Source organism: Coptis chinensis, chromosome 8, assembly GCF_015680905.1.
Source record: "Coptis chinensis isolate HL-2020 chromosome 8, ASM1568090v1, whole genome shotgun sequence".
Classification (NCBI taxonomy): Eukaryota; Viridiplantae; Streptophyta; class Magnoliopsida; order Ranunculales; family Ranunculaceae; genus Coptis; species Coptis chinensis.
In genome coordinates, this window is record NC_141463.1 from 60,289,124 (window position 1) to 60,361,212 (window position 72,089).

The 72,089-nt window shown below is 38.1% G+C and overlaps 2 protein-coding genes across 2 annotated transcripts; both read right to left on the reverse strand.

Annotated features, from left to right (window-relative positions):
• Window positions 1–19,452: 19,452 nt before the first annotated feature.
• LOC147482243 (uncharacterized) lies at window positions 19,453–20,442 on the reverse strand. The gene has a single exon (XM_086579247.1). It carries the CDS (start codon window positions 20,440–20,442, stop codon window positions 19,453–19,455), a length of 990 nt encoding a protein of 329 aa, XP_086435373.1.
• A 14,841-nt stretch (window positions 20,443–35,283) lies between these two features.
• LOC147482244 (Translin family protein) lies at window positions 35,284–52,156 on the reverse strand. Its single transcript, XM_086577293.1, has 7 exons — window positions 51,811–52,156; window positions 51,629–51,725; window positions 51,426–51,541; window positions 46,689–46,733; window positions 43,227–43,252; window positions 35,886–36,021; window positions 35,284–35,706 (listed from the first exon to the last, which is right to left on the reverse strand). The coding sequence occupies exons 1-7, from the start codon at window positions 52,112–52,114 to the stop codon at window positions 35,594–35,596; spliced, it is 837 nt and encodes a 278-aa protein (XP_086433419.1). The 5' UTR covers window positions 52,115–52,156; the 3' UTR covers window positions 35,284–35,593.
• Window positions 52,157–72,089: the final 19,933 nt, after the last annotated feature.

Consider the following 72,089-nt stretch of genomic DNA (forward strand, 5'->3'; position numbering starts at 1 on the left):
AGCTATAGGTTGTGTGACTGGAACTATGTCACGTTGATTATTAATGGGTTGATTTTGATAGTTATTATTTATCGGAACGATACCTCTATTAGCATTATAATTATTATTGTTATAATTATTATAATTCCCTTGTCCTTGTCCTTGCCTCGGTGGAGCTTGATTGTAATTGCTTGTTGGCCTAACAGTTTGGTTATTAAACCTTGAAGGTTGTTGATTATTTCGCCAACCAAAGTTGAGGTTTTGTCGCCAAGGTGCGTTAGGTTTGTTATTAATGGAACAAACATTATCTTGTTGTGATTGTTGTTGTTCATAGGTGAGAGGACAATAGGAGTCGGGATGCTCTGGACTGGACTCAAACATAAATTACATGGATTGGAGTTGACATTCATGACGGGGATAGGCTTTTGTTGAACAGAAATAGCCTCTACCTTTTTAGTGAGAGATTCGATTAAATTTTTAAGCTCAGGATCGGATTTCATCTCAAACATACCGGCGGCCTTAACTGTTGTAGAAGAACTAGCAGAACGGGAGATATCGTCACTACCCCCCAAGTTATTATTACGCTTTGTTTGATCTTCTAAAAATTTATAAGCCTCTAAAGCTCCCTTACTGAGGAAACTACCCCCATTCATTATGTCAAGGACTTATTTATGGTGGTGTAAAAGTCCTTTGAAAAAGGCACGAACTAACGTGTCTTTCACGAGGTTATGGTGTGGACACTCTATAAGAAGATCGGCAAAACGATTCCAAACCTCTGAAAATGATTCATGAGGATTCTGTCGAAAGAAATAAATCTTGGAAAGCATTTCATCTGTCTTCAATAGTGGGTAAAAATGTTCTATAAATAGTTGAACAAGTTTGGCCCATGAGTCCACAGAATTAGGCGCTTTGGCAGTTAACCAAGACGCCGCCTTATCGGCTAAGGTGAAAGGAAACACCCTCAATTTAATTTGTTCAGCACCAACCGGAGGATGGTGGAATGTAGTAAGGACTTGGTCAATCCTATGCATGTGCTGATAAGGTTTTTCATGGTCTAACCCATGAAAAACGGGTAACAAATTAAATATATTTGGGGGGATTTGGAAATCCCCCACTGGGTCTGATAGAACGATGCAAGATTTTGGGCTATCGTTCAAGGCTTTGTAAAAGTCAGAGAGAGGAGACTCTCTTTCTTCAGCCATTATTTCAGGTGTAGTGTGTGGTATATTAGCTAGAGGTGTAGTGAGTGGTATATTAGAATGGCGTCTTTGTTGATGTTGTCGGTTGATTACGTTAGCGTTTTTCTTCGGCCTGACCTTAATCTCATACAAGGCTAAGACCAATCTTAACTAAACACGACAACACTCAAAACAATCCTGATATGCTAGTATAAACCTCTAACAGGAGATGCGAGGAGTGGAAGAAAGAAGTATATGAATGCATCATTGCTTCGCTTATGAATAGTGTCTTGTATACGCAAGCTCAGTGTGTGTAACAAGTTAGAAATAGTGAATAACTTGAAGTAATGGAAGTTTGTACTAACCGGTGAAAATTGGGCGGTTCAAGAAGAGGGCGCGGGGCGCGCTCAAAATGTGCCTAGGTAGGGCGCGGATCACGCTCAGGTCTAACTCGAGTTCCAGGCGCTTCAGCATGGGGGGCGCTCGAACTTTGCCTTGGTAGGGCGCGCTCAGGCTTGTTCTTTGAAATTTTTTAGTTTCTGACAATCACTGTTAGAAACAAACAAGGGTGGGTGGGTTTAATGGGACTTTGGGAAGACAAACAATACTAAAAAAAACAATACTAAATGGAACTAAGATGGCACCGGCGCCATTTGATAAAATATAAAACGATAGTTTTACCTACGAATAAGCGATTAAACTCAACACAAGTAAAACTAGAACTATTTTAGATTGTATTATCAAAGTTTTCTACTCTCGATGCTATCGCAATAGAATTGGAGTAGAAGATTCGTTCCACTCCTAGTTCTTTAGAATTAACGTTTTCTAAGATTATCAGTCTATCCAAAGTTAATGGGAGTAATGATGGGAATTATACTATGATGTGACTTATAGTAACAAGATATAATAATTTAAACTATGGGATTTCTAATTTGATTATATAATAAGGAATTAGGGGGGATTGATTCCACCTTAACTCGACTTAATTAACTAGTGAAGATTCGTCGTAATCCGAATTGCAATGCTTTTGCATAACAATTGGGTGTTTCTAATCCCTAATTGTTCATGATAATCTCTACCAACTAACAACTAGCATGTGAAGCAATCAAACCTATTCTCATGGTGAACTAATTACTTTTTAGATTGGAATGGAAATTACGACTACTCTACGCTAACAACAATTAAGCTTTCGTCAAGGCTTCCTCAAACCCCTCTAATGGAGTTTTTAGCCTAAAGTCATCAAACTATCATTTCTAATTGAATTTAAACAAGGCACAATACTAAAGATTGTAAATATACTTATTTGATATAATCAATAATAATCTAATGATTCCAATCGAATTAAACAAGAATTGAAACTAAATTAGCACTAAGAAATAATTTATAACTAAATGATTGAAACTAGATCTAAGTAATTTAATAAATAAAACTAGATTATGATTAACTAATTTTCAAATGAAAACAACCTAATTTATGAATTTAACAATACTAAAACTAATAAGAATTTAATCACTAAACTAATTGGAATTAAAAAATAATACTTTATTGTAAAACTAATAATGATTCTAAAATAATAATCTACTTTTGTTCTAACACTAATTAATTGAAAGGTATCACTAGATCTAAAACAAGATATGAAAAACTAATTAATAGAGACTAAAAACTAGATCTAAAAATTATTCGCTAATGGCTACCTACAAACTAGATTGCTTAAGAGTTAAATCTTCTATCCTCAAATGGAGGAGACCAGATCCACATTTTCGTGCATGGGCTGAGGAGCCATGTTTTGGGCCGGAAAATCGAGCCCAAAACCCAATCTCTTCAGTCCATAGGGCCCTTTTCAGCTGGATTTGACTTCAACAGACTTTTCGTCCACTTTTGCTCCTCTTATTGGATCAAGGCTTAGACCATTGGAAAGCTCTTTCCGAGTCGGTCGTTTTGACATAAGGTAAGCCCAATTTGGAGGTCTAAGTCCAAAGATATGGTCTTCGGAAGTTCTGGTGACTTTTGTGCACTATTTTTGCCCGCGTTGACTTTGACTTTTCAGCTTTGACCGGGCTTTTTAAAGGCTTTTTCTCCTTGAATCTTGGCATTTAATCAAAGAACTTCTTAGCAACCAACCTTTGCTCCTTTTTCTCGCCAAAGTGACACATTTCTACACATAATTGACTCCAATGCCTGAAATACATAAAAACACGTAATCAGCATTAACTCTTATTTATTACTCACATGATTGGTCTAAAAGTATTATTGTTAAGGGATTAAAACTACAGTTTTGGGCTCTTATCAGCTATATTTCTCCTCTTTTCCACCGTTTTGGTGAAAAGCAAGGTGAGGCTGCCTAATACAAAGGTGAAAAATAATCTCGGACGGGATATTGGATTCCGTCTGAATGTAAAAATTGAAAAAACGTGTCGGACGGAATGAAACATCCCGTCTGAAGTTTTCAAAAAAAAAACGAAAAAAAGTCGAAAACACGCGAAACGGAATCTAACATCCCGTCCGAAAAAAAACCAAATTTTTATAAAAAAAAAACACATGAGACGGAATCCAACATCCCGTCCGAAGTTCACAACTCAGCCACTATCTCAGTTAAAGGTTTCACTATTGTTTTGACTTGGGAAAATAGTCACTTTCATATTCACCTTTGCATTGGGCAAAGGTTTTGAACCATTTAGAGGTGAATATTTTCACATTCCCACCATATCCACCTGCATTGGGAATGCTCTAACAGCGTGGAAAGAGAATAAAATGGTTATTAATGACCATTTCTTAGTTTTTTTTTTTTTTTTTCTCTTCTTCTGCAAATGAATTTGGGGTCAAGCTAAAAAGGCAAAAGTGGTTGTAGAGATCGGGTTTGGGCCTTAAGAAGTAACAATTGGGCTTGGTCTGTTGGACTTGCATATCCAACTTTTAACTTCTCTTTTGCGGCTGTCTACCCTCTATCGCATGGAAACAACCGCCTAATCAAAACTGTTGGTGAACTTAATTAAGGTAGCCTTGGATTGGTCTTTAAGCTAAATTGGAAACTATTCAACTCTGTTAATTTCAACATAGATAGATTTACAAGAAATATGGCCCTAATTCCAGTTTTTACCAGTTGGATTTACAAATCATTGGTTAGGACAAGTTAGACATCTTAATCACTAATAAAACTGGTTTTTTGTTTTTAATCATTCAAAAGGACAAACCCATGTTAACTTGACTTATTATTTTCTTTTTGTTCCAATTATACCCTTCTATGCTTCGTATATAAGTCATTCATTTGAACTAGAAACAAAAAAATTGGAGAAACCATCGAGTGAAGCCAAGCGAAGCAAAAAGGAAACACAAGATCGATCGTTTTCGATTGAAGATTAAAACTAAATCTAGAGATTCTACATTTCATTCGATTTGATTTGAAGGTTTGTCTCAACTTTATTATTCAAATCGAAATTGATTCGATTCGATTTTTGTTTTGATTCATTTTATTTGTTTGTTGAATTGGAAGGTTTTTTTTTTTTTTTTTTTTGTTAACTATCTTATTATTAATATACGTGGCTCATTTGCGCCAAGTTTACTTCTTGTATTTAAATCTCTTCATGGATCTAACTTTTTGAGTATGCACTGATAACTGTGCATACCACATTTTTTTTAATGATGCATGTGTGGTTGTTTGATTTTACAGTGCTATGGACTTTAGTGTGGTGGGTGTTTTTTGTTATAAAGGCGATTCATTGCACATTCGTATCGGGTTGGAAACTTGTTTGGATGATCTTAAATGTGAATTGAGTGACAAGTGGTATGATTTGGGTTCGGATTCCTTTAATTTGTCTTTTTTTCGCAATGGCAAGGACAACATGATTGAGACCGATGCAAAGATACATTCTTTGGCATGTTATTGTTTTGCAAAGAAAGAGTTAACTATGGAGGTTTAAGTTGTTTGTAACGTGCCTACTCTTGGTTGTAGTGTTCTTGCTCTTGCTTGTAGTAGCTATGTTTCGGGTGAATCTAGTAGCTCAAACTCATTGGTGGTTGGTGCTTGTGGGAATGGCAAGTATAAGACAATTGCTTGGGTGTATAATTTCAGTGGGGGTGTTAGGCAGAGGTTTGAATTAGGTGCGGCTGAATTTCATTTGAAAGTTCTCGAGTTTTATATTGCCATTGGATATAAGTATAAGTTCACTAAGAATGACGAGTGTAGAGTTACAACTATTTGTGGGAAGCAATTGGAGACAAATTGTTTATGGTTAATCCATGCCTCGGATAATTTTGGTGCATTTGCAATTAGGAAAATAAACCTTATTCATACTTGCGGGTTTGCGTGTAAAGACTATAATAATCCTCCAATGACTAGTAATCTTGTGGAGTTTGATTATGGATTATGTAAGTGATACACCTTCAATGCAGATGAGGACGATAATTCATTACTTTAAAAAGGAGTATGGGTTGATAATGAAGAATCATGTTGCCTATATGGGGAAACAATTGGCTTTAAAGGAGTTGTATAGTGAGGAAGGTATTTCTTACCACCAGTTGGTCTGGTATACAAAGGAGTTGACAAGAAGACACCTTGGGAATTGTGTTGACCTACAAATAAATAAGGAGACACGTAAGTTTGATAGGGTATTCATAGCCTTTAAGGCTTGCATTCATGGATTTAAGTATTGCCATCCTATGGTGTATTTAGACGAAACATTCTTAAGTAGAAAGTACAAACTACAAAGGTTGCTTGATGGTGGCAACTGCGAAGAATGGTGATCAATATATGCATTTGCTATTTTAGTTCAATTATTTTCCTTCTTGTTTACTCTCTCGGGTAAGGTATGCACAAATGTCTGTACACACCTTAGCATTTTATTGTAAAATATGATACTCTGTTCTTTTATTTATTTAGGTTTATATCCTCTGGCCATGGGTGTAGTTGATGGTGAAAATGAGGCTAACTGGTATTGGTTTCTTGATAAGTTTAAAGGGGTTTTTGGATACGAGAGGAGGTATACATTTTTGTCCATGGGTGTAGTTGATGGTGAAAATGAGGCTAACTGGTATTGGTTTCTTGATAAGTTCAAACTCAAATCGAATTTCAAATTCGAGACCTAAACTATCGAATCAAATCTTACATTTGATTACCATATCTGCTTTTTAGATTTAGAAAGAACTAAAATGGAAGAAGATGGTATTGTTTTGACTTTTGAGGAGAATGAGAAGGGAAGTAGTTGAAATTCCAAATATTTCAAATTAGCTGAAATTTTTGAAATTTTGAATTGTCATGGTACCGATATTACGAAATGGAATGTATCTTAGATTGCACATTTTGCCACGTCATGTCCTAGTGTTATGCCAGGTGGAAAATACGGGAAAAAAAATTGAAAATAAATTGACACATCATCACTTAACTGACAAATTCTAACGGATTGCTAGTTTTGTGAAATCGAAAATAGTATATTGATACAAGTGTTTAAAAAAAATAGTATGTTGATACAATTGTTGTGTATTTCTATAATTAAGCCTAAGTTTAATATTATTTACTTGTTTTATTTGTTTTCTTGTGGAATTTGGTATATGAGTAGAAGGTAAGATATATCATGCCAAAATTTTCCATTTTTCTACATTTTTTTTATATGTTTTCAAAAATACAAAAACCCAAAAAAATTCATGGTAGAAAAATTATCCTTAGTAAAATAAACCATGTTCTCATTCTATATCAAACAACCCACTCCCCAAACTTATTTGGGGGTGGCGTATTTTCATCATGAAGAACATAATACAGGTGTATAGCAGTTTTGCTTATGTTTTTATGGTAATCTTTTTCTTTATCTCTTCATACTTTGAGGACAAAACAAATTTCTATTTGGGGTGGTATAGTAACATTTTGCAAAAACTATGCATTTTCTATAGTAAATATAATAGTATATCTCTTCGTTTCTAAAAAAAAATCGAAAAAAGACCAAAAATATTTTTCTGTTTAGTATTAAAAAGTCTTGTTTTCTTTTTCTATGATGAATAAAAAGTTTAGAAGTCTCATTATAGCAATAGAGTAAGGATTCGTTCTTCGAACTTAGACTAATATACGTACAATAGTTTCTGCATCTTTTCATGAATGACATGCATCAGCATTTGTTTGTATATAGCAGTAAGTTTTCCGAGACCAAGGCTAGAACAATTAAGTTCCATATCCTGTGAGAATCTAGCCAAAAGCCTCATCTGAATGATTATTGAGTGATGACACAAAGGATGTTCGGATAGAAAGATCCACTTGCTTAATTACCACCTCATATCCTAGGAGAGAATTTAGGCTCTTTTTGGATCGATATAGCCAAATAAACGTTAAAACCCTAAAAAGATAGTTTTTCCTCTAGTTACCCCTCTTGATCCTTCACCATTTTCTAAAAGCCTTTTTATTCTTCACCATAAATCCCTAACCTGTTACAACACACAATAAGAAGCTTACCCAGCTGACGAGTTGAAAATTGGATAGATATCAGAAAAAGAAAAGAGAAGACCTTGTACAAAAATAGATAAGTTAGTTGCTTCGAAAAGAAAAGAAAAGAAAGAACCATCAAAAACCAAAAACTCTAAAAAAAATCAAAAGAGCCAAAAATCAAATCTCCCAAAACTTCAAAATCAAAAGGAGACGATATCAAAAGCAAAAAGAAACAAAAACAAAGTTAGAACTCCCAAAAGTTTCAAAATCATATGGCGTCACAAAGTCAAAGGGCTGCTAAAGAATCACAATTCAGAAGCAAATAACAAAACGGATTTCTTCTCTGGTTACAAGTATCTTGAAAACCAAATTTCTCAACTTAACGGATTTTGTTTTTCCCTTCCTTTTCTTTCTAAACCATCACCCTAGCCCCGTAACTCCTAATAAGAGACCTCTAGCTCGATTAGGAATATGATGGTGTGATAGTAAGTGGCAAACGTGATCAATCGACCCCGGTTTCTTTGGACGTCATTTGAGTATGTGAGGAATATAAGTGTCTGATTCACTTGAGAGAATGAAACTTGAGTGAATCTATCAGAGAGTTTATGTTTTAACACATCCCTGTGAGAACCCACCTTAAGGACGCTCTCCAAAAGTCTTTGAAACGACTCTGGTTTTGTATTTCATTGCTCATGTTTTACACATTTATCTTTAGATTATTAAATTACTGTACATATATTATTCTAAGTTCAAAGGAGCTTGTCAGTATTCCCCGCTAATGAGATGTATAGACTTCTGAGAATAAATAAGGAAACAAGGGTTGTACTAAATAGAAGAAGTTTGTGAGTACCTTCACTGGAAAACTCTCATGAGACTTAAAGCTCATCCACTAGGGAATTCCTAGTGGTTTAAACATATGGTCAATGCAATCGCACTCTGCGAAATGATATTAGTATAATTTATAATAAATCACTCATTTGTGATCTTAGTTTTTTCTCTCATCCTTGCATGAGGACAAGCAAGATGCTATTTGGGGGTGGTGATCAAATCCTAAATGTGTGTTTTATTACCCTTATATTACTGCATTACAACTTTTTTTACGCTTAATGAAAAGACAACTCATAACGTTTATTGCATTTTTTAGGTTACAGAGAAATTCAGACTACTTATCATAAAAGGTGCGTCTTAGTACCAAAATGAGTCTTAATTACGCTTATTATGAATACCCGGAGCTGCTATGAAAAATTCAAAGTCAAAGGTCAATGACTCATATCCAATGCGCTGGAAGTCAAAGTCTTCAACTCAAAAGACCAGAGATAGATGTCCTCAACTCAAAAGATGGCTTTATCTAAAACCTATCTTGATCAAGAAGAAAAGGAAAAAAGCAAAAGCATAAAGTAAAGGATGAGGTGTTTCAATTGTAATGGAGAAGGGCAAATCAGTTAATTGCATAAAGTAGGGGTATATAAATTAAAAATTAAGGAGAGATAATGCACCTAAACTTATTAGAGCATTTGCAATGCAGGTGATAGTTTTCCCCCCCTCTATCACCGCCACCTCCTCACTTTTCACCCCCCTTTTCACCAACCCGATGATAAACAAGGTGAAGCTATGCAATGCAAAGGTGATAAAAAACATCTCGGACGGGATGTTAGATTCCGTCTGGAGTTTTTTGATACGAGACGGAATGTAACATCCCGTCTGATATTTTATAACGAGACGGAATGTAACATCCCGTCTCATGGCTCAATACCAACAGACGCGAACAGACTCCATTTTCACTTCCTTTCCAGCCAAAATTCCGATTTTGAAGCCTCCATTAACAACCTTTTCATACAAAATTCCATTGATAATGATTTCTCAACCCCCCAATCCATCCCCACCAACCTCACCACATGAAGAGCATTCCCGATGGTTTGGAAAGGTTAAAATTTCCAAAAAAAGGGGCAAAAAGGATCGTCGTCGAGAACGCGTAATGTGGGCGAGGAGGACGAAATTGAACTTGGGTTCAATTTTCCACCGCGTTGTGAAATCGAGGAACACCCACCATTAGCAAGTACATCGGTCCCACACGTAGCAAATCGAGTGGCGGAGTCTCAAGTAAGTTTTGATTTTTTTTTTTATGTTAATTATTATTATTTATGTTAGTTTATATCAAGTTTGTTGTTGTGTAATTAGTTTGAATTTGTCGCATTGTTTTAAAAAAAATACTTGTAATTATATCGTATTGCGTGCGTGTTTGTTGAATGTAGGAAGTACACTTATGAAAAGTGCGTTGTGCACTTTCAAATGTTGTGTCGTGGTGGCGTTGTATGAAATCAAAAACGGATCCTAATTTTGTCACGGTTACCGACATTATATCCGCCACACCATTTGGGAGCTTTTTGAATTCTAATTTGGGACAAAATGATCGGCGCGTGTTGTTTGGGATAGTTGAGCGGTGGTGGCAAACTACCCACACATTCCATTTCCCATGGGGTGAGCTTGGGATTACCCTCTTGATTTCCTTAATGCTCACGGGTATCCCAATTGGTTATGGAGATGCCGTTCCTTTGATGAAACTTTAGAGGTTTTTACTACGGGCGATGAGTTTCTTTGAAGGTTTTGATTTGGTTGAAGATGATGAGCAAGACGAGTTTTGAGATTATCGGTGAAAGCGGTTTAAGGGAGGAGCTATAAATATGAGTTGGTTTACTTCGAGATATTTGAATAGACTCAAGGAGAAGCCGAAAGACTATCATATTGGTGACGAGTCGATCCACGAGTATGTACGTGCCTTCCTCTTCTACTTTGTTGGTGCGGTATTATTTGGATATGCTGATAGTTATTTACATATCGGGTGGATGGCCACTGTCTCAGACGTAGAGAGGATGTGGGATTATGACTGGGGTCAATCCATCTTGGCATACCTTTACCGCTGGCTAGACCTCGCAGTTGAGACGAAAGCCGCTAAAGGCAATTTGTGCGGCTTTGTTTGGATTATACCGGTAAGTTTTATTTATTAAGTTATTGTTTCATTTCATTTATTTATCTAATTATTAATGTTGACATGTTTATATATATATATTGATATTGTATTTTATCTATTGATGGCAGTATTGGTGGTATGAACATTTTCGTGTGATGCATCCTGTGTTGAAGAGGTTGGAAGAGGATGAGACTCATGACCTGATTCCACGTATTCAAGCATGGGGGCTTCATCGTAGGCAGAGGGGGTATGGGGACTTATCGCATAATATTCATAACACTCGTCAGCAGATTGAGCTTTTAGGAGCTACCCGAATTGAGTGGCAACCACAGGCCCATCCTTTCATCTTTCGGACCCATTATCGCGGATATTCCGGATGTTCCGAGAACACCGAAAACCGTAGACTATTATATATGTGTCATAGAGCAAGGTTTCTTTCTCACGCTTAATGATACTTATAGGGTCGATCACGCGATGGTACCTTGGGGACGGATGTTGGCGGCAAGTATCCGGAGAGATTGTTATACCTTACCCACCACCTATAGATATGATGCCCCTCGATATTCTTCCTACTTGTTCTTTCACACTATAGAGCAAACCCAAATGAGTGGCCGGGCATCGACTTTCGGTTTTACGGGCTTAATTATGACTTATATTGGAAGAGGGTTGGTCGAGGTCTCTTGCTAGGTGCATTATACCGGGCACCAATTTTGAAGGGGTTACTACGGAGCATTGAGGCCCGACATTCATTTCCCCTGGGAGGAGTGGAGTTGCCACGATCCGCGGCCGTGTGTTTCATGATATTCGGATGCATGCAAAGAACTCCACGATATTTGATGATGATGACCTTTGGCACTTTGGAGCATGATTACTTCTCGGGGGCAAGATATGAGAATACCTATTCCACCAATAGATGCCGCAGATGGTAGCAGATTTGTCGATCTGATTCGAAAGCGATTAGCGAGGTTAGTATGATTTGAATTTATTCATGATTTCTTATTATTAGTATTCACTATAACCCCTAACATGCATTTGTTTTGTTAAATAGGATGAAGTAAGGTCGAGCTCCTTAACTACAGCTCTCTCGGTTATGCCATCGTGGAGTCCTTCATGGAGTCCTCTCGTCGCAGTTTTGAGTACTTACAAGAAGAGCGTGTCGAACTTTGCGCCTTGAGAGTGTGTGCAAGAGTTGGAGAATGCTTGGAAGTGGAGTACCTCAAGCTCAACCTCAACCGTGAGGGCGACAAACGGCGTAGGGGGAGAGCTCTTCGACCGAGCCTTCTCGTAGGGGGAGAGGTCTCGATGGAGATATTTTTTGTAGTTTGTAATAACCGTATGCGCCATTACTTGTCTTATGGCGTTTGGGATTGTTGTTTGTAATGAATTTTTTGATTAGCGGTTTTTCTTTGATGAGTTTTCGATATGAATATGTCATTAAACAAAGGAGGTTATGTCCAATTTTTTTTTTTTAGAATTATAAGTTAGTTTTTGACCGAAGTTTACGTGTTAGACTTGGGTGTTGTTCATTATTGTTGTTTGTCTTATTTATTATTTTCAAAGTATATTAGCAGGTTTTGGATATGAATATGTCAATAAAACAAATGAGGTTATGGCCAAAAAAAATTAAAATTTTATAAGTTCGTATGTTCCCAAAAATGGAACATTCGTTTCACTCGTTTCACTCATTTCACATTCGTTTCACTCATTTCATGTATTTGTTGAAACAGAAAATTTTGAGTTTGGAATATCACTCATTTTTGCAGGTGGTTTGGTTCTGACAGGTTCTGACAGGAATAGTGTATGGGGATACCGAGACGGAATGTAACATCCCGTCTGGGTATTTTAGACCGAGACGGAATGTAACATCCCGTCTGGGTATTTTAGACCGAGACGGAATGTAACATCCCGTCTGGTTTTTAAGTCCTTCTCACTGCATCTTTTACTATTCCAAACAATGGAATTATTGATGGGGATGGTGGCCCATTGGAATTATTGAGGGTACATTTGGATAGACATTTGGATACAATGTGTTGTCACTTGGAGAGTGAACAAAAATCTAATAAAATGTGTTGTCAATTGGTAAGTGGACCAAAATCGAAGTATCACATGTGACCTTATCATATGTGACCTTACCTTTCATATTTCGTTTTTACTCTTCTTTCTTTTAGATCAAACAAACAACACAACCATCTTCTTCCCCACAACCAAGCTAAAAATAGGAAAAATGTCTAGAGAAGAAAGAATTGCATATAACCAAAGGTTATGGGGAGGATCTAGTAGTAATAGTTAGCCTTACGGTTTCACCGGTCGATCTTACGGTACTTCAGCGAAGATGACTACATGGAAAAGTAAGAGATGAGCATAATGATATGATGAGGCGAAGGAGGAGGAGGAGGTTGCAGTTATTATCCACTTTGGGGCATTAATGACTCAAGCAGCCATTGAAATTGAAGATGTGGATCTGAGCACAAACGCGTGGATCCGTGAAGGGCGCAGAGTACACGCGTTTAGAGATGGTGGTGATTTCGATAAAACAAAAAGATAATGAGGGATTACTTCACAACACCTTGTAGGTGGCCTCCTCATAAGTTTAGGCGAAGGTGCGGGATGACAAGAGAGCTTTTATGTATATGTTGCATCTTTGTTGCATCATTCGACGATTACTTTAAAGACAAGGTGGATGGATTGGATTTCGGCAAGCAATTTACGGGTTACAAAAGGGACTAGTTGCGGTTGCACAATTAGCAACCGGTTGTTCTTCCGATTCAACGGATGAGTATTTACAAATTGGAGATTCCACGACAAATGTATCTATGAAGCGTTGGTGCAAGGCAATTATCACGGGCGTTTGAGGAAGAGTACTTGAGAGCGACCAAGAAAGGGCGCATTAATTGCTAGGATATTAGCTGAAAATGCGGCAAGGGTTTTCGGGAATGCTTGGATCAATCGATTATGCACCGGGTGTAGAAGAATTGCCCAAGTGGATGGGCTGGAACACATGTAGGGTACAAGAAGGAACCAACTTTGATACTTGAAGCCGTTCTTGGACAAACATTGTTGGATCCGGCATTGCTTCTTCGCCTACCAGTTAGCATAATGACATTAACGTGCTTCACCGTTCTCATGTTTTTGAATCATTAGAGCAAGGTGAGGCTCCTAGCTGTTGCATTTAATGTGAATGGTAATGACTATGATATGGGATATTATCTTGCTGATGGTATTTACCCAAAATGGGGCACATTTGTTCAAGCCATTCGTTATCCAAGAAATAAGCATGAAAAGATCTTTACTCAACGCGTCAAGAAGCTGCAAGAAAGGATGTTGAAAGGGCGTTTGGAGTTTTGCGGGCACGCGATGGCATATTGTTAAGGCTTCTTGGCGTTGTCATAGTGTTGTTGTTCTTGGAGATATAATAAAGGCATGCATTATAATGCATAATATGATTGTTGAGAATGAACGTGAAAGTGGAGTTTGGAATTGGAAAGGTCAGAGGAAAGAAACAATACCTGCGCTCTTTCAGGAAGATGATGGTTTTCATTTTGTCTATCAGATGATTGAAGCAAGAAATAAGATCAGAAATGAAGTTACACATACTAATCTTCAAAAGGACTTAGTTGAACATGTTTTTAATTGGACTGGCATTGAAGAAACAGCAGATCTGGTACCAATTTATGATCCAAATTGGTCGGATCCAGATGAGGGAGAAGGAGGCGAAAATTAAAATGGAAATGAAAATGTATTTCCTATGTATTTCCTATGTATTTCCTAACGTGAACTATTAAGTTCCAACGTATTTCCTATGTATTTCCTAATGTATTTTCTATGTAGTTCTAACGTATTTAATGAGTTGTGTTTTAATGAACTATATTACAATGTATTTTAATTTTATTGGTAATTGTATTTCTATGAAAATAATTATATTGGACAGAACATACATAGTGCATTAATTAAAAAAAACAGTTAGATAAAAATACATAGTTCATTAATTAAAAATACAATGAAATTAAAATACATAGTGCATTAATTAAAAAGACAGTGAAATTAAAATACATAGTGCATTAATTAAAATACATAGTGCTTTAATTAAAATAAAATACTAGATAATTAAAATACATAAGCTTAGTTAGAGCTAGAACCACCTCTAGCCCTTCCCCATTCAAAGACGTATTTCAGCTTGTTGTTGCTTTCGATTATAAAAGCGGTATGGGATGGAGGACACTTGTATCGGGTCGCTAAAATCTTAGCTTCATATTGCATCTTTTGAAGCCGATTTTTTTCCAATTGAACCTGATTTTTTTCTGCTTGAATCCGATTTTTTTCTTCTCTTGCCATCACAGTTCTTTGACCATATGCAAGTTCCCTTTCCCTAAGTTCTAAGCATTTTTGTGTTTCATTTGCATCCTGTGAAAATGTATCCTCTAAACGTGTAAAGTAACCCTCCAACATACCAATTGATTTTTCTTGGTTCCTTTTGGACTTGGCTTTCTTCGATCCAAGAGGGCGCTCCATTTCTTTTGGACGCTCTATTTCTTGAGAACCCTCCAATTCAACTCCACCAACACTTGGTGAATTAGAAGTTGAATCTTCACCATCATTTTTCGCGACCTTTTCCTTTGTGGGGCGGCTTGACCTTGCCTCAAAAAACGTTACTCCACTTTGGATTATCCTTGAGTATAACGTAACAATGATCAAGTGAAAAAGCGATTTTTCTTGTAGTTGATACGTCATCCTTGCCTCGGACAACTAAAAAAATGGTGGTAATTAGACTAAAATAATCACTAGGACTAAGATAATTAAACTGCAATAATAATTAGACTAAGATAATAATTAGACTAAGACTAAAATGGAAATAATAAATACACTAAGATAATTAGACGAAGACGGAAATAATTAGACTAAGACTAAGATAATCAATAAATTCCAAATTGACAACGTTGTAATTACCCGGCTTTGTATTGTTGTACCACTTGCATGTCGAGCCTCCACCGCATTCACAATTGCAACAAATTTGTTCATCATTTTTGAAATATATTTCCACCTACCGCTAATTGAATCGGGAGACCTATCCGACCCACGTGCTTGATTGAACTCGTTTGTTACACGATTCCAAAATCCTTTTGCATTTTGGAAAGCACCAACAATGGAGTCTTCACTAATTTTTATCCAAGCAAGACATAGAGCTTGATCATCGGACATGCTAAAGTGAGCTCTCGCTTTTGCTTGAGTGCTACCACTTGCTTGAGATGCTTGAGTTGATGCCATTTGATATTTGGTTTTTTTAAGAACTGATTTTAAAGAAGAAGAAATATGATATATGATTGTTGGAAGTGTGAGTTGAAATGAAACAAATGTTGTATATATACAAAAGTTTTTTATTTTGACCGTTTTTTGACCGTTCTGACTTTTTGACCGTTGGTACACTACCCGTTAGGACTCCGGACGGGATGTTGGATTCCGTCTGGTGAGTTTTGTAATCCAGACGGAATCTAACATCCCGTCCGAAGTTAACAAGTCAGTGATAAACTCGGTGGAAGGTTTCACCTTGTTTTGAACTCGGGAAAACTATCACCGAAGTTTATCACCCAAAGATTGCCGCGACTTTTGGAGGAAAGTAGGTGATAGTTATCACTTCCCCCCCTCTATCACCTGCATTGCAAATGCTCTTATAGTGTCATGTAGGATTTAATTTCTTGTTTTTCAATTCAAATCATTTACTTTATTGTTCTTCATTTCAATCTTGTTATTTATTTTTATCGTTCAATCAATCAATCTTCTTTTTGTTGTTCTTCATTTCAATATTTTATTTCAATGTTTTTGTTATTTCAATTTTTTACAACTTAAGCTTTCAATATTCTTCATACTAGCAAACGAATACAATTTCTATCTAAGAGTCTACCTTCATTTATTCAACTCCCAACATTCAAATTCTAAACAATCTATGGTGAACCACATCAAAAATAAACTTTGAGATACTCATTACTACACTATTTCAGTGACCTGAATATGACATGACACGAACTCGACCTAACACGACCCATTGCCACCTCTATGCCCATGCCTTGCCTTTCGGCACAGATAAACTCCTATAAACACATTTTGATAACCTCATGTTCTCCCCAAATTATTGTAGGCTTCTTCCTAAACGGTAGAACCATATCTAATTAATTTCATCAAACACTACCCACTATCACTTGCGTTTGAATCATACCATAATTGCAATTAACTAACGATTAAGGAAACATAAACATAACATATCAAAAAGGGAGCACATTAAAGCTCTATTTTAGGCAAAATTGATGTTTCAGAAAGGGAAATTATAAGGTAACACAATGTGTTACGGAAATAGTATAACACTAGCCAATAATATTAAGCCACATGTGAAACAACCTAAGAAACTTAGAAAGGTGGTAAACCACTAAAAAGAATAGTCATCGTTTTTCTTCAAATGCCTCTCTACTACGACCACAGCAGCCGCACTCCACCTTTAGACCTCCGCCCTTGCAGGAAAAAGTCAACGTCCGCTGTCATTACAAGGGCATGTGACTAAGGGTGTGCACGGGTCGGTTCGGATAATGTTGGAGAATAAATCGAAAACCAAACCAACCCTATCAGTTTATATATTTTTAGAATCGAACCGACTGTGTTATGCTAACCAAACCAAATTTATTTCCAACCGAAATAAATCGACTGGGTTATGATTTACCCAATTTTAATTGACTCGAACCGGCCAGTTTTTATATATTTTTAAATTAAATCAATTAAATATGTATATTTTAATATATATTATATATAACGGGTCGGTTCAGGTCAAATTTGAAACTAAAGCAATGACGGAACCAACTCTATCAATTTTCACATATATTTAACCGAACCAAACCAATTAATAAATATAACCGACCCAAAACCAACCGATTCGGTTCGGCTGGTTTTATGTACACCCGTACATTTGACCGCCATTATTCTTGTTCAATCGGTATAGGTTTTTGAAAATCAAGGGCCGAACTGACCAGGTCGGGTTTTAGCTTTTCCAACCGAACCGAACTGCCAATATCTTAAAACCGACCGGTTCTGGGACGGTTCTAGTCGAGTTGGTCGGTTTTGTAGTTCTTCCGGTTTTGTGCACACCCCTACTTGTCACCATCGTCCTTGGAGAACACCCTTGTAATCTTCCGCAACGTGGCAATGAGTATACCCACTTAAATTCAGGGTCCTTGATCCTGTTTTCAATTAATAAAATAAATAAATAAAAATGATAACTACGGACACATATATCTAGAGGCCTCATTGCCCAAAACTCCACAGCGGCATATTTCGATTAATATACAACAAAAACAAAGTGATCCTAGAGAATGAAATATATATATACAAGTCAAAATATATACCAATTAGGCTGCTTATTAGGGGGCCATGATGATTTTGGAACATTTATCTTGAACCAAACAATTATCATTGGGTAAGAATAAGAGTTAATTTGTCTAAACCCCCCACATTTGTCACCAGTTTATAATAAACTCTCCACATTTGTAAACATTACAATTTCCCCCGCACCGTTGACTTCCATCCCAGTTCCGTTGGTATTTCACCTCATAAGATGATACATGGTCATACCACCACCTAACCATAGCTACTAAAATGTTTTTCTGGAGTGAGTTAACAAGCTTTTTTAGGGTGAGTTTAAAAGTTTTTCTCACCTCACCCACCCCACACAAAAAAGGCCTGAACTATTTTTGGGCTGAATTTTTATGGGTTGTTGGGCTCTGGAAACATGAGTATGGGCATTTTTAAAAAATAATAAAAATAAATGGGGGCATCGGGGGCACCAAATGTGCTCGTATCGGGGAGCCTATCTGTGCGGCACGGCACGGGCAAATACTAGTTCCAAACAAATGAAATCGAATAGTTAATTAAACTTTAAGCTTTTACACTTTAGATAAAAATATAATAAAAAAGCCTTTATTTTGGAGTTTATGTCTCCTTTCCACCCCTTAAACTCCCCTTTCCCCTGCAGGCCTCCGAACAATCTCATTGAGCCATGCCAGTGGACCTTCAAACTCTGTAGAAGCTTCATCCGTTAGAAACTTTGAGATACCATATCCTCCGGGAAGTAACCATTCAATATGATTGTCTAAAGATTCGATTTGAAAGAGAAATTTCATGGCAAGTCGTACTCTTTCTTCGAACTCCTCAATTGGGCTCTCACTCAAGCTTTTGAATATAGCAATCGGTAGTTGTCTAAAAACCCAATGCAACATCTTGACAAACAATTTCGCTATAGATCAAGCGTTGAGGGGGTTTGAGCAAGGATGCGATCAATAATGGCACCAAGAAGAATCCCATCAAGCCTATAATAATCGAGATCCGGTGATTCCTTCAATTTTAAAAGGATCTGACGAGCATGATTCAAATCCAGATGCAAACCGGATTGACGTTGACGATACTCCTCAGGGAGCAGACCACTAAAGTCGCCATCTCTGCACAAATCTTTTGCATATGAAAACAAAAATTTTGCCTCTGGATCTGTTGATGGCATTAGTGTTTGCTCTATGAAGAGAATGATTTCTTGGCCTTGTCTGAATGCGTGTACTAGATATCCAAGAAGGAAACTTGTGCAATTTTCACAAGGCCTACCATTGGAAGAGTCATAGGAGGATGTTCCATTCCAGATTCCATTCGAAGAGATTACATTCGACTAAGATCAAAATCAGAGCGGTAGTCTGGGTATTTTCGAAAGAGTTGTAGTAGATTAGTAAGTGGCTCACTATAGCAAACCTCCCTAAATCTAATTATATCATCCACACTTTTTTGCACAATATACTCACTAGCCAAAATGCCAACTTCAGGCCCATGGAGATAATATATGTCTATATCGTCTATGTACGAACCAATAAATAAGTAACGCACTAGCGCTATTGGGAACACTATCAACCCGACACTATCAAGACTATTCTATTGAATAAACATGCACAGAACTTGTATAATCTATAGACAGTCACCCCCTTTTTCAAGGTTCGATAATGAGGTGAATCATTCCAATAAATTTGGATATTAGGACTAAACAATGCTAGCCATCTAAAGACAACTGGGAAAGTTCTAACTATGACAGTCAGAATCTGGGTGACAACTATTATTGGCATCGACCAGTCATAATCAAACATCCCATAACAAAACTTCACCTGCTTCAAAATGAGAGATCTTATTAAAGCTTGTATTAAGATGACTAAACACAACATGCATATTGTGCCAACACTGGCAGACGCCAGCTTTGTGCGTATTGTAAATTGTGGATCAAACCAATAAGCGCACAAGTAACATCCCTTCAATCGACCAAACATGTTAATGCACCCTTTTCTAAGAACCTTATTATAGCTACTAGTGGTGAAGCTATTATCCTCTTCAATAAACGGATAAATCTGCCAGAACATTGACAATAATAGCACCATAAAGCACAAGACTATGATATGTTCTATGATGAACAGAACAATAACTCCAGTATGTATTTGTATAAAAATGTTTACGACTATAGATATGACGAAAATGCTCAAGGACATCAAATTTGAAAAAATATCAGCATCCATGTTATTTCCAATAGAAGGCATGAGAAAACTCATACACACACATATAAAGGTAGTCCCACAGAGTTTAGAAAACTGATCCTGGGCACTCGGCATTGAGGTTGTCAGATCAACGGGGAGTTTAGTTGCTATGGAAAGAAGAGTTAGAGAAACAGAATTGAGTGTGAATAGTTTGCAAGGTAGCCATCGCTTTTTAGCAAGAATTCCAGCTACGGTATCACAAAGCATCAATAGCATGCACACCAAAGAAGCTGCAACTATGTATAAACCAATAACAGGCACAGGTGAAGGGAACTTAGAACCTTCTACAGTTCCATTGATGCAACCATGGTTTGCCATTGTTTCTCTGTTGGCTCATAGTCTGAAGGAGCTGAGTGAAGGATGGACCTAGCTCTCCTTTAATAATAGCAATCGGAACAAGTTTTTTTTCTTTTTCTTTTTCTTAGATAAGCATTACTTTTATTGATGTATGAAGCAAGATGTAACATAGTGCACACTGCACATATGATATGAGGGAGATTCTAATACGAAGGATACATAAGCATAACTTTTATTTATGTATGAAGCAAGGTATAACATATCCTCATACTGTCCCTAGTATCCTAATTAAATCCCATTACTACTTAAGAGAGTATTCCAATAAAAAATCATCATTTCAAACAAATAATTATTTCTTGCAGAGAATCTTGAGAACCAATACCACAACAAAGCTTTAACGTCAAGCAAGATTCTATCTATTACTTTGCCATTCTTTGATGTGACGCTCTATTACTTCTATCCCTACCTCAAAAACTTTCACGTACCCAGTTGGATATGGAATTCTGAACCTTGAAAGAAGAGATCACTTCATGGCCATTGACCAATGTATACACCTATTTAAAGGCAAAGAAACAATTGCAGAAGTCAATGAGTAAATAATGTGTACTGCTCAAGTGTTAATGTTAATACTAAAAAAGATAAGGAAATGCTAGTGTAAAATAGTTGACGCATTCTGGTTACATGTTCAACGAATGAACTTGTGTGGGTTTAATCCATGTCGAGAGTTCCAATTTCCAAACTTGGGCTAGTGAAAAAAAATCAAGGCAACAACAAGCAAGCATCTAACACAAGAAAATAACCATTTGCAGACAACAAACACTACCAGAATTTTGGCAAATTGGAACGGATGGGGACCGTTCTTGTTTGGTGTGCGCCAAAAATCAGTTAAAAATAAACTGCCGAATTAGTAAATTTGCTCATATCTTAGCGACGGACCTAACAGGAACGACTCCAGTCCGTTCCAAATAGGGAAAAATGGTGTAGTAAAACGTCTTGAACATACCGATCCAAAGAAAGATAATATAATCATATAACAATTGCACTGGGCAGTTCTTCCTAGTCAAGATGACAAACACAGCAGTTCATCAAGAAGGTCTGTCAGCACGACTAACCTAAACCTATAAGTGTGTAAATAACAATGGCAGCCTACAACTCTCGGTTCGTTAGATAACAACACAGCCCTTCACCAAAAAGGCCCGTGAGCAAAAAGCTATAATTGTACATTTATTATTACAGCACTCCAGTGTATTCAGTATCTTGAAATACCATTCTAACCAACTAATAACTTAGTCATGTATCCTACAATTTAGTACATCTGTTTATTCTAATATCAAGCACTTGTAGCCGTCTAGAGCAGATGAGCACCACCACGCACATGCAAAAACCACAAATCTAATGAAGATGCAGAACAAATAATTTAAACTAGAAATTGATGTCCCAAATTTGTAATACAGTATATCTGTATATCTGCTTATTCGAATGGATAACACACACAAAATATGTTTAAACTTTCAATGCATTAACATGGCTAGAAATGTAAACTGCATTTCTGCTGCGCTTAAAGCTCAAAACCTTGAAACCAAACAAGAAAAATATCACTCTTCCATTTCAAGTGAAGCAGATGATGCATTACTTCAGTACCGGTGTTCCAACTTCTCTTTCTCTTGGTAGCTCTGGACGTACCTGCATCCGATAGGAGTATCTGTTAGCATAGACTGCAAAAGGCTGATGAAAGATGACACTTTTATTTTATGTCCCTCCTTACAACAACTTGAGAAGAAAACAAAAGGTAAACCGTCAGATTCTCTTGAAGTGAGATAATGAGGATGTTGTCCTCAGAACTAATGTGTCGGAGTAAATCACGGTTACACAAAATTAGGAGCTCCTCCAAAGCAAATACATAAATGCAACGCACAACCCCAGGTTATAAGTAAACTATTGCCTATGCATGGTCAAGTGTAAAACACAACACAGGTCACAGGACTGTATTAACAAGGACAAGAAGTACATGATAGGAAGAAATCTTCCTATCTATAAGTTTACTTATCGATCTATAACAAGATAGCGGGTTATCGGTATAAGTTTATCTATCAATAGCGTCAGTTTTAACGAAATAGCGTCAAGTCTACACGTCAATATGAGTGGGGGTAAAAAAAATCTAAGCCACACGCCACACAATGTGGCGGCTAGAAAAAAAAAATTAATTTTTTTCCCACACGCCCTTTGACAATGGCGGCTGGAGAGTGGAGAGTCCAAAAAAATAATAAAATCCTTCCTATACGCCATTGGTACTGGCGGCTGTGAAAAAACCCATTGGTTTTGGAAAGGCTAAGAGCATCTCTAGATGGTATTATAACCTATCAAATTCTTCAAATTTGAAGGAATACTTCGGAATTTTCCGGAATTCCAACTCTAAGTAGTAGTAAATTCAGTCGTATAACCTGTTCGTTCGCATTCTTGTTCACAAATTTGGCAATTTGGATGCGGATGCGGATGCGGAGCGACATTGGTAATGTCGCGTGCCATTGCAAATGTCCCCCCAATTTTTTTTTTGACTTTGACCAGCACCACGCGCTAGTAGTACTGTCGCCCTCCACTACTAATGTCGCACGAGTTGCACGAGTTATTTTTTTTACTTTTTCAATTTGGTGCGACAATGGGAATGTCACGTGAGTTTTTTTTCCAACTTGGGAGTGACAGTATCAATGTCGCGCAAGTAGCCCTATTCCAAATTTGCGAATGATATTTGCGACCACCTAGAGTTGGTCGAAATTTGCGACCAGCTTTTTTTAAAAAATTCTTCAAATATAAAGAGTATGCTACCACTACATAGAGATGCTCTAACCCTCTAACTCTATCCACGGTACTATTGTGGTTTGGTGGGATGGTGCACCAAACCATTGGACTTAGCCTTAGTGTTGGGGATTATATCAATACCAATCGATTCCCCCACTACACAGATAACTTGTATTTGAACACAATTCAACTCCGGACAAAATCTAAATATCAACTACAACCTATACTAACATGCCCAACTCGCTAAACAACTATTAACAACAGATAATAATATAAAGCAGTAAAAGCAAACCACAACACAAAGATTTACCGTGGTTCGGCCAATGATGCCTACTTCCACAAGAGTCAGTTCTTAATAACGTGGGAAGGAAGATTACAATCTCTCCTTTCAGTCTCTCACCTTACTAGATCACTCTTATCTCTTTACAGGGTTGTATCTCTGTAAAGGTTCTCTCTCTTTGTTTTTGGTCTGGATTCCAATCCTTCTGACTTGTTAGGTTAGGTTTTTCAAAACCTTGATTTTGGTTTTTATCTCCAAAAACCAAATTTCGCGGGTACTATAGCAAAGCCCACGAAAATTAGACTGAAGCCTTGGCCTTGCCCAATGTACCGAGATCGAAGCGCTGGTCCCCTCTATGAGCGCCTTGGTTAAGCCTCTATTCTATTGGAACCCCGAAGCGAAGTCGCCCCCATCCGAAAGCTGGCGCTCGACATTTCCAACGCCGAATTCGCCCGTTTCTCCCCAGCTCTGTTTTCTCTCCTCATGTGAGGGATAACTCCAACAATCTCCCCCTCCCGAACAGTGAGGGGCTTCCTCCATGCAATTTCCAAATCAACAGGAGGAGTGTGCTGCCATTCCGGCAATAGCACAACAAACATCAAACTTACCTTTCGGTAAGACTTTGGTCATCATATCCGACCCGTTCTTGTCGGTATGGATCTTCTCGATACACAAATGCTTGTCCTCGAGTACTTCTCTAATCCAATGATAACGCACGTGTATGTGCTTGGATCTAGAATGAAAACTCGGATTCTTGCTCAAGTGGATGGCGCCTCGATCACACATAGAACTACAAACTGTTTCTGCTTTAGCCCTAGTTCGTCGAAGAACCTCTTCATCCATAGCAACTCTTTGCAACACTCAGTGGCTGCAATATACTCGGCTTCTGTAGTGGAGAGGGCAACACACTTTTGCAACTTAGATTGCCAAGAAACTGCTCCCCAAAAGTAACCAGGATAACCGGAGGTGGACTTCATCGAGTCAACATCACCTGCCATGTCTGCATCAGTGTAGCCTTCAAGTAAGGGCTTACTTCCACCAAAGCACAAACATGATTTGGAAGTGCCTTTGAGATATCTCAATATCCACTTAACACCTTCCCAATGTTCTTTACCGGTTTGATGAAATCTGCTTACAACCCCAACGGCGAAAAGCAATATCCGGTCTAGTACACACCATGGCATACATCAAACGCCCATCATCGGATGCATAAGGAATCTTTTCCATCCGACTCGCTCATGCTCACCCTTTGGACACATCTCTATGGTCATGCGGGCGCCACCAAGCGGATAACCGACCGGCTTTCGCTTTGATCCATGTTGAATCTCTTCAACACCTTTCTCAATGTAGCTTTCTTGAGAAAGCCACAACTTCCCACTCTTTCTCATCACGGTGATCCGCGATCCCAAGTATCTGCTTTTGCTTGACCCAAATCCTTCATCTCAAAGGACTTACTCAAGTCTTTCTTCAGCTTGATATCTTGTTGATGTTTGGGCCAACTATCAACATATCATCCACATACAAAGATAGCACAATGAAATCCCCATCCGAAATCTCTCGAACAAACACACAATGATCGGAAGCGGACTTCTTGTATCCTTGCTTCGCCATAAAGGAGTCAAACTTTATGTACCAATCGTCTCGGTGCTTGCTTCAACCCATACAAGCTCTTTATCGCTTGCATACTAGGTGCTCCTTGCCTTTGACCTCAAACCCTCTCGGGTTGGTCCATGTAGACATCTTCTTCAAGGTCTCCATGAAGAAAAGCTGTCTTAACATCTAGCTGCTCAACCTCTAGGTTCATACTTGCGGCCATACCCAATACCACCCGGATAGAAGTCATCTTCACTCACAGAGAAAAATCTCATCAAAGTCAATCCCTTTCCTTTGACCCGAATCCCTTCACAACAAGGCGAGCTTTGTGCCTTGGGTGAGGATTGTTCTCCCATGTGCTTGACTTTGTATATCCACTTATTCTTGAGAACTTTTCTCCCCGTGGGTTTCTCAACTAACTCATAAGTGTGATTCTTATGCAAAGAATCCATCTCGCCATGCATGGCCTTCAACCACTTTTCCTTGCTTGTCTGCACCTTCAAGTGCCTCTTTGATAGTACATAGGTTCTCCACCATCCGATGAAGTAGCGTGCGTTATGTGGTGGATACCCGTTGAAGCTAGTCTCCTCTCACGGACCTCCTTGCCCCATCTACCGGTGCCTCGGGAGGTTGCACTTCTACTTGCTCGGTGGGTGGTTCATGCATCTCATTTGCATCTTCTATACCAATAGGTTCTATCCCATCATGAAAGCAATAGGATTCTCATCATGAGCTTCAAACTCATGGTTCTCTGCATTCTCAATGCCTTACGCGACGTTCCACGGTAGGAACTTCGGTTCGAATCAACAAGATCATTGGTGAAAGCCCTCAGTAGCTTCTCACCCTCCTCAAAGTCTGCTATGGTTTGGTCTTCTAAGAACACAACATCTCGACTTCGGATTACCTTCTTGTTAATCGGATCATAGAGTTTGTAACCAAACTTTTCATCTCCATAACCCGGAAAAATGCAATCGCTTGGCTTTGTCATCAAGCTTGGATCTCTCATCCTTCGCCGAATATGCACAAATGCCCCGCACCCAAATACCCCTCAAGTATCCATAATCCACATCTCTCCTGACCATACTCTCTGATAATAATCACTATTCGGAGGCTTTGCCGGCGACAGGGTTGATCACATGCACGGTACGTATGCGCATTGCTTCTACCCAAGAGCTTCTAGGTAGCTTAGAGTGAGATAGCATGCATCTCATCCTCTCTACAATGGTATGGTTCATTCTCTCGCTATTCCATTCTCATTGCGGTGTCTTGGGAACGGTGCGCTCATGACCAATCCCATGACTCTGGCAATACTCTTCAAATGGCCCAATGTACTCACCCCCATTATCTGAGCGAATACATTTCAACAACTTCCCAGTCTCTCTTTCCACCATCTTTGTGGAATTTCTCAAACACGCCAAGTACTTCATCCTTGGTCTTCGGACTATAGGCCCATATCTTTCTTGGACGCATCATCAATGAATGTCAAGAAGTACGAAAACTCCCCGGTGGGACTTCACTCTCATAGGACCACATAAATGCCGTGCACTAGTTCAAGGACGATTGTCCTTTCGTGACGGGAATCTTTGGAAAGACACCTGTGTTTGCTTTCCTACCAAACAATGAGTACATGTATTTAAATGTGTACCTTTAATGTCCGCACGGCGTTTTGCTTAGCAAGAACTTCCATCCCTTTTATGCCCATGTGACACGCGTCTCTTGTGCCACGGTTCGGATGAAGCTTCTTCTTTCACAGATTCGCTTTAAACGCTTTACACAAACTAGCCTGTGTTTTGTAAAGAGAGCAAGTTTTCTTTCCTCTGGCTGCTACAATGGAACCTCTGCTCAGTTTCCATACCCCGTTACCAAACGAGTTTACAAAGCCATCGTCATCTAATTTCCCCGCCAAAATTAGGCTTAACCGTATGTCAGGGACATGTCTTACATCCTTGAGTGTCAAGGTGTAGCCGACATTGGTTTCTATATGAACATCTCCAATGCCTATAATCTTCGAGGCGCCACTGTTACCCATCCTCACTTCACCATATTCACCACAGTTGTAGGTAGTGAAGAATCCCGTCGCGGTGTGGCGTGATAGGATGCTCCCCAGATCTATCACCCACTCGTATCGACATGAGGTACTAAGACAAAGCACACACCACAATCCGACCTGAATTCCCCACTAGGTCGCCGACTAGTGCGGTAGTATCTCACTGCGTGTTTCGTTCCTCGCACCATGTCTTCATGTACCGCGGTTATTCTTCTCATCCCTCTTCGTTGTTCGCACTCATATCCGAAGTGGCCTTTTGTGGCACAATAGTAACATTGCCTCTGCCTTTAGGAGTTCTAGCTTCACCCCTAGATTTATACGTCATCACCTCTAGAACGAGATGGTTTTCTGTTTTGACCTCTCCCCCGTTTCTCGGGAAAAGGATCTCTTGAGTGAGAAGAGTTGCTTCTTGCACTCCTTCTAGTCTCCTCATTCAACAAAGACGTGGTAGCCATCTCCATGGTAACAATTCCATCCTTGGTTGCTCCATGTAGAGAAACTGCTAATGTCTCCCAACTTTCGGGTAGAGCCTAATAGAAACAAAGCCTCAACTTCGTCTCCCAAATTGATCTTCATCAAATGCATCTGATTGATGATATTCTGTACTTCATTAAGATGCTCAGACATTGAAGAACCTTCTTGGTACTTCGTGTCTGCAAACTTCTTAACGACTAGCACTTTGTTTCCACCCGACTTCCTCTCATAAAGGTCTTCGAGTTTCTTCCATAGATCAAGGTCGTAGTCTCTTAGGGCCACATGGTGAAAGACAATCGTCGTCAATCCACCGCCGAATGTATCCAATCGCTTTTTCGTCAAGCTTTTTCCACTCGGCCTTTCATCGATTTTTCGGTTTTACTCCCTCATTCTCAATGGGAAGTGCCAAGTCCTTGCAAGATAGCAAGTCTTCCATCTTGGCTTTCCGGATGGTGTAGTTCTTCCTATTCGGACTCATCATACGAAAGTGTTCACGGAATGGTCCATCTCTACAAGTTATTTAACCTCAAATCTTCTCTCGGAATTTCACAAACACCTTCCGACCAAGATTCGGATAACACCCTAGGCTATTCTAACCAAGGCTCGATACCACTTGTTGGGGATTATATCAATACCAATCGATTCCCCACTACACGGATAACTTGTATTTGAACACAATTCAACTCCGGACAAAATCTAAATATCAACTACAACCTATACTAACATGCCCAACTCGCTAAAACAATTATTAACAAATGGATAATAATGTAAAAGCGGTAAAAGCAAACCACAACACAAAGATTTACCGTGGTTCGCCAATGATGCCTACTTCCACAAGAGTCGGTTCTTAATAACGTGGGAAGAAGATTACAATCTCTCATTTCAAATCTCACCTTACTAGATCACTCTTATCTCTTTCTGAGGGGTTGTATCTCTCTGTAAAAGTTCTCTCTTTGTTTTGGTCCGATTCCAATCCTTCCGACTTGTTAGGTTAGGTTTTTCAAAACCTTGATTTTGGTTTTTATCTCCAAAAACCAAATTTCGCGGGTACTGTAGCAAAGCCCACGAAAATTAGACTGGCAAAGCCCCTCTTTGGCCTTCGATATCTTGGATGTAATTGAGATCGAAGCCCTGGTCGCCTCTATTCTATTCTCTTCTATGGAACCACGAAGTCGCCCCATCTGAAAGGCTTGGCTCGACATTTCAACGCCAAATTCGCCCGTTTCTCTCCAGCTCTGTTTTCTCTCCTCATGTGAGGGATAACTCCAACACTTAGTAGAATTTTGGACTCAGAGATATATAATTGACTCAAAACTCGATTTAACTTTAGTTTGAAATTGCAAATTAGATAGTATCAAATAAGATTGAAAAAAATAAGCTTTTGTTGGTTATTTGAATTGGATAATGTTTACAGAAACCATATATGCAGGGATTTCTTGCCCAAATCCTACAGACCGAAGAGAACAAGATCTCATTGAACAGTTCTTGTTGCAGTTGAAGTCATGACAGATTCACTACATCAGAAGTCCAAACAGCAATGAACTGCCAAATTGAGGAGGATGAAATGGCCATGTTTGTTGTTAAAAAGAGATTTAGAACCATAAATAAGTTTAATTTTAAGTACATTTTCATTTCTGTCAAATTTCAAGTATACGAAGGACCGTTCAGTTACTTTTTTGTTGAATTGGCATCTTGTTATAATTTGATTGATATTGCTTTATGACTTTAGCTGGGAAACTGTTATGGTATATGTGAATGCCCATTTTTTTTTGTATGGATCATGTCTAGCTAGAAATATTGACATTCCGTGGAATCCAAATGATAACCTATGATCGGAACTTTGTTGCTGCATGGATATGATGCATGGCAACGTAGTTGATCTTAGCTCGGCTGCTGAGTACCACATTACTGCATGGCAACGTTGCCATGTTTTCTTGGAAACCCTTGGTCTAGATATTAAATCAGTGCAAGCTTTGTTTCAACATTACTTTAAAATTCTGCCTACTATCGTTGGAAGCAAAAAGGATGATTTACCTTGTTTCATGTGACGTGTGCTTTAGTTTTGGCGCTGTAATAGACGAGCACACCAAAGACAAGCTTAAAGTTCTGCAGGCCCGGCCCTAAGCAGGTGCCATGTGGTCGCACAGGCCCGAATATGCAAGGCCCCAATAAAAAATGTTTAGGTGAAAATGCCTATTGCAAATCAAAATTCCAAACCAACCAAAAGAACCGGAAATTTCACAATAAACAATCAAAATATCTTCTCATATTCTCTTTCCTTATTAATTATTTTCGTAAAAAAAAAAATATATATATATATATATATATATATATATATATATATATATATATATATATATATATATATATATATAAGAGAGATATAATAAATGAGGAGATCTTCTCAACGACTACAGGAGATCACTCCCTAATTAATAAAGTTTTCTTTTGGAAAATCACTCCAACTAATTGTTGCTTGAGTCGCCCCTCAATTACTCAAATACAAAAGAAAGAGTTAAAAAAAAAAAACCCTGCATTTTCGTTTTGATCATCTAGTATCCTCTCAATCTCAAAATTTCTTTCTTTACAATTGTAGATTTATATTAGTTTTCACTTTGATCAATCTCAATTATTTATTCACCTAACTTTTTATTCTTCTTCAAGTAAGCATAGCTTATAGAATTTTGTTGACTGTTCCCTTCAAAATTAAAATGATTGAAATCACATCTTAGATCGACTATGTCACAAAAAAGACTAAATGAGCTAGTGTTAATAGCTATTGAAAATGAATTTTTAGATAAAATTAACTTTGAAAGTTTCATTGATGATTTTTGCAGCTAAAAATGCGAGAAGAGCAATATTTCGATGATCCATTTTGTATTGATGGAAGACTGGAAGAGAGCCACATTTTGTTGTTTGTACAGGGCCATTGAAAACTCAGGGACGGCCTGGTTCAGTGTTAGATATATCTTCAAGGATTGCTTTTTTGAAGCTATGCACAAGAATCCCGTCCAATATGTTCCTCCATTGTTTACTCCGATTAACAGGAATTACCGGCTTAATGATAACTTCTGACTTCAGTTATTATTCTGTCCGGATGTAAACCTTAGTTGAGTCCAAAATACTGGCTTATTCATATAAAGCAACCTCCTGCAGTGGCAAATTCATGAACGATCTGCGAAGTCTTGAACTTTGTATTGGAATGTTAGCTAAGGTTATTGGAATCGAAGAAGAGGCAAGAAGAAAAATCTACGTGGTTTGGTGCAAGATTCCTTTTGGTTTTCCTGCTGAAATTGATGGGGAGACCTCAAATAAGCTTAAAAACCTTGAGGACGTTCTAACATTGCTTCCAGATTATGCGCACGATGTTCAGAAGCAGGATCGTGGAATACTAGTCTTCCCTTTGTTAGAGTTTGGTCCGAATCTCACTGGGAGTTCTGACTGAGAACTTTGGTTAATTATCATGGAGAGACCCAGGGGTGATTTTGCTTCTATGCAACAGTTGATTGATTATTATTATATTCAAATTCTAGATTTTACGATTGGAAGAAAAAGTGCAGGACAAAATTCACAGGATTATATACGAAGATATGATCCAGGCATATGTTGTTAACGTCAAAGGTTTGCAAGGTGTGTTCTCGTAGTTTATCTAGCTTGCTGCTTTGACAAGGATCAGAGAGGAGGTCATCTGATAGATCGCGGTCTAGCTGTTTAGGGAAGGTGACGCATAATTGGATAGTCTATTTGATTAGTTCAAAATTGCTGTCTCTAAAACAAGTAGACTTGTAGAGTTGACTTCTAAGGCTGCTCAGTCTCTAAATTGTATATATACTTTTAAGGCTTAGAGCAAGTCCAACCTTAGTCACCAGTTCGTTGAGCGGGAGTGTGAGCGAAAAAGCGCCTAACTTGAGAAGCTCCCATTTTGAGAGCGCCTATGGAGCGCTTTATTTATACTAATATAATTATTAAATATTGAAATATAAACTATAAAATTTGTAATTATCACTAATTTTTTATTTGATAAACCTATTTTTAATAAAGTAATTGTGTTTGATAATAATTTAAAATAAAAATAAAGAATAGATTTAGGAAAAGGAACAAAACTATAGCCCACATGCCCTTTCATTCTTGAAGTTGGGAGTGCAGAAGAGGCAGAGATGGTAGCACTTGAAGTGGTTGTTAAATTGGCTAGGACCACTGGATGTTTGAGGGAGACTGCCGTCAAGTGATTTTGGTTGCACAGAACTTGAACGAGCAGCAGTTGATAAACTGGAAATTAGATTCCATTAGATGTAATATTCAGGAGTTATGTCAGACTTTCACCTTTGGTAGGTTTAGCTGGATAAGTAGACAAGTTAATGGTGAAGCTCATGTTTTGGCCAAATGGGCTTCTGGTAGTCAGGAGCTAAACTCCATTCCCGTGTTTTTGTTGGACAGTAGTACTGTTCCTCTTATGCTTTGATATATATAAGACATGTTTTCAACGGAAAAAAAAATGCCCTTTCATTTATTTTTTTTCGATAATAAGTCCATAGGCCCTTTCATTATACTTTGAACACTTTGAATGTTGATTTACGGTTGTCAGAACAGTTTGGGTCACATGTCAACTAGACGAGTGATTTTTTGCTCCCAGCGGGATTTGCTCCAAGAGCTCCAAGCGAAACAGGAACCAGCCATGTATCTACTAAAAAGAGATTGACAGTTATCAAATTCCTTCCTTAGAACAAACTTCTTGATTTGCCCCCCACTAAAAATAGAAATAAATAAAAAGAAAAAGAATTAAAAAAAATCTCATTGTAAAATATATAGGAGTTCTTCCCATCATTAGCTAAAGATTTTTTTTTTTTTATCTTTTTTAGTTTGAAAAAAGTGTCACTAGTTCAGCACTTCAAGTTTTTTATTCCTTTTTTTTTCCCCAACAATTAAGACCAAAAACTAGATTTTGTAACTGGTTAAGTTTTTTTCTTTTATTTTTTTAAGGTTGGGGGTAAATCAGAAAGCATATATTAAGGTGGAAATTTGATAACTGTTGACTCCTTTTTAGTGGACACTTGGTTGGTTCCTGTTTCCCTTGGAGCACTTGGAGCAAATCTCGCTGGGAGCAAAAAATCACTCCAACTATACTACTCTTCTACTAGTAAGTACTAAGCATAGTTATATTTTGATATGGGGAGTACAGTATCATAGTTATGGTCTCCTTCTTTAGACGTTTCCTTCTTTGTACTATATCAACTTACACAGAGACCCACGAATTCAAAGCAACAAACGTCTCTCTCTCTCTCTCTCTCTCTCTCTCTCTCTCTCTCTCTCTCTCTCTCTCGATCGATCGATCGATCGATCGATCGATAGACTGGTTTAGCATGGATCCTCAAGAAGCAATTATAGCCGTCTGATCAAATCCTTATTTTTTTCATTTCTTTTTTTGGGTTTCAAAACACTTAACTTTCATATGGATCTTTGTTGATCTTCAACTTTTTCAATTGAGGTTTAGAATATAGTTTATTTAAATATGTAATTGTTTGATTTAAAACTTATTAACTACTCCCTCACTGTAAAAGCGTGGCTTTCAAATCAAGAGCGTGGTTTCGAAAATCCAGAGCGCGGCTTTGAGGAGCTTTTCGATAAAAAAGCGTCAAACCGTGGTTTGAGAATGGGAGCTTTGTACTCTCCCCACGGTTTGTGTGACTAAGAGTCCAACGGGGTCTTAAATGGGCTGATAAAGGCCATATAGCACCCAAAAACCAAATAATCATTCCAATGGGACTACTAAAATGGTCTTAAATTTGGCTGATGTCATATGCCTAATTAAATTTGTGACATTGGTTAGCAACTGCCAAAATTATGTTTCAGGGGATGGACGACACAATTTTTGCCATTTGTGCGTTAAATTTCGACTAACAGTAGAAATTGTATCATCTGTCCAATAAAATTCGACTTAATTTTGCAACTAATGGACGGGCCATATGTACACCTTTACCACTTCAAAATGAGAAACCACCATTGGAAAGGTTTTTGTGTTTTGTGGCTGCCAAATTTGACACTCCTACTAAATTAAAAGCCAAAAAACACTGACGTGGCATCCTTTAGCAGCTCTCTATTGGACTTGTTCTAATGGAGGGCTACTAAAAGGAGCTGCTAAACCCTTGCCACACAGGACTTTTGGGGTTTTTACTTTGTCCGGCCAAGTATGGCAAACAAAAACTTGAATTTCATTCCAATCGCTCTTTTGTGTTTTGAAGTGCTAAATGGATACGGACGGCACAGTTTCTGTCGTCTGTCGAAATTTAACACACATACGGCAGAAACTGTGTCGTCCGTCTTCCGAAACTTATTATGGCAGCTGTTAGATAAGGCTACAAATTTGACTAGATTTATCACACCAGCCAAATTTAAAAGCCTTCTAACAGCCCCATTGGAATGACATTTTGGTTTTTAGAGTGTTGACCTTTAGGAGCCCATATAGCACCATACTTGCCTCTAACAGAAATTTGAGAAAAAACGAAGTCACGCATTTTAGCGCAGTCCTACTAAGCAGAGTCCCAGAGGGGCCAGAGCGTCGCTAGTAGCTATTTTGCTATTTGTTGAAGGAGGCGCTACGTTCCTTTTGTAAAATAGTTGTTGCTGCAACAGAGTGAAATAAGAAAGATTTTCAAAGAAAGTGATGACAATACACATGCGTCACGGTTTGCCAATCACCAAAATTAAAGAAACGGAAGTCCGCAGATCACCTGCCCAAAGTCGGAAAAGTGTTTTACCAAACTCAGCACAATCAGAGTTTGACTCTACTAGATCAGATTGTGACATCTTATTGCAACTTGCAAGTGACGTGAACTACTACCGAATTCGGGGATATAAGTATCTCTCCTACGAGAAGGAAAATATGAGTGGGGAGACTTTCAAATGTTAGACTCAGCTGGCAATAGTAACTAACTAAACGACCCCATAATCAATGAAGCAGTTGTTAGGGGAGAATATGAAATTATATAGCTAGAGATTAGGGCATCTCCAATGGGGGTGTAAAATTACACCTCCACCTAGGCTCCACGTAGGTGCCATTAGGATTTTACACCTCTAATTGTATAGTATTGAGTGACGTCCCTCTTTAATTTAAACTGGGACGTCACTTGGCCGAGTTAAAAAATTACTTTAGAATTAGAAAGGGACGTTACTCCAAGTGACGTCCGAAAATTATTTCACTCAGACGTCAGTTCGAGTGTCGCCCGGGTTTTTTATTAACTAATAGCAAGAGGGGGAATTCCCCACCCTCTCTATTAACTAATACACTATTACCGACGGTATAGTACCCCATTGGAGAGAGTTTTTTTATATTTAGAGTGTAAAATTTCCACTCTATACGGTTTACACCCCCCATTGAAGATGCCCTTAGCATAGCCGCATAGGAGGCCATAATGATTCAAATTGCATTCGCCATGTACTCCTTGAAATTGCTTTAGAGCATTATAGAACTTTATTAAGACTCAGAGCTTCTCAACATTTTTACCTTCTGGAATTCATGTACATTTTTTTTTCTTCCTTTTTTTCTTCATTTTTTCCTGAATAAGGGAACACGTGCAGTACGCCAGTAATCTTCTTGAACTGTATATTGGCTCGTTTTCATGAACTGAAGGCCTTACTTTGACATGTTTAGTACTTATAAGATGGAACTCTTGCGTTTTCTTTTGCTGCTGTAATCTCTGATTCCACAATAATCCACAATAACAATTGTTCTCTGTTGTTTTTTAATGCACAAGATAGGACTGAAAGTCATGACCAAATGATTGACATATCATTTCCTAACGACAGTGTCAACTTCTCGACTGACTCACAATCAAGGAACAAAGAGAATTAGTAGGAAATCGCTTTGAACATTTAAGTGTCTTAAAAGCAGCAACTATAGTTTGTTTCTTAATCCTAATAACTTCTTAATCGTGATAACATCTACATTGGGTCAAAACCAATTCTGAACAATGCAAAATCTCATACTAAACCTCTGCCTGGGTGCCCTTGTCCCCTGTGGAATTATCGTTGGTTGTCAAGCCTCGAATCTTAACATCATAGTAAACTTCTTCAACTCTTCTCAAGTCATATTTCATTCCTGTCATAAATGAAAGAATTGTTACTTGAAATGGGGTTCTCCATTTACCAACAAGAAACATACCTTAACCTTGACTACCACTACTAAGTGTAACTAATACCACAAAGAAACAGGAATCCTAGATCATGAACGATTGCTTTATAGGCTTATAGAGGAGGTGTGATGAGGAAAAACCCTACCATCAAACTTCTTACGCAAAAAATCATTTCGAAGATTAAGCATCCGGAATGCAGCATGAAGATCTGTTAAAAACTTCAAAACCTTTCTCGGACAATCATAATCTCCTGCTGTCACTTGATTCACTACGTAACGCGGCTGCAAAGTCGAGGAAAAAAAATGTTAGTACACTTCTAAGATCGAGTTTTTCATACTTTCGACAAAGAAAACCACATCACCAAATGATGCAAAATAGTGTGAATTTTCACAATATAGAACAGATATCAACACTTCGATCATAATGTCTAGATGTTTATCTGGCAAAATTTTGTGGGCATCAACTCTTCAATTTGTAAACTTCGTGATCTGCCGACACAATTATCGATATATGAGTGACATATAGGTCATATATGCCAGGACTTCAGGGGTTGACATTCTGGCTGATATCGAGGTGACGAGGTTTTGAAGTTCGAATAATATACAACAAAGAATTCTAAAACACTTCAATGAGAAAATTGAGGAATTAGATATTGACTATGTAGTATACAGTACATGGTCAAAATAGATGAATAATCAGAAGAATCCGCCAATGGCATTTCCAAAGTAAGCCATCTTCATACTTGAAAATTGAGAAGACACAAAAAAATACTCTCAATCAGATGCTGGAGAGTTTTGATGTTTGAAGGCAAAGCTTGTACATTATGATGAGACAAATGGAACAGACGTAACATCTTATCACTCTAACCAAAATTTGTATTAGGCATTTTGTCTTACACTCCACCAAAAAAATTAATATTTTACATAAAATCCTAGAACTTTTTGAAGTTGCTCTTCAACAGAAAGAAAAAGTAGACAATCAGCATCTAAACCTCTAGTGTCTTTCCGGATTTCAAGTAACATGCTGGTAAAAAGCAACAGAGGAACATGTTAACTAGAATTTCTTAAAAATATCCTTCCTGACTTGGTAACAAGCTTATGAGAAGTGAACAAAAACCTCCGTTAATAGCAGGAATACTGTATCTTAAATTTTGGTGTAGACAGATACGAAATTACTTATTCCAGCTCTACGTTTTTCTGAGACGATTATGGGGTTAGGCAAACCCCTACCTGTATCACTAAAAGACCTCGTCCTCCTCGATAAATCAAACAATCATACCATGTGGAGCTACAAAACATTTACAGACACTCAAGGTAAGTACTTAACCAACCATACTCAAACTACTAGAGTACAAGTGACGTAGAACATTAGTTGTTGTTGTCAGTGTCATGGGCATGCGCCCTTAGTTGAGTCCAAGCCCATGGTTTGAGTCCATTAGTTAGTTGTGACATATGTCGTGTTCCTATTGGTTTATGCTTTCTAAGATTAGTATAAATAAGGGTTTATAGTTAGGGTTTCAAGGAGTTGTTTTAGTTGTGTTTATGTGTGTTATGAATTATTGAGTGATTATCAATAAAGGTGAGACTTTTAGGGTTTTATAAAGTGTAGATTTTGATTAAGTGTTGTTTCCACCACTACAATCTACATTATTTTGTATCAGAGCGTGTTGATTTTTGGGAGATTGGTGCAAAAACACTGTTCACGAAATACTGTTCACCACGAATTTAATTTTATTCTTGTAAATCAAGATATGTCTACAACGTCAGAGATGAAGAATTAATAGAGAACTCATAGATTCATATTAACCCCTATAGTACGGGTTGCTTGATTAGAAGGGTGGAGAGAAGCCTTGATGCTAAACAAATTTGATCGATTAGAAGAAGCGACTAGTTGACTTAGGGAGGCTATGGTGGAGCTTTTGCAGCCCAAACCCCCCCATCGTTGGTGGAGTTTCTATAGCCCAACGTAAAACACCGGTTGTTGTTGATGACAACAAAGAGAAGAAAGGAATTTATGAAGTCGTTGTATCATGTCTTGAGCGTGATAACAAACGAAATCAGCAAGTTCATCACCTTCCTTTGCAACAAAGATGTCTTGTTGACCAGATCTATGAAGGTCTTATTCATCAATTCAGCAAGCACAAAGTGGTGGTTATATTGATCCTTTTCTAACCAATTTTGAGAAGGTTTTTGCTCGCAGCCACAAAACACTTCAACGCATGTTTCGTGACTTCTAGTATCCGTTGTGTTTCAAGAAATGAGTATTAGCAGCATTGTGGTGCCATATTATTCGTTTGAGCTGATATTTGGGCAAGATTCGAGGTCGAATTCCTCAGAACCTCGAGAGAGTGACGTATACAAGTTTGAAATTTGAAGAGCTTTTGCATATTGATGGGTTTTCATGTCAACAAACTTGTGGACAAGCTTCTTCAACATGGGGAGAGTGATGTAGAACATGCCGTGTTGTTGTTGTTGTCAGTGTCATGGGCATGTGCCCTTAGTTGAGTCCAAGCCCATGGTTTGAGTCCATTAGTTAGTTGTGACACATGTCGTGTTCCTATTGGTTTATGCTTTCTAGGGTTAGTATAAATAAGGGTTTATAGTTAGGGTTTCAGGGAGTTGTTTTAGTTGTGTTTATGTGTATTATGAATTATTGAGTGATTATCAATAAAGGTGAGACTTTTAGGGTTTTATAAAGTGTAGATTTTGATTAAGTGTTGCTTCCGCCACTACAATCTACATTAACAAGTGTATATAACACTGTAACTAGACATTTCCTAAGTTACTGAGGCAAAAGCAAGAACTTAATTCTTCTTTACAATACTGCCCGTCTCTGAGAACATCTCCCCTTTTTTATAATCATTAAAGAAATTGTCAAAATATGCACGAACATAAGTTGTTCCACAGTAGTCCCTTAGCTCTTTAATGTAATTGTCAAGAAATCTGAAATTTCTGTTCTTGAATAGACTCATTTTTTCATCATACTGATGGTAGGTCCAAATTGGGAAGCACTTATAGCCCCTCTTAGGTCCCACAACTGTTACCCACTCGCTCATAGGACTCTGACTCGCCTCCAATGGGGATCATTGGGGTGAATTATTACAGACTGCATTTTACAAATAGATAAATATAACTACAACTAATAGCTGCCAGTAACTGATCTCTATTAGAAATCAGCCTTTCAATAACTGAGTTCTCCCAGAATTCAGTCTTATCCTACAGCAGCTGCTAAGTAGCCAGCAGCTCTATTACTCTCTCTATAGACATGATTAATACTGATAAAACTAAATCATAGTGAAGTGACTTTAATTTTCTTAACTAGATTGTAGCAGTATCAGGGTGCACTCTATATCACACTCAGTATCATGATGGCTCTTAAGGAGTCCTACACAACTATGATTCTGGTGATTTGTCTGCCTAGACAACCTTGTAGACCTTGTATATATAGTTTTGAGCTCCTCCAAAGAACACCGTCTCATACCTCCTGAGCCAGTGTACCCAAGAATTACCCATCCTTCTGGTCTCTGATCAATCCTCATGTTCAAGTTCTTGTATTGGACAGTGCTTCATCGGCATTGTGTTTGTGTACCTTCCTCCGGCTTCACACACACAATGTTTCTTCACAAAAACTTTAAACTGCACCCTTATACAAAGTCTGTGTCCAGTAAGGGATGTCTTTTACTTCCTCGAGTTGACCTCGAATGTACACATGCATATCCTTTATAATTTCTCCTTTACTACTTGCCATGGCTATGACTTGTTCTGAAATATTCTTAAGTTCCTTTCTATCCATAAACAGTAGATATGCACATTTGTACACACATAGGCATTAATTATTTTGGCTTCCAGGGTATTCTTGCTGCATCTTCTTATGACCTCCCACCATTCTTCAATTGATCCCACTTGAATCAGTAACCCTAAATGGTGTTTTACCCATTTCTATATGGCGTTACTGTAGAGACATTAAAAAAACAGGTGCTTTGAATTCTCCTCTAGACTGATTATAAAAAGAACATAAACAGCTATGGAACCTTCTTTTTAACTAACCTATCTTGAGTAAGGTGAGTTAGCTGCAAACCGTTGCCATCCAGTGAATGAATACCTTGGCATGACGATCTTCCCCAGACCATGTTATACCACCTGACTCTCTCCCTTAAAATTCTTAGTGCATTATAAGCTGAAATAGAGCTGTCTGCTGTCCAAATAATACTATCCTCGTCCAGGTAGCTTTTAACGTCTGTTCCCAAAAATTTATATTTCAGAACAATACAGTTCAGATTCATAATCAGATCATTCCATGCTCCATTGCTGATTAGCTCACTCACCTTAGCATTTAGGGAAAGTTGTAACTCAATTCTTGCTGTGGTATCTGCTATAAGAGGTCTGTTTGAGCACCAAAGATCATGCCACAGTGATGTATCCTCCTCTGTTGCAATATTGTACTTTATGAACTTGCAAGCTGTGGTTCTTAAGTCCAGTAGTTTCCTCCACGCATTCTCATGTCTCTCTCCCTTCTCATAGCCATCTACTGCCTGCTCCCTTGACTAGCGGCTGACTTTTGTTTATGTTAGGTTTTGTTTCATTGAAGAAGACCTGAATGGATTAATCAATCAGGGTTTAAAAAGTGTATACAATGTTGGGCTCACGAGGGCCAGCCCAGCCTTTAACAGCTATTAACGTTTCAAGAGTTAGGGGTGTTGGAATGCTTTTTATTTTAACTAAACTAGCTCTGCATGAATGAATTGATGATCCTGTTTAGAAATTCAAGATTTATTAATTTGTTTTAATTTATATATATAAATTCACACGATCACGTCTCGCATAAACTTACCAAAGTGAATTACGAATTGAAATGCCTACCCCAAAGTACCCTATCCCACCCCGAGTAGCATACCTGGTATCCGTACCCCGTACACCGTATTGTAGTGACCCACGTTCTGGTATCCTGGTAATATTGCTCCATAGCTGTGCCTCAAGACTAGAATTACTAGCATACACTATGGTCATGTAGAAGCTCTGGCTTGTAGGGAGTAACGTATAACAGCAGTGTATTATTTGAGAAGTTATCCTTACAGAAACTAATGAGTGAAAACCTGATTTGCATTATAGTTACAAAGATAGGACCAAGATGGGCAGCAAATGCTCCTGATAAAATCAAACTTGTCCTGTCTTACTTTAGTTTGAACTTTCAACTTTCAAGTAAAAAACATCCAAAGCTTATTTTTCTTTCTAAGTTTATTGAAATCAGTAGAGTTCTAAGCCGAGACTTTAGATAGGTGGGACACTTCCATATTGTAAACCGATTATTTTCCTACTTATTAAGTGTGCGAGAAAGCCGAAACTAATTAAGTCGTACTCTCTTTTTTCCCAAATTTTTCTCTTCATTAGCTATAATATACTTTTACTTCTTAAGCCTTTTCAGCTTCATTTATTTCTTTAACATATCAAACTCCTATGTTAGACATTAAATAAACAAGTGGGGGTTGTGAAACAGTCACCTTTTACTATAACCTCTGGCTCTACCACCACCTCTACCTCTATTGCTTTAAGGGACCCCGTGGTTCTTTGAAATAATATTCTATGACTGAGGAGAGTTAGGACCCATCATGTGAATCTTTTCCACTGAATCATTTTCTAGTTCCTTGTTGAAGGAGCTGAAGACCAAGTAATAGGTGTTGCAGCAGCAACCTCTTCATTCAAGTGGTCATCAAAGTCTTCCTAATAGTGTCATGGCAAGTTTCATCATTGATTACCAACTCCGCTAGTAAGTCATTTTGCATAGCTTGTTTCTCTGAATTGTAGTTATTTGCATTTGTGGTTGTATTATGAGCATCAACTCCTTCAGATTTGTCATCTTGAGCAGCAGACTCCATATGTAGTGTAACTACATCAGTTAAAGCTTCTCTTGTTACTGCATTCTCAACAAATGGCACTAAAGCCTTAGCATGGACTTCTTCCACAATGTTGTAGTCTTCCTCAGTGTCATGAGCCCTTTCTTAAACTACTGTTGCATTAAAGACAACAGTTTCCACTGACTCCACCATTTCATTATGAAACCACAGCTTTCACTGACTCCTCTGCAACAGCTTCAGGAGTCACAATTTCCACTGACACTGGTTTACTAGGTACAGTTTGAGCTTTTGTAGCTTGGTTCCTAGTATAAGTATTCACTCTTCCATTAATGTTCCTCCTCATCCAATCTGACCTTGCCCGTCTAGGACCACCTTTAGTTCTGTCTCTTTTTTTTTTTGGTAGATAAGCAGGGTTTTTATAGAGGTCCCTTACCCCTTTTCATAAAGATCAAAAGAGCTGACTACATCCTTGCATATTCCTTGCCTATTGCATCCTCATATACAATTTTCTTTACATCTTCAGAGAATGAACTAGGTACAATCTCAATAAATCTACGAATAGGAATATTAGCAGCTAGTGCATCTGCTAACCTATTAGACTCTCTATAAACATGTTCAATAGAAAACACATCTAGTTTCCCTACATAGTGTTGTATGTCATTCATCATATTCTTTGCATGCCAAGGGTACTTTGCCTAATAGAAAATAAATTGTGGCACACTAGATCACAGGGGCTATTTAGTTTATAACTGCCAACAGCACCTTAAAATGTCCATTATTTGGCCCATGTTCCAGGCTCTATGTTTAGTTCTTAAATATTGATCTTGTCCGGAGAAGGTTTATACTTTATAAATATAACTACATAGATCGCTTGATCATATTCTCCATTGGAAGGATATTGAGTTTTGGCGGAGGACAGATATATAAGTGCATACCCTCAACTTCACGTTCGACAGCTATCAATAATAGGTTCTCTAAGTTTCACTTTCCCTAAGGAGGTAAATATACTTACTCACTCTTATTCATCAAATCATCTTGCAAATGATTGTCATTAGGCTTCATTATAAAGAAAATATTGCATCAGCAAAATTGAGTAGTTTGAGGTGAACCATATGACGTATCGCTGTATCAGATTCACATCATACTAGGATCTGGAGGGGATTATGCTGCTTAAATTTGGACTTCAATTATAGCAACAATGCGGGTAACGTATATTACCTACAAGTCTACAACAGGGCAATGGGTACTAAATGGGCAGTGTTCAACCTTCTGACCTAGTTGCTAGTTCTTCCTAATCTGAGACCAATGTCCAAGAATTAAACAAGACAATGGTTGAAACTTGAAAGGCTTGCTACACCTTTGCAAGGTCCAAATCTCGTGATGTATCCAGATGGCAAATACTCCTAAAAGCTATTTGTCTAGTCTTCATAGTCTATTGCTAGTTCATATTCTACATTTATGGCCAATATTCAAGTAGGTGCACCCTACTTGCATGATTGTATCCATTTCAGTCAAATTAAAGTCTATACTAACAAAGATAATAGATAAACTAAAAATATTACAAAAAATCTTGGCAAAACATAAAAGATTACTAGAAAACCAATAAGACAGAGAAATCTGAACAAATGTTATTACCAATTCATTTGACATGAAGCATATTCCTGTCAAAATTGAAAACAAATCATGGATAAGTATATATACGAAAATATTAAGACACCCACCTGTCACACTATTACATTTAAATGTGTCTTACCAAGCCAAAAATAAATAAAGAAATAATGGTATCTTTACAAAATTAATAAAAGACCCTAGATGTTTCTAGATAATGTATGCTTATTAATTGTGATTAATTACATGTGTTGACATACTACCAAGGATCAAAACTATTGAGTGTTTTTTCTTTTGAAAAGTAAAAGAAAAATTATTTTCCCATCAGTAAGACAGAAAGAGCAAGGCTCCAAAGTATACATTATATGGAAGAGCAGAAAATGTAAACCAACTACACAGTTATATCATCAAATTACAAAATCTACCTCCTTCAGTATGTAACAACTAACAAGGTCTCATCCACAAATAAGATCTGCAAAAGGATGGGACCAATATCGTGAAATATTGGCTCAACGGTTGTGCACCCCTCCCCATATGTGGGAAACTCACTAGCATCGCCTAAGTAATTTTCCCCCCTACAAATGTTTAAGACATTATGGGGCTAGAGATGAAACCTACATGCAAATGGGCAATGGCATGGTCAATAACCCTTCGGGCTGGTGATATTAGACTTTGGGCAGATAGACCATAGACAGTGATGGGGCTGCTTAGGTGGACCCTAGTTAAAATTATCGAGAGTTAGCTTTCTGTGCAATATGGAGTTGATGGGACCCCTAAAGCCTTGTGTTTCATCTTTTAAATATTAAAACCTAGTTGCTTGATTTGTGAGCAACAACCTCTATATAAAAAGCGGTTTGTAATATGGAATGAGCAATACAAAGAAAAGACAAATACAGACTTTCAACTCAAAAATTTACATGTTCTTCCCGATCAGGTAGTCTCCTCAAATTACAAACTCTACAATATGTAACACAATAGCACAAACTGGACTTGCTGGAAAACAAATGACCAAACTTGTCTTAAAGAACCAAATCAGATCATGGCAATCCCAGTTTAAACATGAATGGGCCACTTCTTTCTCTGAAGAAACCGTGTTCCTTTATGAGTCATTGATGACTTTATATGGCAAACTTCAAACTTAAACTTCTCCTCTTCATCCTGAATGCTATTCGACTTGAAAACACCTCTTCTTGATCCAAACTACTCTAGAATTAATTTCAAGAAAGCCCGAGAAAAATCATTACTTACAGTCTAGGAAACATTGACACAGCACAAGTATCAGTGTGTGATGCAGAGAAATAGCGAAAATTGAGGTATATGACCTTCATTATGTCTGTATATTACATTCGGCAGAGATATGTGGATAAGTATACAACACAATTTTTTTTCTAAATATGCAGTGTCAATGTTACATAGCATACAGCTGTTTTCCTACTCTTATTATGGTTGATTTTACTTTGCAAAAAAAAAAGCTACAGTTGCTCTCCCAGGGAATACAAGCCCAACAAAAAAAACAACAAACAATGAACATGGCTACTTTTAATTATGTTTTAAACTACCCACATTAGCTCACCAGTCAACTCGACCTAATCGAGTATGAATTATCTGAGTCGAAGGTCAAATTGCCGATATCTTACCAATAACTTGCCAGTCAAGTCTTTTTCCTTTTTAAACCATTATGTGTCGACTTCATTTTTTTTCTTTTATGTTTCTACTTCCTCATCTTGTGTCACACGTATCTCTTGAGTCGGTTCCAGTTTGGTTCTCACCAGTTTCAGTTTCGGTACTTTCGGTTTTTACCTTATATTTAGAGAACCCGGAACCATATCTGTTCCGGTTTCGGTTTCCTCTCAGGTTATATATTATTGTTGTTAAAACTACATTTTAATTTTGTAATCGATTTAAAAAATGTTTATAGTGCGTCAATAATACTTGCTGCCGATATTTTTGTCTTCTCGTAAGAAGTAGTCCTAAGTTCAATAATCTTTAAAATTTATCTACAAACTTTAAATACATCTCATAAGTTGTACACGTGTATTAACTCGCATTTTAAATTGAACACGTGTACATTATACTATACGTACATGCGTCCTATAAATATATATCACACTAAATTTTAACACGTACACTATCGATTTATAAGTGCATGCACCACAATTGTTAACATTTGCACGTGTTCATTATCCTTTACATATACATGTGTAATATATCAAGCACGAAATATGCACACGTGTATTTTTTAATATGTACCATGTATTATATAATACATAGTATATGTGTACACGTTAACATTATTATATATTGATATTTATAATACAAATGTCTAGCTAGTGTCATATTATAAAATTTGGATTTAACCACACATTCACCATTATGCTATATATTTAGTAGCCTTTTACACCTAAAAAGTAAATACTATATTATAATTGTTTGAGTTTGCAATTCTTAAGTGTAACATAATATTAAACTTTATACATCATAATCATAGTTCTCGGTTCCGGTTTCAGTTCTTGACCGGTTCAGTTCTTAAAGACCCACTTTTAATGGGTCTAATATTTATAAACGCAGAACCACTATAAACGGTTTCGGTTTCGGGTTCTGGTTCGGGTTCGGTTCAGTTCCGGGTAATCGGATACCCATGAGCGCTCCTACATGTATCCCTCTAGCATATAAGTGAATGAGTTACTTAACCGGGGCCCATCATAGCCTTATAGCCTATGTAACCCTTAAATTCATTGGTTCACCAACAAAATGGTAATGGAACTCTTATGCGATTAATTTTCTCTATGACCAAATGAGTCCTAGATAATCTACAGCTGAGATATTTAACTTGCTGAAACCCCCACTAGTTCCACAATAGCAATAATCATTGTCACCCTTAAGTGCAAGATAATGCTTCCCACTAGGGATAACAAATAAAGAGAGAAGCAAGAGCGGACATCAGACCATTTAAAATTGCTTTTTCATAAGTAAATTTACTAAATCTCACCACTCTAATGCAATGTACGTGATTTTTTCCACACTTCAATAGATTTTGGGAAGGGATATATCAATGTCACTTTTTAAAGGGCTTTTCATTAAAATACCAGCATCAAATTCAAATGATAAATCGCATTGAAGTTTAACATTTTCAAGAGAAGAAAGTCATAATAACCATATCCAGATAACACATAAGTTTACTGTTCTTGTATACAAATAATCTTTATATTTAATTAATCAAAATAAAATTAATCAGATACTTATTCTAAAGTCTAAACTAGTGCAGTTATCAAAAACATACATTTTCTTTTTATGAGATTAATTAGGAACTTAGGACACCTAACTGCCAAATATTCAAAACTAAGACCAGTCTTGTTCTAAACTAGTGCAGTCATCAAAGCATTATGAAGAACATACATTTTCTTTTTATGAGAGTAATTAGGAACTTAGGACACCTAAGTAGTGACCTAACAGCCAAATATTTAAAAGTAAGACCAGTGCATAACTTACCAACAAGATAATCTTCAACATCAAGATTAAACTCTGATGATCCCACTGCAAAACCAAGCACTAGTCACTATCATATAAAACAAGAAAACCATAAAAAAACATAGTCGAATATGAATAATGACCATAAAATGATAAAAGCACACAAAAAGAGAAGGCATAACAGCTTTATGAACAAGTATATATGGAGTCCCTGATTCAGTGATTTGTGTAAACTACACCACTTATTTCAAAAAACAATTATGATAAATTAAAAATAAATAATAAATTAAAAATTATTGGTAAAGTTTAATATTTTGTTAGATCAAGAAAAAAAAATAGGCCAGGGAGACCTACAAGAACAAAGGAGAAAACAAAAATTAAGAAGCAGCCACAAATGACATAACACCTCATACATCCCAATCAAGAATCTCTATACAATATATCCTCCCATCTAGCCACAAAATGCTCAGAATGAATGCTCCGTAGGTCCATGAACACTTTACTCCAATAACAGAAAACACCCTTTAAAGTTATAAAAACCATCTGAAAGTCCAAAGCTTTATCCTCAAAATGTCTTATATTACGTTTTCATTATATACCCCACATAATTGCAAACAGTACCGTGGTCCAAATGCACTGACGTTTTAGAAGAAAACGGTCATGTACGCCAATAGTTAAGGAGAACCACCACCGCATTAGGACTTACCCAAGGCCCAAGCTAACCGATTTTCCATGGAAATAAGACCAAACTCACCAAGAGAAGAGACAACACAACAGTACATGCTTACCAGACACCTCAACACTAGAGCACAACAGTACAAAATATGAATTATGCCCACTAAATTTCTTTTTTGTAAGATTATCAGTGGTAAGAATCAGCTCAAGGGATGCACATCACACAAAGAAAGGGATTCTGGTAGGAACTTATGATTTCAAAATTCTGGAACCCAAAAAGCAAGAGATACAGGCAATACCAGCAGTAGGTGGGAACCAAGAACATAGGGTGGTGAAACAGAAAGACTTGGTATAGAAAAAGTCAACCTGGGGTGCCATACCAACAAAACAGGATTCTGTCGATTTAGCTTCTATCCATGAGAGAAGCTAATTCGTCGATGGTCCAATCATTAAAAGCCCTGTGAAAGCCAAGATTTCAAGAAATACTACCATTAGAACTAACCATGAGTTCAGAAATGGCACCACCTTTAAGTTTTGACATATTAAACAACGTCTTGTACTCCTCTGTAAGAGTTCTTTCCGCCAACCAAGGATCCTCCCAAAACAAAATCTTGTCACCCACACCCACTAATATCAAATACATCTCTTAAAGACATATAAGGTTCTTCCAAGCCCCACAATTGTAATATGAAAAGGACCAGTCTCCCACCGAGATTGGGAACTCCAAAAACGCAACAAGGCTACCCTATACAAAATCCAAGCTTTAAATCTCCATAACCACTTACCGAAAAATGCGATCTAAGGTCTTCATTCTCCTAAACCCCCACTCCATTTGGGAAGACAAACCAAATCAAATCCAAATTCACAAGGTAATCTTTATGATGCTCCTTCGAATCATCCCACATAAAAATCCTAAATACAGACTAAATCCTTTGGGCAAAACTGTTCAGCGCGGAGAAGAGTGGCATGTACAGATCGGGAGATTAGAAAGAATGCTCTTTGCCAGCAATAGCCTACTGCCATTGGACAAGTACTTCGCCTTCAACCCACTTACTTCCTACTAAAACGTTCAACCATAGAATCATAGACCAGTAAGCCGCCCCAAGAGGGAGCCCAAGGCACTTGGAAGGCAACGACTCAGCATCACAGCCTAAAATGGAAGCTACCAATCTAATATCCCTCTCTGGGAACATGTTATTCTTACGGAGGTTAACATACAACCCCAACACCGCACCAAAGCACGCAATGGTACCACTCAACCATCAAAGTTGCTCAAGACAATCTCCAAGAAAAACAACAGTATCAGAAAATTGGGGATTAAATATCAGCACATTACACTCCCAACTCAAAAGCCCTCAAGGACACCACGAACATTGTCCCTCAAAAAAATCAAAAAAAGAGACAAAGAATTGTCGTGTCTACGAACCCAATAAGTTTTTCTTTTGAAAAAATAGAAATAAAAACAGTGGATATGCACTTCCAAATCCACCTTCTCCAGGCCTCCAATTGACCCAAACCCCATTCGACCAAGAATTAGTACAAAAAGTCCAACTCACATGATCATAAGCTTTAGTAAGAACCACCTTACACACAATACATTCCATGCCGCCACCCCTCCTATCGTCTGGCCTCAATATCAATGAGCCCACCAAGAATTTTTCTATCATGGATAAAACCACATTATCAATCACTTCCTTCAACCGAAGGACAAAACCCTTAAAAAACAATTTTATAAACACTCCCAGCTAAACTTATAGGTCGAAGATCGCCAAAATCTTCCACATCGTCCACCTTAGGGATCAAAGAAGCAAAAGTGTATTAAGAGTATGGGTACATTAGTTCACTTAGCCCGCCTTTCCTATGACTTTTCAAACCAACCAACCTGGATCCGACCTCGCAAGTCTCTCTGCATTTTGGAAGCAGACCCTCCAAAATCGAGCCCATCCAACTAAACTCTAACACCATATTCCTGGAATCATCTTTAATTATCCCCTAACATACAAAACTCTACAAGAAAGTGCATTGGACCCTGGAGAACGATCACAACCAATACTACAAATAGCGATCCAAACCTTTTCTTCCTCAATGTCTTTCTCCATCTCCTATCTATCCTCCACATAAATGCAACTTAAAGGGAGATAATCTATCAAGGGATGGACCTCATAAAGCTCGCAATAATAATCTGCGTAAAAATTATCTATGTTGTCTCTAAGATGATCCTCACCCCTCTAACACCTTAACCACCCCCGGTCTTCTTTTTACTACATGGGCACTCCAAGGGAATAATCCTAATCCTGAATTTATCTATTCGATGAAAGAAGCAAGTATTTTGAATATTTGATCTCCCTCAACCACTAACCTAGTTTCACAACCTCAAAATCCGACATCAACGCATCCCTTTTACGTCTCTCAGAAGATGACATATTATTATCTTCTTCATTAAGATCAAGAGCCCAGATATCCTTATAAAGCTCCTCATTTTTCTTTAGCCACACTCCCAAAAGTTTCTTTCTTCCACACCTTAATATTTTCCTTAAGACCTTTCAACTTATTCCCAAAGACAAAACCCCTAGAATCCCACTAATCCTTAATGCAATCAACAAATTTAGGGTCATCAACCACGTTAACTCAGACATAAAGGGATTGGTTCTCCTCACATCACAACCACAATCCAAAACAAATGAATGGTGGTCCGAGGTCTCACCAAGTACAATAGGCTGAAGTCTTGGCTACTCTTCCTCCAACCACTCCACATCCACCAAAAAGGGTGCAATTCTAGAAAGAATAAATTATTGCTTATTATACCACATTTATATCCCCCCTCTCAGAGGGAGATCCATCAACTCATGATTTCCACAAAATCCTCAAAACCTCTCATAACATTCGTAATCCTACAACCACTGTCCTTCAATGGATAAACCTCAACACATTGAAGTCACCACCTACATACCAGAGTAAAACCACTGGTAAGTACATAAGCGTCATCAAGCTCGGTCCAAAAACTGTCCATATATTTGCCTTTAGGCGGACCATATGCACCAGTGATAACCTTACAAAAGGTATCACCTTTAAACACACACATCATCGGCACAGAAAAATAACTAACAGCAGACTCAAAAACAGGACAATATGGACATTGTCCTTGTGCCACACAGCACAAATACCCCCAGAACCATCTACAAAAGGAAGGCACCTAATCAGCGTTGGGACTACCCAAATGTCATTCACCAAATGGAGAGAATTGGATTCCAACTTGCCAGAACAATTACCACTAGCATGATTCTGTCAGACACAATCTTTGATATCTGGGCGTTTAGGATCTGCACCAAGACCCTAACATTCCAAGAAAGAATCTTATGATTCATTCATAAACCTAAGAGATTGTCGTTTCACCATTATTCAACGTGATAGACAAACTCCACAATTCATTACTGGTCTCAGATCAAGACGGAATCACCTTCACCAAACCAGATTTCTCACTCCTGCGCAGGGGTCTGACCACTTTTGAACTCATTGTTTTTTTCTCAAAATGGACTCCAGCACTGCCGCCTCATATTCCCTACCTTCATACGATAACCCTGCTATGTTAATCAGCTACTTAATGATGCACCAGTTACCTCACTGTTCTTTCTATTCTAGACTCCTCCATTGGATCATTTACAACAATGGATCAGCATATCTAGAGAAATTTTAGGAAGACTTAGTTGATTTTGGTGGGAATATCTTCCTCCTCAAAAGTTCTAATGTCACCCAAAGTATCCCTCACTCCCCCTACTTATACAAGTTTTCGACCCAATTTATTTATTTTTTCACAGTTACAACTACTTAGTGATAAGAATCTCCCACACAATCAAGACTTTATCCCTATTTACCCATTCAAACAAAAGTCTCCATAAGAAAATTTTCACAAATCCAAAACAAATGAATGAAAAATAAACCCAAAGAAAAAAGTATTGCCAATATCCAGCCCTACAACCCACCTAATCATAAAGCATTGTATCCTCAACTTAGTCATCTAACCAAAGTACAGAACTTAGGAGCCTATCAAATGCAATTCAATAGCAAATGAAAAGGAGAACATACATCCTAGCTTCTCTTCAGCTTCTGTATGTGTAAGTAGATCCCCAGTTTCAATCCAATGCAGAAACGCAATCAACGAAACACCCGTCTGCGTTTCACTTCTCCAATCACCATGATACCTATAACAACACCCAACAACCATAACTTAAAAATATAACCAAACAAACAAAATGCATATTAAAAATTAAAAAATAATAGATAAATACCTATAATATTGTCCAGGACAATCTTTAAGTATTTCCGCTAGCCGGCCGTAAAGCTCTTTCAAAACATCAATCTGAACTTTACCCTTCTCTAACACCTCTTTAAAAAAAACAAGAAACACCTAAAACATTAAATAAAACAAAATGCCACGTAATCAAAAAGTAATTAAAGTTTAAACTAGTACCTGGTATGGGACGAGATTGATGTACGAGGAGTAAACCGGATTGCATGACACGTAATGTGGACTCAATCTCGTTAGTAACTGACTGGATTCTATCACGTAAGTTTCTAGATTGTTCTAGTTGTGTTCTCAACTTTTCGAATTGTTTTTCCACAAAAGGGCGAGGAGAAGAAGAAGACATTGTGGTGAAGTGGTGGGGTTTTCGGTAATTTTGAAAGGAGTGAAGAGAAATGAGGGGTTTAAGAATAGGGTTTAAGGAGTGGGAGAGAGAGAGGAATGTATTTCGAAATAATGATGCAGACTTCATTTTTGGTTTCGAAATAATTGATTATTATTATTATCAGCGGTCACGTGGTATTTATCGGACATTGAAATGCAAGAAATGAGGCTCACCCATTGGTTCTAATCAGCTTGAGTAAAAACACGTTCCAAGGCCCTAACCATATTATTTAGAGAGTGCCCAAAAAAAACTTATTTATTACTAGTTTGTTATTGACCTAAAAACCATATTTTGTATTGGGCACTCTCTAAATACATCAAGTTAATCTGTTGGTAATCGCTTATAGTCTTTCTCCCCTACATTTAAAACTCAAAGTTAAGGTTTACATAAACAAATTGAATAAGAATGATCATAGTCAAACATTTACAAATTTCAAATAATATTTAGTTTTAAATCTAAACTTTTTATTTTCCATTTTATTTTGTGCTATTGTTAATCAACAACTAGTTTAGGGTTTATAGTTAATAATTTTCGTACCAAAGTCTTATGTAAATTGTTCTCAATAGCTATCTTAATTTCAAATTTTACTCAAAATTTCTACAAATATTTGAAATTTTACACAAATATCGATACAAAATTTGGTGATAACATAGTAAATGCGGTTAAAGAGTGGTCGAAAAGAAAACAAAGACACAAAAGCTAAAATAGGTTAATACCGGTTTCTCGGTTTTTGGTGAATTGGGTGGGGATATACGGGACTTTGTGTTGTGCCCAACATAAGTACACTGTATAGACCCCAAATTGGGTCGAGTTGGGTCGGGGTCTGCCCAACACAATTTGGGGGTGTCAATATTAGGACCCAACAACAACCTCCCCTGTTTTCCAAAAATACTTTTTCTTCAATGCGCAGAAGTGTAAATGCACTCAATGTGCAGTGTTCTGGACCGTTGATTTCGAATCTCTTATCAAAATTGAATAAGAGTAAAACCGGTAGATCAGTTGTTTAACTTGCTACACCAAGTCATAAATCTCTACGTGTTTGTTGATTTCTCGAAACAAAAAAAAAAAAAAAAAAAAAAAAAAAAATCACTCTTCACTTCGATTTCTTTTCAATTTTGGTTTCATCTCTTCTCGATTTCTTCAATTCTAGTGGATTTCAATTTCAATATGTGTTCATGTCTCTCCCTCTCGCTTAATCATCCAATTACATGTACTCTAATATGTTTGATTAATTGCATCTTTTCAATTGATGTATTTGTTTGTGATAAAATCTTGCAAAATTGAAACTATAGAAATTAGTGAGTGCTTGTTCCGACTTCTTTGATTGTAGGTGTATGATTGATGTTTACATTATTAATATTCTTCAATTGATCAAAAATTCATAAATGGTTTTGTGAATCATATTAAGCTAATTGATAGTTATCAAATATCCTTGAGGATAATTATGGCCTATTAATGCAAGATAGAATTTGGCTAGCTTTTAAAGTCACCTATTACATAACATCTGACAATTAGTGTCATAGATTAAATCTGTGGAATGATTTTTTGCTTTTTCCCTTATGACTTTTAAGTATATTTTAGCTAACGAAGACAAAGAGACTTCCGTGTGTAAGAAACCATACATGATACTTTTAGGCTCTATGCACACACAATACAAAAATAGTAGCCTGAATTTCATGTCTAGTTGCTTAATGATTTTGTATTGATAAAACCACGCCCTGAATACACGTTTTAGTATGACCAAACAAACTTATCCCTCGTTTGGTTTGACGAAGACCGAGTTTGTTAAGCCTCGAGGCACATTAGCATCACTATAGTTTAGGCGAATAACAGTATGGCCTCGAGGCCATAACATTGACACCCTTATGTCTGTATGGCATTGGGAGGTCTACTAAGGATTTGGCGAACGCTTTATTGGTTACGCGAGTTATGGTTGTGTTTTGAGCATAAATAAGGGAGTCTATATATATGCCTTCTTTTAAGTATTGTTGATTTTTGTAAGATAAATTGCTCAAGCACAATATCTTGATCACTGTCTTCCATAAGGTCGGCAGACTTGCCAAACCATGTATACCGTTTTTTTGCGGATTCTTATTTTTTGCTTTTGGTATTTTGCTTCCATTTTTAATTCTCATATTTGCTTGTTGACACTCCCTCGTTGAGAATGCAAAAAATGCCCATGAAACTGTGAATGTGTCAATGGCACAACACCGCGTGACATGGCCTCATATGTATTTTTCCCCTCATTATGGGCAGGTTGAGCCGTATCTAAACCCAGCCTGATCTTCGCAACTCTAGCCATGTCATACCTGACTTGGTTGGAAGTATTATACCTCATGTCCTATACTATAGAAATATGTATAGTATATGAAACAGAAAGCTGAAAAATGTTGAATGCCTTTAATGAGTTAATGGGCGCTTTGACAGTAACAAAGATATGATCCGTACCCTGTTAGGGGCCAAAGATAGATATCTGATGCCGGATATCCCACCTCAGAGGCATACTTTGATACTTGTTTCTTAGTTGAAATCATAGGGTAGTATTGGGTATTTATTTGGCGAGTGGTGCTGACCTTAGCAACATAAAATGCCAGGTGTAGGTAGCGCGCTCACACACTGAAATCGTGATTTCCCACTTTTACTACTATGTCGCACAGAAAACGCGCTTTTAAACGTGTTAGGTCGTGCTTTCAAAAACTATCAATAAGTTCTCTAGTTGTCCCACTCTCAAAGTATCAGCCACATGCATGACTTTGTTGTACAAGTCGTCTAATTAATCATTGAGAATGTCAGAGAACAAGATTTAGTAATAGTGAAGTTTATAATGAGTATACAAGAAACATGCCTTATTCTTACTACTCCTTAGGTGAATTGACATAACTTTGATTTCTCTTAAATATCACCCATTTTTAATCTCTCATTTGGAACACTTCACTGACCATTTATGTTGAATTAATTTGTTGTTGCTATAGAAGTTTGATGCAGTTACTAGGTACCGCATTAGAGATGGTGGCTTGAGCTTCTTTAGTGATATAGGGCTTCTGCTAATTGATGAAGTCACTTACTGAATGATCCATGTGGAGCTTCTTTGGAGGCTACATTTAGTAGGATTAAAATGTTGTTGTGCAACCTTGAAATGAGTTCAAGTTCTCTGGCTTATGTTTGCTTCAATGTTGTTTCTGCTACCATTCCAAGGACTTAGATTCAACCTTCTAGACTTGGGTTTGTGTTCTTATATGATAAGTGAACGTCTCACTAATAGTGTGAAATTCTTCCCTTGATGTAAAGCTATTCCCGAAGGTATGCTATCTTGGCCTTGAGAAAATTATGAAGGATCTTGTTTTTCCTTGTAACAATGTAATTCAGGTCAAATCATGAATATTGTGATAAAAATAACATGTATACAATGCCTCCCCTAGATGAAAGACGGTTTTATAGTAAAGGAGGATGCAAGTGGTGTAATGTATTCAAGATTTTAAGTAATGCAGATCTTGTAACTACGATATTCCAATATATATTTATTGTTGTGCTATTTTCAAGAACATGATTTGAATAATTATTGGACCATTGTGTAGCCGGTTTAGGATCATACGTGCAAGCAATGCCAATGCCACTCAATGTGATATTCTTTTGGTGTTGAATGAAACATCCTAAAAAAAGTGCAAGTCGGGATCTAGAAGTTATTCATGAAGCATTGAAGTTGTCCCATAGCATCACAACTGTTAAGGAAGGTTGTTTAAGCTTCAAAGCACTTCGTAGTTCAGTTGCTACATTTTTCTCTTAGGCTATAACAGATGACCTCCTTGGCACATAACTTATGTCACATTTCTTTTGTTATAAAACTATTTAATGTAATACACACATGGCCACATTTCCTCCACCCTTCACCCATTTTTTTCCATATTAGAGAGGCTATAAACTGTAAATTAAATGACTCAAAGTATGAGAAAAGAGAGGGAAAAAGTGTTCTTACAAGATATTGCTCTAGCATATATAAACCTGGGGTGAAAGATCCTGCAGAATTTACATCTCGCCTTCTTCTACGTGCGCAAACTCGAGCTAGGAGTACCTACATCAGAGCCTAAGCATCCTTGGTCGACTGTGGGGGATTCTTGAGAGTTGGTGAAGCAAAAACCATTCCAGATTCAAGGTTTGAACAACACAATTCAAACAAACAGTGACTTGTGAGCATATTAGTCAATCATATGACGACCTAAAGCCCTAATAATTTAGACTAAGACTATATGCCAATGCAAATTAAGATCTGATAAGCACCCAAAATTGTAATATTAAACCCCGAGAGACATATCATTTTGGTCGATTATGTGTTTAATAATCATGTAATAATTATATTTTCGTACTTTTGCAGGTTTCCGCATTTAAAATAAATATAATGATAAAACATGCATCGAAGTACGGGAATACTGGAATATTTGAAGTTTCCCACTCAACCCCAGTGAAGCCCAACAGAGCCTGACTAGAGCCGAAGTTTCCAAAAGAACAAAACCAAAGTCGTAATCGGGTCCACATATAAAGAAGCAAAGAAACTTCCGGCCCAAATCGATAAATCTGGTGCCGACGTTGGCTAGTGAACTACCCGAGCAACCCGGCGACAAAAACTACACGCAAAGACGTAAAAGTTGTAAAACGCCAAAATCGGTGCATCGGACATACTAAGTGGACCCACTCGGCGGGGCCAAAAGGCATGACGAGTCAGCATAGGCAGGTGGCAAGAGATGGTCACAAAATTGTGCCACCTTGCAATGAGAGAAAACACGTACCTGTTCAAAGATGGAAATGAAATTGAGCAAAGGGACAAATACAAAGCACAAAAAGACGAAACATTAAATGAAGTTTTGTTTCGTAAACAAAACTTTGGTTTAAAGGAAGTCACGTGAAAACAAAACTTTGAATATCAAAGTTTTGAATGTCTCAAATGGAGAAACGGCCAAAACTCAATTAAATCCTTCTCCAGTCTCCAGCCTATATATATGAGGGGGTAGCTTTCATATATCTTCCTTCAGCATTTTATGCTATAGCTTCCGCTTAGCAGTAGTTAGTTTTAATTCAGCACTTACATTCCGTCATTTTCATTCCAGCAGCTTAAATATTGTAAGTCATTTTACCCTTAATAACAGTCATTTCTTTTCTAGTTTAATTCTTGTCATGCATTTATTTACTTAATGTCTACAGCAAGTTTTAATATTCCTTCAATGACCATGAGCTAATCCCCCCTCGGGGAGGAGGTTATCTTTACTTCGTGTGAGAATCCGGATTGACTCGTTAATATTCTAGAATCGCTACTTAGGAATTAGGCATAGATTAGACATCCGGTCCCAAAATGACTGAGACTACAAAATTTGAGTCTTGATGCTCGAATCAGCCTCGGTAGCGACCTAAAATGTCTCGCGACTCTATGGTGTCGACAGACTCTCCAATTTGTCCAAATTGATGTGGAATCGAGCCAGAGCTGAAATGATATTCCGAGATGAAATATTAGTTCAACTCCTTATGCTAGTGTGATGATGCTTTCGTAGATGTGGGCATCGCTAAGGATCAATACTGACGTCCGTCCCTAACACGAGATGAATTAGAGATGTAGTGACGTGGTAATATAAACTGTTAAAAAATGATTCTTGCATGAGTATGATTAACTCTCTCCCTGTTTCTTTATTTTTGTTTACCTACATATAATCGCCGTAGTAATTTACATTATTTGCATTACCGTTAATTTAATTAAAACAAACTAAAAAACCTAAAATCCTACTCACCAAAAGTTGTAATTCCAGTTGTGAACCTTTTCCGAGCCCTAAGGTTTGGACGATCCCTTACTTGACCTATCATACCAAACCCACGTGAGTCAGGTAACTTGACTAAAACGTACGACTATATGGACTTCGGACTTCGGACTTTGGACTATGGACCTCGGACTTAAGAAAATAAGTAACTGAAAACAATAAACGTTCGAATAAAAGCGTGTTTATCAAATGGCGCCGCTGCACGCCGAAGGACTCTGGACTTAACGTAATAACTGGAACACATCATGTAAAACCCCCTCCCCTACCTCTTCATTTTTTTTTAAATTTCCATTTCTTTTACGATAATAACGTGTTACGTAACTGTTTGTCTTAACTTTTTCTACTAACAAATATCTGTGAACCAAGTTTTGTTTATTTTTATTAGCACAGTTTAAGTATTCCGTAGGAACTTGAAGTACTGAACTGACAAAAGAGTCTCGGACGAGACTAAATTAGTAGCGCGAGTGACTAACCTGGAGTATCAAGACTCCGGTTTTCAGGTACAGGCCACTTTACTTTTCAGTACTCTTTTGGACTCTCTTGTCCAGTTTAACAAGTAAGTTCACAAGCTCGGGAGTTAGTTCGATCATGTACAATGAATCGCGGGACACCAGGTTTCAAATCCTTAAACTCCTCAAACTTTGTCGAGGATATTATTTGGTTGTTACTATAACCTGTTTTACCTTGCATGTTTGTGTGTGGCATAAGAACTCTTTGCATATAAATGTGGTTCGTCATTACATATTCACGTTAACACGATCAATATGATTCGAATATATTTGGATGTATGTGTAGTTTCAAACCACCTGCTTAGAATATTTTTGTATGTGTAGGTTACATCAATTCACGTACGCGGTATTCATTTGTATGTTAGTTAGTATATATTAGTTAGTTTCTATTTTGGCATCTATCGTTTTAATTGCATATTTCGTAATCACGTCTCCATAATACATTAATTACGTATTCTAAAAAAAATAAATAAAAAATAAAAAAATCATAGTAATTAAAAATTTCATCTAAATCATCTTAATAACACCCCGCATAATACACCATCATAAATCATCATCCTATTCCATCAGTGCCTAGGAAACTTGAAAAAAATTGAGGTTGCCTAATTAAGGAATGTGCTAGCACGAACAACCTCCCTCAATTCTCTCGTGACTGACCTCATTGGAATATTCACACGCTATCCTAGCTTACCCTCGAGTTAGCAAATTTCGGGAAGACGCGTGCTTCACCTCCCTCTTTCCTTAATTCTAAAACCTCCGGTCATAACTTCGTTCCTTATGAACCTTAAATTAAAATTTATATTTGTATGAGACTACGGTCCGGTAAACATAAGGAATTAGAACTTACATATCGGGCGCCGAAATACAATAAACAATTGCTTATGCTATCTCCTAGACATAGTTCCTCCTCCGTAAACCAACCTCGTCAAACATCTCCGTTGTCGTCATCTCCCGTAATTATGGCCCAGGAAAATCCCACAGTCGAGAAACCCCTTTCGGATTTCTATACTGCCTTACAAGAAGGACCTACTTCTTGCATTAAACTCGATGCTATTGTAGGTGATTTTCGAATTCCGCCAAACATTTTCAGTTTGTTACCTGTTTACCATGGTCTAGACCATGAAAAACCGTACAATCACCTTCGTCGGATGCAACAAGTAGTCACCACTTTCCGCCATCCGACTGTTACCAACAAACAAGTTTTGCTTAGGTTGTTTCCCTTCACCTTAGCTGATAAAGCTTCAGTTTGGCTCACAGGCGAAGTGCCACAATCCATTGACACATGGCCCAAACTCGTACAAGCATTCATGATAAAGTTCTATACTCGGAGAAAACTACGAAATGCTTCAAAAGATTCAATTCTTTCACCAAAGACCTAAGAATCCTTTTTCCGAAGCATGGAGCAGATTCTTCGATCGCTTCTCGAATGTCCCCATCATCAACTCGACACCGCTATATTAGTCCGTTCATTCTTTAATGGTCTCTCTGACCATCAAAAGGAAACCTTAGATATCATGAACGGTGGTTGTTTCATGGATAAGGGCGCTACTGAAGCATACACGTTTCTTGAGAAACAGGCTTCACAAAGCACCCATTGGGGAAACACTGATTCTTCTAGATCTTCTAAAGACACTCCTACCAAAGTTACGTCTATGTTCGAGGTCAAACCCGATCCGGAATTAAAAACTCTGATCGAGTCCCTAAACAAAAAGGTCGATGCTCTTTCGGTACAAGTAAATGATCAAAAACCCAAACAGGTCATGGCTGCCAACGCTTCCCCATGTCCTCTTTGCTTAAGTCCGGAGCACGCTGATTCTTATTGTCCTTTGGTATACGAGTGCCCTCCCCAACTTTCTGAAGAGGCTTGTGCTTTCAACATCCCTAAAGCACCTTGGCGACAACATCCGAATTTAGGTTGGGCATCCCCTGCCCAACAACAAGCTCCTCCGGGTGTCAACAACGTTCCTGTATGAGCACCCGCGAACTACAATTCCTATCGTCAAGGAAATCTTCCGCAGTTCCAGCAAGGGCAAAGTAATTTTCCCAACAATGCAAATATAGGGTACCAAAACAACCGCAACCTTGTTCCCGCTAATCAAGGATATGACTACCAAAATTAACCCGTAAATAATAACCGTGAACTAGTTCCTGCTGTTTTGTTGGTACAGTCCACAGCCGATAAAACAGCTGAAACTTTTCTGACATACATGAATCAATAGAATCAAATCCTAGCTTCTATCCAATGGTCTCTTTTTGTTAGCTCGGGATAAAAAATCAAAGGCGTGTTCCCTGGCCAAGCAGTTCTAAACCCTAAGCCTACAAACACTGCCTTTGAACTCAACAATGCACCAGGATCTAGTAATCCAAGCCAGGGTAAGGTAAATGCCATTACCACTCTTTGTTCTGGCCGAACCATCGACAATAAAATACGTATGCCAGACGAGGAATCGACGGAAACCACGGCTGACGTCCTTCCAACTCCTACTTCGCAACCTATAACGGATGAAGTTGTACCTTCCAATTCTACACCCACGTCCCTAGGGAAAGACGCCACTGATCCTTATGCGCGATTCCGCCCAAAAGCTCCGTTCCCTACCCGTTTGGTAAAGAAGAAATGTGACGAACATTTCGATGAGATCCGTGAAACCTTAAAATTTTTGATCATAAACTTACCTTTCCTAGATGCGCTTAAGCATTTACCCAAGCATGCCAAGTTTTTGAAGGACATGTGCACCACCAAACGACGTACGAATGCTCCTCAACAAGCGTTCCTCACTGAGCAGTTTCCCTCGACTACCACTACCAATGGTGTGGTAAAAGACAGGATCCGTGTCGACCAAACCGTACCATGCGTTGGGCGACAAGTATACCGTTACCGCACTTTTATACCTAGGTGCCAGTGTTAACCTACTTCCCTACTACTTATTTAAGCAGTTAGGTTTTCATGAAGTAAAACCTACCAATATGACTCTACAACTTGCGGATCGCTCCATCAAGTACCCGAAGGGCATAGTAGAGAACGTCATAGTCAAGGTCCAAGATTTTTACTACCCAGTTGATTTTGTAATTTTAGATACTGAAGTGGCCTGTGACTCCATTCCTATCATCTTGGGACATCCTTTTCTTGCAACTGCTAATGCTCTCATCAATTTTCGGGACGGTTCAATGACATTGTCTTTCGGGAACCTTTCTGTCGAACTCAACGTATTCAAATTAATGAAACAATTTCGCGATCCTATACTGGAGGGCGAGATTAGTTTGGTTGATAATCTGGAACATGATTATTTCACAAACTCTTTTCCCCCAGACAAGATACACCAATTTCTTTCTTTTGATAATCCTGAGTTTGATGATGACTCGTACATAAAGGATGTCCACACATTATTAGAGTCGGTACCACTATTCGATCTTACTACTGCGTTGCAAACTGATTCAGAAGAACCGGATTCGCTCTTTTCCATTGAAGAGATGATCCCTCACGAATCCTTAATCCCCAATCCTCCAACTCCGGATTTAAAACCTCTACCCTCTGATTTGAAGTACGTGCATCTCGATCTCGATGGTAGTCACCCTATAATAATTTCTGCTCACTTGACTACCGACAAAAAGGCACGTTTGATTCATGTCATTCGTGAACACTGCTCGGCTATCGGATGGTCCTTAGATGATATCAAGAAAATAGACCCTAGCATATGCACGCATCGCATACATCTCGATGACGGCACAAAGACATCGCGAGAACCACAACGCCGCCTTAATCCCGCCATGAAGGAGGTGGTGAGAGAGGAAGTTTTACGTTTACTTGATGCGGGTATCATATACCCTATCTCTGATAGTGATAGGGTTAGTCCCGCTTTACTCGTTGTTCCCAAAAAGTCCGGCATTCAAGTTGTACAAAATGAAAATGGTAAGTGCATCTCCACTCGCATTCCATTAAAATGGAGAATTTGCATTGACTATCGCAAACTTAATGCCAGAACACGTAAAGATCACTTCCCTCTCCCATTCATTGACCAGATGCTAGAACGTTTAGCTGGTCATGCTTACTACTATTTTCTTGATGGCTATTCCGGATACTTCCAAATTGTTATCGATCCCGCCGATCAAGAAAAGACAACTTTCACATGTCCCTTTGGAACCTTTGCATATAGACGAATGCCTTTTGGTCTTTGTAATACCCCAGACACCTTCCAACGCTGCATGCTTCACATTTTCAGTGATATGGTGGAACGTTATATGGAAGTCTTCATGGACGATTTTTCCATCTACGGGAATTCCTTTGACGACTGCCTATCCAACCTTTCTAAAGTATTAACGCGTTGCGAAGAGAAAAATCTGGTACTCAATTGGGAGAAGTGTCATTTCATGGTTACCAAAGGACTTGTTCTGGGTCATATTGTTTTGAAAGATGGGATAGAGGTTGATAAAGCTAAAATTGTTAAAATTTCTTCGCTACCTTTCCCACGTACAGTTCGTGATATCCGTGCCTTTTTAGGCCACGCTGGGTTTTATAGGAGATTCATTCAAGATTTTTCTAAAGTTGCTCGACCTTTAACCAATCTCCTACTTAAGGATGCAGTATTCGACTTCAATTTCAATTGCAAACAAGCTTTTGATACTCTAAAAACCGCTCTGACTACCGCTCCTATCATTCAACCCCCTGATTGGTCTCAACCATTCGAACTAATGTGTGACGCTAGCGACTTTGCTATTGGCGCCGTACTAGGCCAACGACGTGATGACAAACCCGTTGTCATTTACTACGCTAGTAAAACTCTTAATGACGCTCAACGTAATTACACAACAACTGAGAAAGAGTTCCTAGCTATTGTCTATGCTTTGGATAAGTTTCGCCCTTACCTAGTTGGAACATCCACCATCGTATATACTGACCATGCCGCACTTCGATACTTACTCGCGAAAAAGGACGCAAAACAACGATTGTTCTGTTGGATCCTTCTCTTGCAAGAATTCACCCTGGAAATCAAGGACAAGAAAGGAACCGAAAATGTCGTGGCCGACCATTTATCAAGGCTGGTTGGTGACATTGATAGTGATTCTGAAACCATCTGTGATTCCTTCCCGCATTAATAATATTTGAACTCTATTTTCTCATCTCCATGGTATGGATATCGTTAACTACCTAGTTCTTGAGGAAGTTCCTTCCTCTTGGTCACGTCCTGATCATAAAAAGTTCTTATCCACTGTAAAATATTATTTTTGGGATGACCCCTACCTCTTTAAGTATTGTTCCGACCAACTCATTCGTCGCTGCATTCCCGATTGGGAGCATACTGACGTATTATCCTTTTGCCATGAACAATCTTGCAGAGGTCATTTTAGTGGAAAGAAAACTGCGGCCAAGGTATAACAATGTGGTTTTTACTGGCCTACCCTTTTTCGCGATGCACACAAACATTGCATAGCTTGCATTCGTTGTCAGCACCTAGGTCGAATTACCAAACAAAATATGATGCCCTTAAATCCTATCTTGATTGTGGAAATTTTTGATGTTTGGGGCATTGATTCTATGGGACCTTTCCCTATTTCTCAAGGTTTTCTATACATGTTAGTTGCTGTAGACTATGTGTCCAAATGGATTGAGGCACTCGCATGTCGCTCAAATGACCATAAGACTGTCGTGAAATTTGTTAAAGAAAATATTTTATCTCGTTTTGGTGTCCCCAAAGCTATCATCAGTGATGGGGGTACACATTTTTGTAATAATTTTTTTGGGTTTTTAATGAAGAAATATGGAGTTACTCACAAGGTTGCTACTCCATATCACCCACAAACGAGTGGCCAAGTGGAAGTCTCCAACAGAGAGATAAAGTCTATTATGGAGAAAACTGTCAACCCATCGAGAAAGGACTGGTCTCTCCGCTTATCGGATGCCTTGTGGGCATGCCGAACATCATTTAAGACGCCTATAGGGATGTCTCCTTACCGCATTGTTTTTGGAAAACCTTGTCATCTGCCAGTTGAACTTGAGCATCGTGCCCTTTGGGCCATCAAAAGCCTCAATTACAATATCATCGAGGCAGGCGAGAAGCGAAAACTGCAATTAAATGAGCTTGAGGAGATTCGGAGTGATGCTTATGATCTCTCGAAATCCTACAAAGCTAACATGAAAAGAGTGCATGACAAGCACATTTTGCGTAAGGATTTTAAAATTGGCCAAAAAGTTTTACTGTACAACTCCAGATTACACATTTTTCCTGGTAAATTGAAAACACGATGGTCTGGTCCTTTCATTGTGTTAGCTGTGAAACATTATGGGGCAATCTCTTTGCTTAATCCACAAGATAACAACGAATTTCAAGTCAATGGACAACGCCTAAAACATTACCGCGAATTACGCTCACCAGATGTTGAACAGACTCTTCTTCAGGATCCGGTCTACACAGAATAGATGTTTTGTTTGGCGCACTCAATCTTGTTTCTATAGAAGGTACGCCATTTTGGTAGCCGGGCCATCTTCTATCTTATGATCTCCATAGTTCTTTGAAGTGTGTGGCTGCAAGCACCGGAACCTTAGTCCATAAAAACTCTATTTCAGAACTGAGTATAAATGTCTTCTGCAATACGAGCAAACGTGCTTTTTGGTAAACGATGGGTACCTAAAATTTCACCTCCTTCCTTCTCTTCCCTTTTCTACTCTCTACCTCACGAACTTCAGCTAATCATTTGGTGTAAGTCTCACTCATCATGAATAGGGAATGGTCGTAGTACTTTTGCTCGTAAACGATATGTGTGGAGGATGGGCTTGTGTATGCATTGTCAAACACCCTTCTGTCTAGGTCTTGACTTCCTATCTGATACTAGCCAGTTTAAGGTATACTTTTGTCTGACACCAGCTGCGCAGGATAATCTTCATTGCCGCGCCGTTTCTCCCACAGGTTGGGGTTCGTCTTGAGAAGCTGACGTTAAAAGACCCGACTCGTCTTGAGGATCTGACGTTAAAAGACTCACCTTGTAGATATATTTATATTGTTGCCTTTTCCCTTTGCATTAAGTTTTGCACATGAGATTCGTGTCTAACCTCAGATGTTGCATACTTGGAACACAAACGGGCAATGGATTCCACCAGACCAACTCTAGAATTGGTTACTTTGAGTTCCCTTAGGGCGGTTTGAGGATAGCCGTATGTAATAAGGGCAATTTTATTAGACCGTAGCGCGCACGGTCCAGGATGGTATCGTCCTGCCCCTAACCCCATAATACATAGAGGTAAAGCCACAGTCTGGCTGGATTGGGTTCGCTCCAGAGCTGACATGATAGTTGTCTATGATTTAAGATGGTGACTCTTCTGGACATCTAGTGTTTTTCACGTATATCTCCCTTGTATATAAATAAAACCCTTGTTTATAAATAAAACACTCTCCTTCTTTTCAAAAACTCTTGTGAACTTCAAGAATGACTCATACAATTGGATAGCATTTTTCGTGCGGATCGTTTCGATATCTCATTCGTCCAATTCAGAGTCCAAACGAGTCGTGGGTAAGCATTTAGATTTTTTAGGTTTAAATCGGGATTTAGGCTTGATTTGGGCTTGGGAAATTTTTTTGGCCCAACCAAAATATCGAATTCTCGGTCCATTTAAACACAAAAAACCCGAAAACACGCGTCACCCTTACATCCTTCTTCTTCCCAAAAAACCGGATCTTGCCCCCTCTCGCTTTAGTCTCGCACGAGACAGGCCCACACTATATCCAGGTCTCGCGCGCGACTCTTACAACTCTGACCACAATTCCTTTCTGTTAGCAAATCCCATTTCTCCCCCTCATCATTAATCAATATACAGCCTCTCCCTAAGACCAGTGATGGCCAGTAACAGGCGTATTTGTGTGGAGAATTTTTTTGGAAATTTGTTTGAAAACGGGATGTTTGCTCCATTCTTTGATAATGAAATTCACTCTAGAGGATGGGAGCACTTGCTATATGCTAATGGAGGGCTTTATTCCAAGAATTTGGTGATGAAATTCTACGACAATGGGAGCTTTAATGGCGACCATTTTTGGGTTACTGCCGAGGGTGTGCGCCACGAAGTCACACCTGTTTTGCTCTCTGGGATCACGGGCATTCCTCCTCGTCAACCAACCCGTCGTTTGACTTCGGCAGCGGTCGGTGTACCCATGGACTTACGACCTAATGCTCGACACACTAATCGAGGGAGAGTACAACATAGACAGAAAATGTGCGTATCAGCGTTCAGTGCGATTGAACCAGTTGGCGGTGACTCAATGGCTAGGATTGAACGTTATTGGCACCTCGAAGCCCTCAGACATCAACAAGACCTTCCTCCACCTTCTCTGGATCCTCCAGGGGCGAAAGGGTAACTTCTCCATCGTTACCTTTCTTTTTGATATTATTACATATGCCACTCTTAGATCAGCCCCTCTTGCTGTTATGGTAACACAAGTTATGATTACCTTGGGATTTCTGTCCACCACCCCGCTACTCCGATCCCTATACCACAATATGAGAATATGCTTGTCTTCAAGAAATGCATACTGGACCCTTGGGAACCTACAACACCTAGGGCTGCCGAGCACGCTAGCGTAGGCTCATCTCAACCACCCTACTTTGATGAGACTGCCATGAGTAAGATCACCCACCCCATAGGCCTTTACGTCTTGTGAGCGAATTAGTCCGAGAGACATGTACACTCACCGGTATCGATGAGGCGCACCACCTTGGGCGAAGTTAAGGACAGATATGACCACTTTCGCCACGCGAGTCGATGACAGATAGCATGGGCGAATTCCAGCAGGAAATGAGAGCTTCTATGATTGCATTTCAAGACAATATGCTTACTCGCCAGAACCAGTTCCAGCGAATGTTCATGGCGAGCCAGCATCAGTTTCAGGCTCAGGTGATGGATACTCTGGGTGATATCCAGGAGCAGTTAGCTTCCACGGGATCTCGTATTGCACGACGTCGCAGGACTCCTGGTTCTTCTTCTGCAGCCCCCGAGGATTCTTCTGCAGCCCCTGAGGATCATCAGTAGCTAGTTTTTTTTTTTTTTTTTTTTTTTTTTTTCCAGTCTTGTATTATATTTATGTCAGATATTTGATTTACGTATTTGCATTTCCAGCTTAACAATAGGTTATTTCCTAAAAATTTCTGCCTGGATATATTAGTTATGTCTAATATTCTATTTTATAGGTAGGAACATATATAATAATATTAGTAATAATAATTTATATAGATATATATAAATATATATACATATATATTTTAGATGTCACACTTTACAGCAAACTTTACCGTAAACTAACGTTTTATTAAACGGTCAGAAAACGGTCATGAAAACGCACAAAAAATGGTCATGAAAACGCACTAAAAACGGTCATGAAAACGCACAGAAAACGGTCAGAAAACGGCAAAGTTCTTTCTATAAATAAGTTCAACACTTCCTCCACATTCACTCATTTCATATTTTTCCCTCTACACTTCTTATTCTAAAAAATCGTTTTAGTCCGCTCCAAATTTCAAGCTTCATGGATGCACTAGAAAAGTTTGAGCAGCGGCAAATTGAATATGTTAATCAAGTCTTCATGCTTGTTTGTTTCATTATAGTAATGTTGTTAATGTGGCATATAGTTCTATATAATATTTAGGTTTGTATTTCATTTCCCGTATCATTATGTTGTGTTTCCATACCGTTGTACGTTCTTACATCTTATTGTGATAGTATATCTACATTTTTCTTGTCCTTCTTCTTACGCTATTTAAGAAAAAAAAAAGAAAAAAGAAAAAAGGGGCACTCCTTGTCACATGCCCCATTCTTCTCATCTACACTAAATCCACTTTTGCACATATCTTAGAAGATACACGTGGTCTAACTACCCTGTGACACCTCGATCCGTATCTTTTACAATTTTGGATTGGTGCCTATTTATAACAAGGATAGACACCTCAAAAATCTAACTTCCCTTTTTCCAAAAATATTTTTCTTCACCACTCCATCTTTAATGGCCCTCACTCGAAGTTTCGTGCCCGAGCAAAATTTTATGGAAAATTTCCAAAATGGTCTTTTTCATCCCTTTTTTGACGTAGAAATATCAAGTCGAGGATGGCACCCTCTTTTACATCATATCATAAGCAAGCTTTTTATTCCAGAGAATTGGTCTTGTTGTTCTATAAAAACGGTTATTTCCAAAACGGGCAATTCTTTGTCCGTGCTAACGGATGCGAGCGTGAATAGACTATGGAATTCATCTCTGAGGTACTTCAAATTCCTATTACAAACCAAGGAGTACACCTTTAGGATTCACCTTTCGACAATATCAGGCATCTGATGTTTGCAACTATCCTTCACGGCGAATACAACCGGAAAAACCGTATTGTTTATCAGCGATCTTTGCAAAAGAACCAATTATCTGTGATCCAATGGGTAGCTCATAATGTGCTCGGCACGCTTCTAAGACTTCCGAAATAACCAAACCCCTACTCCATCTACTCGGTCTTACGAGTAAATCGCAATGATTTTGCATTATTAAATTTCTCTCGAACGCGATCGCGACGCGTGCGGGGAAAAAGGCAGCTCCTTTACCAACCATTGTGACACTTATCATGATACGTTGGGGTTTTCTAGTACTTCTCCTCATACACCTCTTCAACAGCTAACATTCTTACCATTCACTCAGTATGTAGGAACGGATTCTGGAACCCCGACGTTGCAAAGAACCATGTCGGTGCAAAAACCGACGAAGATTGTTCCGTTGACAACATCTTCACTGAAAATGCATTATGCAACGTATTTAATCCCATGGAAGGGCTTCGTTTAATGCAACAAGGACTGATGACATTATTCAAATGTCAGAACATTATCATCAACAGTCTTCTTGAATTTCAGGACCTCCGGACAATAAACGAAGAGGAACAAGCACAATTCTTGCACAGCCACAACCAGTTCTTGGTAAATCACACTCTCATAATGGAGAACCACGCCGAGATTTACCAGACAGAAAGCGAAATGTTGCAACGGGCTGTTGCACGGATTGACGGCATAGAAAATCTTATAAATGGATCCCTCCCACAAAAGGATCCTCGCCATTACTTGGGCCAATGAAACCATTTAAATTTTGTAATTTTATATTATTTGTCATTTTCTTTTTAGTTTTTAATTTTCCTATGGTAATTTGTTTTTACTTAATTATTCTCATCATACTCTAATATTTGTTTATCCTTGTCTAAACAGGTCACATTTTTTTCACAATGGAAGCTCCAAAGATGATTCCAGAACAATCTTTCCATTCGTTGCTAAATTCTCCAGCATATGGACATCTTTTCAGAGACTAGATCACTCAAGTTGGTTATAACTCTCTTATTCTACACCCAGAGCAGACATACTCCCCAGGTTTGGCAACTTATTTTTATGATCACATGGAAGATCTACCAGCTGTCCAGGGTTTCCCTTTGAATGGTTTTACACTCCGTATTGGGGGGTCTTTTTACGAGCCAACTGTTGCTATGGCCCTAGACCTTCCTCCTCTTCAACTAGAACTCCCAATTCAATACATGATAGAGAATGACTTTAATGACTATTCTAGGGAAGATTTTGCTGCCCGGTATGGCGATGGCATTGCCCACGCCGAGAAACGTCTCGGTGCGGCCGATGGCGGACTTCACTATTCCACTAGCCAAGATGACCATGAATGTTGGAACTGCCATGTTATTTATTCTTCAAACATCATGGGGATTGGCATTTTTCCACCGCATCAAAGTCGGCGTGTAAGACATTTCATGCATTGCCCAAAGAACATACCGCCTTTGACATTCTGGACCTAGTAATTGAGAATCTTAAGAAGGCTCGATCTTTTCGGTAGCACTATATCACCCTGCCATTTACAGCATGCAGGATAGTGAGGACGTACTTCCCACCGGTTCGCGGCCACCTTCGGGCTGGGTAAAGGTCGACTCTATGTGTCCAACAAACAAGATAATTAGTTCTTTTCGATTTAGGACATGGCGGCGCCCGCAAGGTATCTAAAGAAAGTTCGTTCTTTCCCTAATGATGATAAAATGATAGCTCATCTCGACAATGCAAAAAAGAGGAAGTGGAGTGAAGTCTGGAAAGCTATGATAGATTGGCGGGATGCAAGGGAATGACATTTCTACTGAGGGGCGAGGCAAGGATGGACTATCCCCGGTTCAAGGTTGGGGCAATGTGAGTTGATGCATGTACATATTTGTTTTACGTTTTGATGTGAAATAAATAAATAACCTAACAGTGTGATACTCTAACAGTGTGTTTCTACTTTTATGATGTATAATATATAGTGTGTTACAATAAATTTCTATGGAAGATGTTAGCTATATTTTTACTCAAAGCCTCTCAAGTATACTCTTTCTTCCTCTTAACACTTTGAGGACACAATGTCCGACTGTTTGGGGGTGGTGAGAACCTTTTGCAAAAATTAGGCATGCATAGTTGTATATAGTTTACTTAATGTCTAAATAAACGTATTTAGTGACAAACTCTCGTTTCCCTTTCTATGATGAAAAACATTTAGAAATCTCACCCTAGCATCAGAATTAGGACTTGTTCTTAGAAACTTAATTTAATACGTATGCAATAGTTTTTACATCTTTTCATGAGCATTCATGCACTGACTATCATTAAATGTACACAACAGTAAGTTTCTGGGACCCACAGTTAGACAACTTAGTTTCCATATCCTGTAAGAATCTAACCAAAAGCCTCAAAATGTGTGATTATGAGTAATGACACAGAGAAGTAGTTCTTCCGAATAGAGAAGTTCACACGTCTACTTACTTGATCACTACCCAAATCCTAGGCGAGAATTTAGGCCTTCTTTGGATCGATATAAGCCAAAAATTCACACCTGTAAAAAAAAAAATTACCGCTAATCGCTCCACTGAATCTTTCATTAATCCTTTCTACTTCACCAAAAAAATCATTACCCATCTATTAACCACAAATAAATAAGCCTACCTAGATGATGAGTATGAGAAATAGGATGAAGTGCAGAAAAATGAAGAGAAAAACCTTGTCACAAATCAAAATCAGTTACCTACTTTAGAAGAAAAGAAAAATAGAAATAGAAATATGTTTCCAAAAATCAAAAGAAATATCAAAGTTAGAATTCCCCCCAAAATCAAATCAAAAGGGAATACAAAAGCTTGAAAAAGCCAAGTATGGAAACCCATGTTAGAAGCAGGAAAGAAAAAATGATTTCTCTAGTATAAACATCTCGAAGACCTTATTCTCTCATACTTATCATTTTTGAATTTTCCATTCCATTTTCTTCTACACTACCACCTAAGCCCTATAACACCTAATAAATACCTCTAGCTCAATTAGTGAGTAGGATAGTGTGATAATAAGTAGCAATTGTGACTTCTCGACCTTGGCTCCTCTGACTGTCATTGAGTATGTGAGGAAATATGTGCCCACTGTACACTGGAGTTAGCAAAACTTGAGTGGAAAAATAGGAGAGAAATTGTGTTTCGACACATACCTGTGAGAACTTACTTAAGGAATACGATATGCAAAGGATCCAGAAACGGCCCTGCTCGTATATTTCATTATTAGATCACTGCATGCATGTTCATACGTAGATGTTTTAATTATTGTATGTATATTAATTTGAATTTCGAAAGAATTAAATCCTTGTTTCCCCTGCTAGTGAGATGTCTAGATACCTGAGATTAATTAAGGAAACAAGCCTTTGTTACTGAGTCGTTGTAGTGTAAATAAAGTTTGTGAGTATCTTCCCTGGAAAA

Bases quoted from the DNA above. Each gene is read 5' to 3' on its own strand.
- LOC147482243 (XM_086579247.1), bottom strand. From the start codon at position 20,442: ATGGCAAACCATGGTTGCATCAATGGAACTGTAGAAGGTTCTAAGTTC.
- LOC147482244 (XM_086577293.1), bottom strand. From the start codon at position 52,114: ATGAAGTCTGCATCATTATTTCGAAATACATTCCTCTCTCTCTCCCAC. The intron at 43,253-46,688 runs GTAAGTTATGCA...CAATTTTGACAG, and splicing joins TGTTGAAGATTATCTTGTTG to GAATATGCTTCATGTCAAAT. The intron at 35,707-35,885 runs GTAGGGTTTTTC...CATTTATGACAG, and splicing joins TTTGCGTAAGAAGTTTGATG to GAATGAAATATGACTTGAGA.